Genomic DNA, 72089 nt, shown 5'->3' with positions numbered 1-72089 from the left:
TGGAGTTTGCCAAAAGGCACCTAAAGACTCTCAGAACATGAGAAACAAGATTCTCTGGTCTGATGAAACCAAGATTGAACTCTTTGGCCTGAATGCCAAGCGTCACGTCTGGAGGAAACCTGGCACCATCCCTACGGTGAAGCATGGTGGTGGCAGCATCATGCTGTGGGGATGTTTTTCAGCGGCAGGGACTGGGAGACTAGTCAGGATCGAGGAAATGATGAACGGAGCGAAGTACAGAGAGATCCTTGATGAAAACCTGCTCCAGAGCGCTCAGGACCTCAGACTGGGGCGAAGGTTCACCTTCCAACAGGACAACGACCCTAAGCACACAGCCAAGACAATGCAGGAGTGGCTTCGGGACAAGTCTCTGAATTGACTTGGGTGGCCCAGTAAGAGCCCAGACTTGAATCCGATCGAACATCTCTGGAGAGACCTAAAAATAGTTGTGCAGCGACGCTCCCCATCCAACCTGATAGAGCTTGAGAGGATCTGCAGAGAAGAATGGGAGAAACTCCCCAAATACAGGTGTTCCAAGCTTGTAGCATCAAACCCAAGAAGACTTGAGGCTGTAATCGCTGCCAAAGCTGCTTCAACAAAGTACTGAGTAAAGGGTCTGAATACTTATGTAAATAGTTTTTCATTTGTAATAAATTTGCAAAAAATCTAAAAACCTATTTTTTGCTTTGTCATTATGGGGTATTGTTTGTAGATTGATAAGGGGAAAAAACGATTGAATCAATTTTAGAATAAGGCTGTAACGTAACAAAATGTGGAAAAAGTAAAAGCGCCTGAATACTTTCCGAAAGCACTGTATTTTTTATTTTCCAATTTACTAAAGTGATGACATCTTTAATCCACACAAAACGCGAAGGCGATTTCCACCAAGATAAAATTAACTTTCTTGCCAACAAACAAAAATAGGCTACAAAGTCTAATAATAGCTAATAGTTTAGCTAAGAGCTTAACATCCACATAGCTAATAGTTCAGCTAAGCGCTTAACATCCACATAGCTAATAGTTTAGCTAAGATCTTAACATCCACGTAGCTAATAGTTTAGCTAAGAGCTTAACATCCACATAGCTAATAGTTTAGCTAAGAGCTTAACATCCACATAGCTAATAGTTTAGCTAAGAGCTTAACATCTACATAGCTAATAATTTAGCTAACAGCTTAACATCCACATAGCTAATAGTTTAGATAAGAGCTTAACATCCACATAGCTAATAGTTTAGCTAAGAGCTTAACATCCACAAAGCTAATAGTTTAGCTAACAGCTTAACATCCACATAGCTAATAGTTTAGCTAAGAGCTAAACGTCCACATAGCTAATAGTTTAGCTAACAGCTTAACATCCACATAGCTAATAGTTTAGCCAAGAGCTTAACGTCCACATAGCTAATAGTTTAGCTAAGAGCTAAACGTCCACATAGCTAATGGTGACCTGGAATCAGTGAAACCATACTCCATTTGGCCTGTTGACCTGGAATCAGTGAAACCATACTCCATTTGGCTTGTTGACCTGGAATCCTATTCAGCTGTAAGGAGAGTTGATCCTTGTACACATTTGGGGATGGTGAGGTTGAGAAAATAGTCTAAATATAACATTTGAATGGTCTGTTTTTTTGGTGAGTAACTTCTTTAAAAATTCTTAGGGATAGCCCCCTTTTTTTCAATTTTCGCCTAAAATGACATACCCAAATCTAATTGCCTGTAGCTCAGCTCCTGAAGCAAGGATATGCATATTCTTGGTACCATTTCAAAGGAAACACTTTGAAGTTTGTGAAAATATGAATTGAATGTAGGAGAATATAACACAATAGATCTGGTAGGAGAAAATACAAAGAAAAAACAACCATTTTTTTTCTACCACCATCTTTGAAATGCATCAGAAAGCTCCCAGTTCTAGCCACCACTATGGTTGTAATTCCAAGATGGCAGCAGTGTATGTGCAAAGTTTCAGACGGCTAACTGATCGTAGACTACAGGAAAAGGCGGTCCGAACAAGCCCCCATTAACATCGATGGGGCTGTAGTGGAGCGGGTCGAGAGTTTCAAGTTCCTTGGTGTCCACATCAGCAACGAACTATCATGGTCCAAACATACTAAGACAGTCGTGAAGAGGGCACGACAAAACATTTTTTTCCCTCAGGAGACTGAAAAGATTTGGCATGGGTCCCCAGATCCTCAAAAGGTTCTACAGCTGCACCATCGAGAGCATCCTGACCAGTTGCATCACCGCCTGGTATGGCAACTGCTCGGCATCTGACCGTAAGGCGCTACAGAGGGTAGTGTGAACGGCCCATTACATCACTGAGTGAACTACATGACATTTCGTGTGAAGTCACCCAGGTACATTTGGGCAAATCATAAAGGAGACATTTGCTTTCATATTACATTTCTCTGCAAGAATATCATCAAATCTGTATACTTGGACTTTGATTTAGCTTTTCCAGTATTAGTAGCCATATTATAAGCTCAACATTTGCAAAACAACCAGTTTTCATAACTTTATAACTCTGAATATCCTTATAATTTCTGTCCAAAAGGAAAAGGCATGTTGTCGTACAAGGTTAGTAGCTCCATTTTGCGACAGATACAGGGTTTACGGTTACTCCCGTGAAGCCCAGCTCATTGGCTATCTAGCTAGCTTTGTTTGACACCGATTGGTGCTTATTTTACAAAGTTAGAGTCGATCAAGTAAAGACCGCCCGCGTCATCGGCGTGCCGTGAAGGTGTCCTATAGGATATACTACACCCCTAATGATATAGTGAAGTCTGGTTACGTTCTAGGATCTCTGAGGAATACATACGAACGTGATTTGACTGGTTGAAACAACGTTTAGGGTTAGATTTTCACAGATTCCTTTCTTTGCAAATTGAACGAGTGGAAATACAAAATCGATTGTGCATGCTATATGGACCTTTTTAGGATATGAAAAAGGATTTTATCTAACAGAACGACACTTCATGTTATCACTGTGACCCTTTGGATGATAAATCAGAGCAAATTTTCAGAATGTAAGGACACATTTCACTTTCAGAGGAGAATTTATAAAACCTATCGCGGTGAAAAAGTGTTTTGTTAGGAGCTCTCCTCAAACAATAGCATGGCATTTATTCGCAGTAATAGCTACTGTAAATTGGACAGTGCAATTATATTAACCTCTCTGGCGCAGGTGGGACGAATTCGTCCCACCTACGTAACAGCCACTTGAATCCAGTGGCGCGATTTTTGAAACGTTTGAAATACTATTACTTCAATTTCTCAAACATATGACTATTTTACAGCTATTTAAAGACAAGACTCTCGTTAATCTAACCACACTGTCCGATTTCAAAAAGGCTTTACAACGAAAGCAAAACATTAGATTATGTCAGGAGAGTGCCCAGCCAGAAATAATCAGACACCCATTTTTCAAGCTAGCATATAATGTCACAAAAACCCAAACCACAGCTAAATGCAGCACTAACCTTTTATGATCTTCATCAGATGACACACCTAGGACATTATGTTATACAATACATGCATGTCTGTTCAATCAAGTTCATATTTATATCAAAAACCAGCTTTTTACATTAGCATGTGACGTTCAGAAAAAGCATACCCCCCGCAAACTTCCGGTGAATTTACTAAATTACTCACGATAAACGTTCACAAAAAGCATAACAATTATTTTAATAATTATAGATACAGAACTCCTCTATGCACTCGATATGTCCGATTTTAAAATAGCTTTTCGGATGAAGCACATTTTGCAATATTCTAAGTACATAGCCCCCATCACGGGCTAGCTATTTAGACACCCGGCAAGATTAGCCTTCACCAAAATCATATTTCCTATAAGAAAAATGGTCTTACCTTTCCTGTTCTTCGTCAGAATGCACTCCCAGGACTTCTACTTCAATAACAAATGTAGGTTTGGTCCCAAATAATCCATCGTTATGTTCCATCAGCGACGTTTTGTTCTTGCGTTCTAGACACTATCAGAATGCTAAATCACGGTCGTGCGCATGGCGCAGAACGTGACAAAAAAATTCTAAATATTCCATTACCGTACTTCGAAGCATGTCAACCGCTGTTTAAAATCAATTTTTATGCAATTTATCTCGTAGAAAAGCGATAATATTCCGACCGGGAATCTGCAATAAGCTAAACAGCCGAATGAAAATACCCACGGGGGCGAATCGCGCACGCGCCTAGTTCTATTGTCACCTAATGGGACACTTGGAAAAGGCGATAATGTGTTTCAGCCTGAGGCTGCCTCGTCATCGTTCAGGTTTTTCCCGGGTTCTGAGAGCCTATTGGAGCCCTAGGAATTGTCACGTTACAGCTAAGATCCTTACTCTTCAATAACACAGAGGCAAGAAGAACGACTCCTTGTCAGACAGGCCACTTCCTGCATGAAACCTTCTCAGATTTTTGCCTGCCATAGGAGTTCTGTTATACTCACAGACACCATTCAAAACAGTTTTAGAAACTTTAGGGTGTTTTCTATCCAAACCTGAACAATAATATGCATATTCTAGCTTCTGAGTTGGTGTAGGAGGCAGTTAAAATGGGCACATCTTTTTTCCAAAATTCTCAATACTGCCCCCTAGCCCCAACAGGTTTTAACAAGAATTTAAGCTTTCAGCCGATATAAGACACTTCTATGTACCGACGTTGTTGTTTCTCTAAAATCTGTGATCTTGACACAAGGCGCTGCGTGATTTACAACTGTGCCGTTGACGAGGCGCCTATCCCAGAATGCCTCCTGGCACTCTGGTGTCCACCGGAAATGAGCATGCTTCTTTTGTAAGGCTCATGAAGGTGTTTAGCTACAGCAGCGAAATACAAATCTATTAGGCTGGGGCCATTCATGAACTTTCCGAATTTTCTGGGAATCTGTGGGGATGCCGTGTTTGGAAACGATGTGTCCAATGTAGGCCACATGTCAGCGGAAGAGGACAGCACTTGGAGGGTTTCAATTTCAGGTTGGCTTGGCGTAGCCGATCGAACGCGGGAGATGAAACATGATGTCATCTAGATATACTAGGCAGGTCCCCCCATTGCATTCTGGCCAGGACGTTGTCCATTAGACGTTGAAACGTCGCTTGTGCGTTGCAGAGCCCAAAAGGCATCACATTCCCCTCAGAGGTCCTTGCTGCTGCAGAAAGCGGCCGCCTTACAGGCCCTGGGAGTCCAAAGTGCTAAACCATTTGGCCGTCGACAGGGTATCTGGAGTGTCTTGGATATGAGGAAGTGGATATGCATCCTTAACAGTAGGCTCATTTAGTGCCCTGTAGTCCACACATAGACGGTATGTCTGGTCCTCCAGCCCTGTAGTCCACACATAGACGGTATGTCTGGTCCTCCAGCCCTGTAGTCCACACATAGACGGTATGTCTGGTCCTCCAGCCCTGTAGTCCACACATAGACGGTATGTCTGGTCCTGGAGCCCTGTAGTCCACACATAGACGGTATGTCTGGTCCTGGAGCCCTGTAGTCCACACATGGACGGTATGTCTGGTCCTCCAGCCCTGTAGTCCACACATAGACGGTATGTCTGGTCCTGGAGCCCTGTAGTCCACACATAGACGGTATGTCTGGTCCTCCAGCCCTGTAGTCCACACATAGACGGTATGTCTGGTCCTCCAGCCCTGTAGTCCACACATAGACGGTATGTCTGGTCCTCCAGCCCTGTAGTCCACACATAGACGGTATGTCTGGTCCTCCAGCCCTGTAGTCCACACATAGACGGTATGTCTGGTCCTCCAGCCCTGTAGTCCACACATAGACGGTATGTCTGGTCCTCCAGCCCTGTAGTCCCCACATAGACGGTATGTCTGGTCCTTTTTGCCTACCATGACTATTGGTGAAACCCAGCTGCCGTGGCTTGGAGAGGCTACTCTAGTTTCAAGACTTTGCTGGTCGGCATTGAGCTGCTTTTTAAATGTCATCCGCCGTGATTGCTGCTTCGCAGTGGCCCAGGCAACACGCAGGTGGCCCAGGCAACACGCAGGCGGACCAAGCAAACACGCAGGCATCCCAGGCAACACGCAGGTGGTCCAGGCAACACGCAGGTGGCTAGGCAACACGCAGGTGGTCCAGGCAACACGAGGTGTCCAGGCAAACACAGGCATCCCAGGCAACACGCAGGTGGTCCAGGCAACAAGCAGGTGGCCTGGCAACACGCAGGTGGTCCAGGCAACACGCAGGTGGCCCAGGCAAACACGCAGGCGGCCCAGGCAACACAGCAGGTGGCCCAGGCAACACGCAGGTGGCCAGGCAACGTCCGGAATATCAGCTGTACAAGATAGTGCGACCAAGATCATTACAATTACTGTGTAGATTCCTTCTGATTGGCTCGATAAACATCATTACAGGTTACTGTGAGATTCCTTCTGATTGGCTCGATACATCACTTAAAGTTACCTGGGAGATTCCTTCTGATTAGGGTGACTCCCCTAGGGGTCGCAAACCAGGAGTTATGGTGACTACCCTTAGCGAGTCGCGAACCCAGAAGGAGGGTGGACTCCCCTAGCAAGTCGCAAACCCAGGAGTAGGGGTGACTACCCTTAGCGGGTCGCAAACCCCAGGAGTAGGGTGATTCCTTAGCGAGTCGCAAACCCAGGAGTAGGGTGATTTCCCCTAGTGGGTCGCGAACCAGGAGTAGGGTGACTCCCTTAGCGGGTCGCAAACCCAGGAGTAGGGTGACTCCCCTGGCGGGTCGCAAACCCAGGAGTAGGGTGACTCCCCTAGCGGGTCGCGAACCCAGGAGTAGTAGGGTGACTCCCCTAGTGGGTCGCAAAACCCAGGAGTAGGGGTGACACTGACATGGTGGAGTAGCAGATCTGAATGCCGTGAACCAAGAGGCTGCGAGTTCAAATCCCGGCTGAGGACATGTTGAATCTATAATTACTGTATAAATGAATATGCAGAATGTGTGTCAAATATTATATCAGTTTTTAAAACACTGTTAAAATCCCTGTGTGTGGGAGATTCCCTAACCTAAGAGCTGTGATTTGGACCAGTGGTTCACCAATCAAGGGCCTTGATGGGCTTGGCAGCAGTAAAAAGGCATGGCTGTGTAATAAAATACACAGAAATGTTCCTGGAACTGTCCCATGAAATGGATCTAGAACATTGATATCTTATGTTCTGAGAACATGGCACCATGTTATGTGTATTTGTGATGTGACGTTGATGGAATATTCTTCTAACCCTCAGAAACTGGGCCACCGGAATGTTCTTGAAATGTTCTCATGAAACGTGTCTAGAACGTTAATGTTCTGGGACCGACTACAAAAACTGGAGTTTCCCCGCACGCCAACCGCCTCAACTCCTGGCAAGCTAGATGGCCCCTGCTGTTACACGATTCAACTTCTCCCTCTCATACTGGCCGGGAACAAGATGTCCAAGCCGGTATACACTGTCTCCTCCGTTATAGATCCACGACTATTACCCCAACGAGCCCCGGGACCATCCTTCACCCTCATGTCAGGCTACACTGTCTCTCCGTTATAGAGCTACGGCTATTACCCAAGAGCCCCGGGACCATCCTTCCCACCTCATGTCAGGCTATTACCCAAGAGCCCCGGGACCATCCTTCACACCTCATGTCAGGCTATTACCCAAGAGCCCCGGGCCCATCCTTCACACCACATGTCAGGCTATTACCCAAGAGCCCCGGGACCATCCTTCCCACCTCATGTCAGGCTATTACCCAAGAGCCCCGGGACCATCCTTCACACCTCATGTCAGGCTATTACCCAAGAGCCCCGGGACCATCCTTCACACCTCATGTCAGGCTATTACCCAAGAGCCCCGGGACCATCCTTCACACCTCATGTCAGGCTATTACCCAAGAGCCCCGGGACCATCCTTCCCACCTCATGTCAGGCTACGGCACTCAGTTGTAATAACATGCAGAATGTATTTCAAAGTGTGTCAAATATATATCAGTTTTAAAACACTGTTAAAATCCCTGTGTGTGGGAGATTCCCTAAACTAAGAGCTGTGGATGTGGTTCAGTGGTTTCACCCAATTCAGGGCCGTGATGGCTTGGGCAGTCAAGTACCAAGGCTATGCTGTTAATAAAATACACAGGAAAATGTTCCTGGAACTGTCCCATGAAATGGATCTAGACATTGATATCTTATGTTCTGAGACAACACTGGGCCACCATGTTCTGTGTATTGTGAATTGTGACGTTTGATGGAATATTCTCCTAACCCTCAGAAAACTGGGCACCGGAATGTTCTGAATGTTCTCAATGAAACGTGTCCTAGAAACGTTAATGTTCTGGACCGGACTATCAAAAACCCTGAGGTTCCCCGCAACGCCAAACCGCCTCAACTCCTGGGCAGCAGCTAGATGGGCCCCCTGCTGGTACACGATTCAACTTCTCCTCTCATACTGGCCCGGGGAACCAAGAATGTCAAGCCGGATACACTGTCTCTCCGTTATAGATCCACGACTATTACCCAAGAGCACCCGGACCATCCTTCACACATCATGTCAGGCCTACACTGTCTCTCCGTTATAGAGCTACGGCTATTACCCAAGAGCCCCGGGACCATTCCTCCCCACCTCATGTCAGGCTATACCCAAGAGCCCCGGGGACCATCCTCACACCTCATGTCAGGCTATTACCCAAGAGCCCGGGCCATCCTTCACACCTCATGTCGGCTATTACCCAAGAGCCCCGGGACCATCCTTCCCACCTCATGTCAGGCTGTTACCCAAGAGCCCCGGACCATCCTTCACACCTCATGTCAGGCTATTACCCAGAGCCCCGGGACCATCCTTCACACCTCATGTCAGGCTATTACCCAAGAGCCCCGGGACATCCTTCACACCTCATGTCAGGCTATTACCCAAGAGCCTACGGGACCATCCTTTCCCACCTCATGTCAGGCTACGGCACTCAGTTGTAATAACATTGCAGAATGTATTTCAAAGTGTGTCAAATATATATCAGTTTTAAAACACTGTTAAAATCCCTTGTGTGGAGATTCCCTAACTAAGAGCTGTGATTGGTTCAGTGGTTCACCAATCACGGGCCTTGATGGACTTGGCAGCAGTAACAAGGCATGCCTGTGTAATAAAATACACAGAAATGTTCCTGGAACAGTCCCATGAATGGATCTAGAACATTGATATCTTATGTTCTGAGAACATGATAAACATGTTCTGTGTATTTGTGATGTGACGTTGATGGAATATTCTCCTAACCTCAGAAAACTGGGGCACCGGAATGTTCTTGAAATGTTCTCATGGAATGTGTCTAGAACGTTAACGTTGTATATTCTTGACATTAATGGAATTCTCTCCTAACTTTAACACCCAAACATACTAAAAAAAGGTTCTTAGAAGGTTTTTGTTTTACATAAATAGAATGTACCTCTAATGGAAAACTGGACCCTGAAACGTTAGGGGATCTACCGGTAACATTATGAAACGTTCTCTCTCCATAGAATGTTAGCTGGGTAGCTGCTCCACTCTGTTCTGTTGCGACCTCATTTATGGGCCTGTTGATTAGGACCTATTCATTATTATTTCAATCACTGGCTGAGCTAAGAGATAGTGACTTATCTGACGTTCAGGGCCGGGGTTTAGCGATGTGTATAGAGTTACAGAGGATAGGAGAGGATGTGTGGCGTTGGGACTGAAAGACTGGCAGCTGAGTCTTAACGAAACGTCTCTCTGCCCCCGTGCCAAATAACTCCTCCTCCTCCCCTCTCCCCTCCTCCCCTCCTCCTACTCCTCCTCCTCTCCCCTCCTCCTCCTCCTCCTCTCCCCCTCCTCCTCTCCCCTCCTCCTCCTCTCCCTCCCCCCTCTCCCCCCCTCCTCCCCTCCCCCTCTCCCCCTCCCCCTCTCCCCTCCTCCTCTCTCTCCTCCTCCTCCTCCTCCTCCTCCCCTCCTCCTCCTCTCCCCCTCCCCCTCTCCCCTCTCCCCTCTCCCCTCCTCCTCTCTCCAACGTAACACATCATAGACGGGGGCTTGTTCGTGTTCTGGTGTCTCATTCAATGAGATGGGGAAGGAGACAAACATCCATGGTTCATCTGTGAGTGGCTGTGTAACTCTCACTGTTTATTCATTCCGTACGACCCACTGGTTCTGATTCTAATGGATTTAATATACAAAAATGTGTGTTTTTTGGACAGAGGGAGAAGAAGAAAAAAAAAATGAGTACTTTTTTGAATACTGTTGACATGAGTTAGATTGATGTAGGAAAGGAATGTGTTATTGTTGTTCACTTGGCATAGAGGTCTTTTAATGCATTGCTCTTTGAACTCATCCGAGATAATACTACCCAGCTCAACAGAAACCTGTTGGGTCATTACTGATTCCCTGATGCACGTGAGGTTATCTGCCAAGTAGCTGATTAGCCGTAGCCACGTCACTCAGCAAGTAGCATCAGCTGGGCTGCTACTTTTCATTCTACTCAATACTGAAGCCAGGGGTTATATACTGTACTAGTCTATCTGGTTAAATAGTGAAGCCAGGGGTTATATACTGTACTGTACTAGTCTATCTGGTTAAATAGTGAAAGCCAGGGGTTATATACTGTACTAGTCTATTGGTTAAATAGTGAAGCATGGGGTTATATACTGTACTAGTCTATCTGGTTAAATAGTGAAGCCAGGGGTTATATACTGTACTGTACTAGTCTATCTGGTTAAATAGTGAAGCCAGGGGTTATATACTGTACTAGTCTATCTGGTTTAAATAGTGAAGCCAGGGGTTATATACTGTACTAGTCTATCTGGTTAAATAGTGAAGCCAGGGGTTATATACTGTACTGTACTAGTCTATCTGGTTAAATAGTGAAGCCAGGGGTTATATACTGTACTGTACTAGTCTATCTGGTTAAATAGTGAAGCCAGGGGTTATATACTGTACTGTACTAGTCGATCTGGTTAAATAGTGAAGCCAGGGGGTATATACTGTACTAGTCTATCTGGTTAAATAGTGAAGCCAGGGGTTATATACTGTACTAGTCTATCTGGTTAAATAGTGAAGCCAGGGGTTTATATACTGTACTGTACTAGTCTATCTGGTTAAATAGTGAAGCCAGGGGTTATATACTGTACTGTACTAGTCTATCTGGTTAAATAGTGAAGCCAGGGGTTATATACTGTACTGTACTAGTCTATCTGGTTAAATAGTGAAACCAGGGGTTATATACTGTACTGTACTAGTCTATCTGGTTAAATAGTGAAGCCAGGGGTTATATACTGTACTAGTCTATCTGGTTAAATAGTGAAGCCAGGGGTTATATACTGTACTGTACTAGTCTATCTGGTTAAATAGTGAAGCCAGGGGTTATATACTGTACTGTACTAGTCTATCTGGTTAAATAGTGAAGCCAGGGGTTATATACTGTACTAGTCTATCTGGTTAAATAGTGAAGCCGGGATTATATACTTGTACTAGTCTATCTGGTTAAATAGTGAAGCCAGGGGTTATATACTGTACTGTACTAGTCTATCTGGTTAAATAGTGAAGCCAGGGGTTATATACTGTACTGTACTAGTCTATCTGGTTAAATAGTGAAGCCAGGGGGTATATACTGTACTAGTCTATCTGGTTAAATAGTGAAGCATGGGGTTATATACTGTACTAGTCTATCTGGTTTAAATAGTGAAGCCAGGGGTTTATATACTGTACTGTACTAGTCTATCTGGTTAAATAGTGAAGCCAGGGGTTATATACTGTACTAGTTCTAATCTGGTTAAATAGTGAAGCCAGGGGTTATATACTGTACTGTACTAGTCTATCTGGTTAAATAGTATGAAGCCAGGGGTTTATATACTGTACTAGTCTATCTGTTTAAATAGTGGAAGCCCAGGGGTATATACTGTACTAGTCTATCTGGTTAAATAGTGAAGCCAGGGGTTATATACTGTACTGTACTAGTCTATCTGGTTAAATAGTGATAGCCAGGGGTTATATACTGTACTAGTCTATCTGGTTAAATAGTGAAGCCAGGGTTATATCTGTACTGTACTAGTCTATCTGGTGTAAATAGTGAAGCCAGGGGTTATATACTGTACTGTACTAGTCTATCTGGTTAAATAGTGAAGCCAGGGGGTTATATATACTGTACTGTACTAGTCAATCGGTTAAATAGTGAAGCCAGTGGTTATATACTGTACTAGTCTATCTGTTAAATAGTGAAGCCAGGGGTTATATACTGTACGGTACTAGTCTAAGTTGGTTAAATAGTGAAGCCAGGGGTTATTACTGTACTGTACTAGTCTATCTGGTTAATAGTGAAGCCAGGGGTTATATACTGTACTAGTCTATCTGGTTTAAATAGTGAAGCCAGGGGTTAATATACTGTACTGATGTCTCTCTCAGTAATTTAAACACCTAAATCCTGTCCCTTTCAATCTCTATAATATCCTCTCTCTATCTCTCTCTCTCTCTCTCTCTTTCTCCTCTCTTTCTCTTTCTCCTCTCTCTCTGTCTCTCCTCTCTCTATCTCTCTCTCTCTCTCTCTCTCTCCTCTCTGTCTATCTCTCTCTTCTCCTCCCTCTCTTCTCTCTCTCTTTCTCCTCTTTCTTCTTCTCTCTCTCTCTTTCTCCTCCCTCTCTTCTCTTTCTCCTCTCTCTGTGCTCTCCTAAATGTCTCTCTCTCTCTACTGTCTCTCTCTATATGAGAGGATCCTCATCATTCTCCCTGAGTCATACAATAATTACTGATAGAAAGCTGATTCTGTTCAATATAGTTCTGTACCTGTATCTCTCCCCCTGGCCCTTGTCCCCATATTTCACCTGTCCCACCTGTCCTCTGGTGTTGTGTGAGGTGAGGGCTCTGCTGGGGGACAGGTTTCTGTACCTGTATCTCTCCCCCCCTGGCCCCTGTCCCCATATCTCACCTGTCCCACCTGTCCTCTGGTGTTGTGGCACAAGGCACCATAAAGACAGGGCACAGTCCAGTGGGAGGTGCATGTGGGAGGTGAGGGCTCTGCTGGGGGACAGGTGTTGTACCAGTCCAGTGGGAGGTGCATTGTGGGAGGTGAGGACTCTGCTTGGGGACAGGTTATAAAGCACCCGTGCAGAGTCTTCCTCGGGATCAGAGGGAGATACTTCCTGATCTTACTAACCATAATCATTCGGACTGTCTTGGACCGTGACTCCCCTTTGTGAAGGATATTGAACAGAGAGAGGACTAGGAGTCTTCTCAAGTCACTGCAGCCATGCAGGTGTGTGAGAGGAGAGGGGAAATACTGAATACAACTCCATCATCTCCCAGAGGATCACAGCTCTTTGTGGAATATTTCTGAATGTTTCTTTCAGAATTTGATATAGACAATAAAACCAGGATAAACATGAAATGCATTCAGTCCCGATTGAATCCATTTTCCTAGAATTTTACCTATTAATTGTACTAATTAATGCTAATTATATTTTGCTGTACTGAAGAAGGATATTTTTGGATCATTTTATCATTGATTCGATGTTCGGTCAGTTTGAGTGATTGTGTCAAGATTGAGTTTTCCACATTCATTTTGTTATTTCAATGTATAGGATTCATACAATACATTATATATACATAATGAACTCCCTAACCAATTTCCTTGAATGTGAGCAGCCATCGCTGTACTGGTATATGATGAGATGGAATCCCCCTTTGTACAAACACCTTTTTTGCAGCTGTGGTCGCTGCCAACACACTCTTCTTCGGCGTTCTGATAAGGTTTAACACTGAACCGTCATCATGATTGTGTCATGAACTCTTTATTATGTTGGATAATGACTAAACGTGAACGCCTTTTTCCCCTGACAGACAAACAATCGCTGTGAAGAAGAGCCCAAAAGAAAGGTAAGAACCAGACCCCCCACACCTTTCATGCTCTGTCTGTCTCTGTTGTCTGTACTGTCTGTCTGTCTGTCTGTCTGTCTGTATGTCTGTCTGTCTGTCTGTCTGTCTGTCTGTCTGTCTGTCTGTCTGTCTGTCTGCATGCCTGTCTGTCTGTCTGTCTGTCTGTCTGTCTGTCTGTCTGTCTGTCTGTCTGTCTGGTCTGTCTCTCTCTCTCTCGCTCTCTCTCTCTCTCTCACTCCTCTCTCTGTCTCTCTCCTCTCTGTCTCCTCTCTCTCTGTCTCTCTCTCTCTGTGTCTCTCTCTCTCTCTCTCTCTCTCTCTTCTCTATCTCTCTCTCTCTCTCTCTCTCTACTCTCTCTCTCTCTCTCTCTCTCTCTCTGGGTTGTTTATCTTTTTTCATCAACTTGCAGTTTCACTCAAAGCTGTCGTTAAGAAAATATTTCATGTAAGTACCAACATGCATGATTATAAGGTCCAGTTATATGTGCGTTCTCACTGTCTATCATTCTGTTATCCCTCCTCTATTCATCGCAGTTCCAGTGAAACTGTTACCAATATGCTTGTGTTTCTAGCTCCAACAGTAATACCTAGCAATATGCTTGTGTTTCTAGCTCCAACAGTAATACCTAGCATATGCTTGTGTTTCTAGCTCCAACAGTAATACCTAGCAATATGCTTGTGTTTCTAGCTCCGTCAGTAATACCTAGCAATATGCTTGTGTTTCTAGCTCCAACAGTAATACCTAGCAATAGGCTTGTGTTTCTAGCTCCAACAGTAATACCTAGCAATATGCTTGTGTTTCTAGCGTCCGTCAGTAATACCTAGCAATATGCTTGTGTTTCTAGCTCCAACAGTAATACCTAGCAATATGCTTGTGTTTCTAGCTCCAACAGTAATACCTAGCAATATGCTTGTGTTTCTAGCTCCAACAGTAATACCTAGCAATATGCTTGTGTTTCTAGCTCCAACAGTAATACCTAGCAATATGCTTGTGTTTCTAGCTCCAACAGTACTACCTAGCAATATGCTTGTGTTTCTAGCTCCAACAGTAATACTTTGCAATATGCTTGTGTTTTCTAGCTCCAACAGTAATACCTAGCAATATGCTTGTGTTTCTAGCTCCAACAGTAATACTTTGCAATATGCTTGTGTTTCTAGCTCCAACAGTAATACCTAGCCATATGCTTGTGTTTCTAGCTCCAACAGTAATACCTTGCAATATGCTTGTGTTTCTAGCTCCAACAGTAATACCTAGCAATATGCTTGTGTTTCTAGCTCCAACAGTAATACCTAGCAATATGCTTGTGTTTCTAGCTCCAACAGTAATACCTAGCAATATGCTTGTGTTTCTAGCTCCAACAGTAATACCTAGCAATACGCTTGTGTTTCTAGCTCCAACAGTAATACCTAGCAATATGCTTGTGTTTCTAGCTCCAACAGTAATACTTTGCAATATGCTTGTGTTTCTAGCTCCAACAATGCTATAATACCTAGCAATTATATAGGATGTGTATAGACAGTAGTTATATAGGATGGAGAGTATATATATGGGGCAGTATAAGAATAGAAAAGGTGTGTACTGCAGTAGTTATGTAGGATGATCCAGTCTACAGACAATCCCAAATTACAAAGGGAAAACCAGTCTACAGACAATCCCAGATTACAAAGGGAAAACCAGTCTACAGACAATCCCAGATTACAAAGGGAAAACCAGTCTACAGACAATCCCAGATTACAAAGGGAAAACCAGTCTACAGACAATCCCAGATTACAAAGGGGAAAACCAGTCTACAGACAATCCCAGATTACAAAAGGGAAAACCAGTCTACAGACATCCCAGATTACAAAGGGAAAACCAGTCTACAGACAATCCCAGATTGCAAAGGGAAAACCAGTCACGTCACGGACACCGACGTCTTGCTTCCAGACAAGCTAAACACCTTCTTCACCCGTTTTGAGGATAACACAGTGCCACTGACGCGGCCCCGCTACCAGGGACTGTGGGCTCTCCTTCTCCGTGGCCGCCGCGAGTAAGACATTTAAACGTGTCAACCCTCGCAAGGCTGCCGGCCCAGATGGCATCCCCGGCCACGTCCTCAGAGCATGCGCAGACCAGCTGGCTGGTGCATTTACAGACATATTCAATCAATCCTTATCCCAGTCTGCTGTCCCCACATGCTTTCAAGATGTCCACCATTGTTCCCATTCCCAAGACAGCTAAGGTAACTGAACTAAATGACTATCGCCCTGTAGCACTCACTTCTGTCATCATGAAGTGCTTTGAGAGACTAGTCAAGGACCATACCACCTCTACCTTACCTGACACCCTAGACCCATTTCAGTTTGCTTACCGCCCCAATAGGTCCACAGACGATGCAATCGCCATCCCACTGCACACTGCCCTAACCCATCAGGACAAGAGGAATACCTATGTAAGAATGCTGTTCATTGACTATAGCTCAGCATTCAACACCATAGTGCCCTCCAAGCTCATCACTAAGGGGCCCTGGGTCTCAACCCCGCCCTGTGCAACTGGTTCCTGGACTTCCTGACGGGCCGCCCCCCAGGTGGTGAAGGTAGGAAACATCACCTCCACTCCGCTGATCCTCAACACTGGGGCCCCACAAGGGTGCATGCTCAGCCCCCTCCTGTACTTCCTGTTTATCCATGACTGCGTGGCCACGCACACCTCCAACTCAATCCTCAAGTTTGCAGACGACACAACAGTAGTAGGCTTGATTACCAACGATGACGAGACAGCCTACAGGGAGGAGGTGAGGGCTCTGGTGGAGTGGGTACCAGGAAAGCAACCGCTCACCCAACGTCAACAAAACAAAGGAGATGATTGTGGACTTCAGGAAACAGCAGAGGGAGCACCCCCCTATCCACATCGACGGGACAGTAGTGGAGAAGGTGGAAAGTTTTAAGTTCTTCGGCGTACACATCACTGACGATCTGAAATGTTCCACCCACACAGACAGCGTGGTGAAGAAGGCGCACCAGAAATGTGGCTTGGCACCTAAAACCATCACAAACTTTTACAGATGCACAATTGAGAGCATCTTGTCGGGCTGTATCACCGCCTGGTACGGCAAACTGCTCCGCCCATAACCGGAAGGCTCTCCAGAGGGTAGTGAGGTCTGCCCAACGCATCACCGGGGCTAACTACCTGCCCTCCAGGACACCTACACCACCCGATGTCACAGGAAGGCCAAAAGATCATCAAGGACAACAACCACACCCGAGCCACTGCCTGTTCACCCCCGCTATCATCCAGAAAGCGAGGTCAGAACAGGTGCATCAAAGCTGGAACCGAGAGACTGAAAAACAGCTTCTATCTCAAGGCCATCAGACTGGTTAAATAGCCATCACTAGCCGGCTACCACCCAGTTACTCATTCCTGCACCTTAGAGGCTGCTGCCCCATATACATAGACATGGAATCACTGCCACTTTAATAATGGAACACTAGTCACTTTAATAATGTTTACATACTGCTTTACCTCATCTCATATGTATCTACTGTATTCTGTTCTACTGCTTTACTCATCTCATATGTATCTACTGTATTCTATTCTACTGTATTTTACTCATCTCATATGTATCTACGGTATTCTATTCTACTGTATTCTATTCTACTGCTTTACTCATCTCATATGTATCTACTGTATTCTATTCTACTGTATTCTATTCTACTGTATTCTGTTCTAACTGCTTTACTCATCTCATATGTATCTACTGTATTCTGTTCTAACTGCTTTACTCATCTCATATGTATCTACTGTATTCTATTCTACTGTATTCTATTCTACTGCTTTACTCATCTCATATGGATCTACTGTATGTGCTATTCTACTGTATTCTATTCTACGGTATTCTATTCTACTGCTTTTACTCATCTCATATGTATCTACTGTATTCTGTTAGCTACTGCGTTACTCATCTCATATGTATCTACTGTATTCTCTTCTACTGCTTTACTCATCTCATATTATCTACTGTATTCTATTTTACTGTATTCTATTCTACTGTATTCTATTCTACTGCTTTAACTCATCTCATATGTATCTACGTATTCTGTTCTATACTGCTTTACCTCATCTCATATGTATCTACTGTATTCTGTTCTACTGCTTTACTCATCTCATATGTATCTACTGTATTCTATTCTACTGCTTTACTCATCTCATATGTATCTACTGTATTCTATTTTAACTGTATTCTATTCTACTGTATGTCTATTCTACTGCTTACTCATCTCATATGTATCTACTGTATTCTATTTTACTGTATTCCTATTCTACTGTATTCTATCTACTCTTACTGCTTACTCATCTCATATGTATCTACTGTATTCTATTCTACTGTATTCTATTCTTACTGCTTACCTCATCTCAATATGTATATACTGTATTCTATTCTACTGTATTTTACCTCATCTCATATGTATCTACTGTATTCTATTCTACTGTATTCTATTCTAACTGTATTCTATTCTACTGTATTCTATTCTACTGCTTACTCCTCTCATATGTATCTACTGTATTCTATTTTACTGTATTCTATTCTACTGTATTCTATTCTACTGCTTTACCTCATCTCATGTATCTACTGTATTCTATTCTACTGTATTCTATTCTACTGCTTTACTCATCTCATATGTATCTACTGTATTCTATTCTACTGCTTTACTCATCTCATATGTATCTACTACAAGCATTTAGGTTAGATATTACTGCACTGTTGGAGCTGGGAACACAAGCATTTAGTTAGATATTACTGCACTGTTGGAGCTGGGGAACACAAGCATTTAGTAGATATTACTGTTGGAGCTGGGAGCACAAGCATTTAGTTAGATATTACTGTACTGTTGGAGCTAGAAACACAAGCATTTAGTTAGATATTACTGTTGGAGCTGGGAACAAAAGCATTTAGTTAGATATTACTGTACTGTTGGAGCTAGAAACACAAGCATTTAGTTAGATATTACTGTTGGAGCTGGGAACACAAGCATTTAGTTAGATATTACTGCACTGTTGGAGCTGGGAACACAAGCATTTAGTTAGATACTACTGTTGGAGCTGGGAACACAAGCATTTAGTTAGATATTACTGTTGGAGCTGGGAACACAAGCATTTAGTTAGATACTACTGCACTGTTGGAGCTGGGAACACAAGCATTTAGTTAGATACTACTGTTGGAGCTGGGAACACAAGCATTTAGTTAGATATTACTGTTGGAGCTGGGAACACAAGCATTTAGTTAGATACTACTGTTGGAGCTGGGAACACAAGCATTTAGTTAGATATTACTGATGGAGCTGGGAACACAAGCATTTAGTTAGATATTACTGCACTGTTGGAGCTGGGAACACAAGCATTTTAGGTAGATTTTACTGTTGGAGCTGGGAACACAAGCATTTAGTTAGATATTACTGCACTGTTGGAGCTGGGAACACAAGCATTTAGTTAGATATTACTGTTGGAGCTGGGAACACAAGCATTTAGTTAGATATTACTGATGGAGCTGGGAACACAACATTTAGTTAGATATTACTGTTGGAGCTGGGAACACAAGCATTAGTTAGATATTACTGTTAGAGCTGGGAACACAAGCATTTAGTTAGATATTACTGCACTGTTGGAGCTGGGAACACAAGCATTTAGGTAGATATTACTGTTGGAGCTGGGAACACAAGCATTTAGTTAGATATTACTGTAGAGCTGGGAACACAAGCATTTAGTTAGATATTACTGCACTGTTGGAGCTGGGAACACAAGCATTTAGGTAGATATTACTGTTGGAGCTGGGAAACACAAGCATTTAGTTAGATATTACTGTTGGAGCTGGGAACACAAGCATTTAGTTAGATATTACTGTTGGAGCTGGAACACAAGCATTTAGTTAGGGTATTATTGCACTGTTGGAGTTGGGAACACAAACATTTAGTTAGATATTACTGGTTGGAGCTAGGAACACAGGCATTTAGTTAGATACTACTGTTGGAGCTGGGAACACAAGCATTTAGTTAGATATTAACTGTTGGAGCTGGGAACACAAGCATTTAGTTAGGTATTATTGCACTGTTGGAGTTGGGAACACAAACATTTAGTTAGATATTACTGTTGGAGCTAGGAAACACAGGCATTTAGTTAGATACTACTGTTGGAGCTGGGAACACAAGCATTAGCTAGATATTACTGTTGGAGCTAGGAACACAAGCATTTAGTTAGATATTACTGTTGGAGCTAGAAACACAAGCATTTAGCTAAGATACTACTGTTGGAGCTAGAAACACAAGCATTTAGTTAGATATTACTGTTGGAGCTAGGAACACAAGCTTTTGCTACACCCACAATAACATCTGCTAAACATGTGTATTTGCCAAATAACATTTGATTTGATTGGTGACATAAAGGTGACCTCCAAATCGTCTGCTCCTCTCTGTCCAGGTGGATGTCTGCGGGTATCCTCTCAGTATCCTCTTCCATCGTGGTCAATGAGTTCTGCGAACGTTTCTCCACTATGGCATGCGAGTGAGCCAATCCCACAAACACACCTCTCTATGTTAACAGATAGCAGAGCCAATCACACCTCTCTATGGTAACAGAGAGGAAGGAGCCAATCCAACCTCTCTATGGTAACAGAGAGCAGAGCCAATCACACCTCTCTATGGTACAGATAGCAGAGAGGTGAGCCAATCACACCTCTCTATTTAACAGATAGCAGAAAGGTGAGCCAATCACACCTCTCTATGTTAACAGATAGCAGAGAGCAGAGCCAATCACTACCTCTCTATGTTAACAGATAGCAGAGAGCTGAGCCAATCACACCTCTCTATGTTAACAGATAGCACAGAGCAGAGCCATCACATCTCTCTATGTTAACAGATAGCAGAGAGCAGAGCCAATCACACCTCTCTATGTTAACAGATAGCAGAGAGCAGAGCCAATCACAACCGTCTCTATGTTAACAGATAGCAGAGAACTGAGCCAATCACACCTCTCTATGTTAACAGATAGCAGAGCCAATCACACCTCTCTATGTTAACAGATAGCAGAGAGCAGAGCCAATCACATCTCTCAATGTTAACAGATAGCAGAAAGGTGAGCCAATCACACCTCCTCTATGTTAACAGATAGCAGAGAGCAGAGCCAATCACACCTCTCTATGTTAACAGATAGCAGAAAGGTGAGCAAATCACACCTCTCTATGTTAACAGATAGCAGAGAGCAGAGCCAATCACACCTCTCTATGTTAACAGATATCAGTGTTTACTACAGAATGTAAATAAGTCTTGGTAACTCTGTTGTGGTTCTGTTCTCCTCCCTAGTGGTGCTGGTGCTGTAGATGGACATATTGAGTGGTTCTGTTCTCCTCCCTAGCAGTGCTGGTGCTGTAGATGGACATATTGAGTGGTTCTGTTCTCCTCCCTAGTGGTGCTGGTGCTGTAGATGGACATATTGAGTGGTTCTGTTGTGGTTCTGTTCTCCTCTCTAGCGGTGCTGGTGCTGTAGATGGACATATTGAGTGGTTCTGTTCTCCTCCCTAGTGGTGCTGGTGCTGTAGATGGACACATATACACATATATCAACAGCACTGCACCCCCACAGCTACTCGCCCAAGCCTCCCCCATTTCTCCTTCTCCCAAATCCATTCAGCTGATGTTCTGAAAGAGCTGCAAAATCTGGACCCCTACAAATCAGCTGGGCTTGACAATCTGGAACCTTTCTTTCTAAAATTATCTGCCGAAATTATTGCAACCCCTATTACTAGCCTGTTCAACCTCTCTTTCGTGTCGTCTGAGATTCCCACAGATTGGAAAGCAGCTGCTGTCATCCCCCTCTTCAAAGGAGGTGACACTCTTGACCCAAATTGCTACAGACCTATATCCATCCTACCTACCCTGCCTTTCTAAGGTCTTCGAAAGCCAAGTCAACAAACAGATTACCGACTATTTTGAATCCCACCGCACCCTCTCCGCTATGCAATCTGGTTTCAGAGCTGGTCATGGGTGCACCTCAGCCACGCTCAAGGTCCTGAACGACATCGTAACCGCCATCGATAAGAAACATTACTGTGCTGCCGTATTCATTGACCTGGCCAAAGCTTTTGACTCTGTTAATCACCACATCCTCATCGGCAGACTTAGTAGCCTTGGTTTCTCAAACGATTGCGTCGCCTGGTTCACCAACTACTTCTCTGACAGAGTTCAGTGTGTCAAATCGGAGGGCCTACTGTCTGGACCTCTGGCAGTCTCTATGGGGGTACCACAGGGTTCAATTCTTGGGCCAACTCTTTTCTCTGTATACATAAATGATGTCGCTCTTGCTGCTGGTGAATCTCTGATCCACCTCTACGCAGACGACACCATTCTGTATACTTCTGGACCTTCTTTGGACACTGTGTTAACAACCCTCCAGACGAGCTTCAATGCCATTCAACTCTCCTTCCGTGGTCTCCAACTGCTCCTAAACACAAGTAAAACTAAATGCATGCTCTTCAACCGATCGCTGCCTGCACCTGCCCGCCCATCCAGCATAACTTCTCTGGACGGTTCTAACTTAGAATTTGTGGACAACTACAAATACCTAGGTGTCTGGTTAGACTGTAAACTCTCCTTCCAGACTCACATCAATCATCTCCAATCCAAAGTGAAATCTAGAATTGGCTTCCTATTTCGCAACAAAGCATCCTTCACTCATGCTGCCAAACATACCCTCGTAAAACTGACCATCCTACCAATCCTCGACTTCGGCGATGTCATTTACAAAATAGCCTCCAATACCCTACTCAACAAGCTGGATGCAGTCTATCACAGTGCCATCCGTTTTGTCACCAAAGCCCCATATACAACCCACCACTGCGACCTGTATGCTCTCGTTGGCTGGCCTTCACTTCATAATCGTCGCCAAACACATTGGCTCCAGGTCATCTACAAGACCCTGCTAGGTAAAGTCCCCCCTTATCTCCGCTCACTGGTCACCATAGCAGCACCCACCTGTAGCACGCGCTCCAGCAGGTATATCTCTCTGGTCACCCCTAAAGCCAACTCCTCCTTTGGTCGTCTCTCCTTCCAGTTCTCAGCTGCCAATGACTGGAACGAACTACAAAAATCTCTAAAACTGGAAACACTTATCTCCCTCACTAGCTTTAAGCACCAGCTGTCAGAGCAGCTCACAGATCACTGCACCTGTACATAGCCCATCTATAATTCAGCCCAAACTACTACCTCTTCCCCTACTGTATTATTTATTTTATTTATTTTGCTCCTTTGCACCATATTATTTATATTTTAACTTTAACTTTCTTCAAACTACAAATCTACCATCCCAGTGTTTTTCTTGCCATACTTTATTTACTCTGCCACCATGGCATTTTTTTGCCTTTACCTCCATTATCTCACATCATTTGCTCACATTGTATATAGTCTTATTTTTTTCTACTGCATCATTGATTGTATGTTGTTTTACTCCATGTGTAACTCTATGTTTTTGTATGTTGTCGAACTGCTTTGCTTTATCTTGGCCAGGTCGCAATTGTAAATGAGAACTTGTTCTCAACTTGCCTACCTGGTTAAATAAAGGTGAAATAAATAAATAAATAAATAAAATATTGAGTGGTTCTGTTGTGGTTCTGTTCTCCTCCCTAGCGGTGCTGGTCCTGTAGATGGACATATTGAGTGGTTCTGTTGTGGTTCTGTTCTCCTCCCTAGTGGTGCTGGTGCTGTAGATGGACATATTGAGTGGTTCTGTTGTGGTTCTGTTCTCCTCCCTAGCGGTGCTGGTCCTGTACTTCAGGTACTTCCTGAAGTGGGACGATGACCTGTCCACCTCTATCTATCACACCTTCATCGCTCTCTGCTACCTGACTCCTATACTGGGGGCCATAGTGGCCGACTCCTGGCTCGGGAAGTTCAAGTGAGTCCAAACCCAGTACATCAACTTGTTATCTGATGTTCCATAGAATAACTGGGGATTGTAGTTCCCTTGCTTGTAGTTGTCAGCCCTCCTGGTAAATCCCTTTCATTTGTTTTTCTCCCCCTCTCTCTCCCTCTCTCTCTCCTCTCTCTCTCCCCCTCTCTCGCTCTTCCTCTCTCCCTCTCTCTCTCTCCCTCCTCTCCTCTCCCTCTCTTTACTCTCTCTCCCTCTCTCTCCCCCCTCTCTCTCTCTCCCTCCTCCCCCTCTCTCCTCTCTCTCCCTCTCTCCCCTCTCTCTCTCGCTCTCTCTCTTTCCTCTCTCTCTTTCCTCTCTGTCCCTCTCCCTCCCCCTCTCTCTTTCCTCTCTCTCTCCCCCCTCTCTCCCCTCTCTCTCCCTCTCTCTCTCTCTCTTTTCCTCTCTCTCCCTCTCTCTCTTTCCTCTCTCTCTTTCCTCTCTCTCCCTCTCCCTCCCCCTCTCTCTTTCCTCTCTCTCTCCCCCTCTCTCCTCCCCTCTCTCTCCCCTCTCTCTCTCTCTCTCTCTTTCCTCTCTCTCTCCCCTCTCTCCCCTCTCTCTCCCTCTCTCTCTCTCTCTTTTCCTCTCTCTCCCTCTCTCTCTTTCCTCTCTCTCTTTCCTCTCTCTCCCTCTCCCTCCCCCTCTCTCTTTCCCTCTCTCTCCCTCTCTCTCTTTCCTCTCTCTCTTTCCTCTCTCTCCCTCTCCCTCCCCCTCTCTCTCTCCCTCTCTCCCCTCTCTCTCCCTCTCTCTCCCTCTCTCCCCTCTCTCTTTCCTCTCTCTCTTTCCTCTCTCTCTTTCCTCTCTCTCTTTCCTCTCTCTCTTTCCTCTCTCTCTCCCCTCTCTCTCTCTTTCCTCTCTCTCTCTTTCCTCTCTCTCCCCTCTTCCTCCCCCCCTCCCCTCCCCTCCTCTCTCTCCCTCCCTCCCTCTCCCCTCTCTCTCCCTCTCCCTCCCTCTCTCTCTTTCCTCCTCTCTCCCCTCTCTCTCTCCCCCCCCTCCCCTCTTTTCCTCTCCTCTCTCCCCTCTCTCTCCCCCTCCCCCTCTCTTTCCCTCTCTCCTCTCCCTCTCTCCCCTCTCCCTCTCCCTCCCCTCTCTCTCCTCTCCCCTCTACCTCTCTCCCTCCCTCTCCCTCTCCTCCCCTCTCTCCCCTCTCTCTCCCCAGGACTATTGTCTATTTATCCATCGTATATACGGTGGGACAGGTTGTCATGGGCAGTAAGCGCCATCCACGACGAATCACAGACACGGACCGGGACGGGACCCTGACAACATGACCTTCCATGTGTAAGTTCAATCTGTTGTTCACCCTTAAACACAACCTCCTAGATAAGCCTGTACCACAGGCTACAGTACAGCGTTTGTAAAAAAGATTAGAGTTGTGTAAACTTAGTCAATCAAGTTGACTGAACTTCTATGAGATGAGTTCTATTAGTTGAAGGCTAAGTGCTGTTGTCTCCCCCAGGGCCATGTCTATGGTTTGGCCTGTTCCTCATCGCTCTGGGGACGGGGGGCATCAAACCCTGTGTCGCTGCCTTCGGAGGAGACCAGTTGAAGACCACCAGGTTGGTAACCTAGCGTAGCAGCCAATTTTAGAGTCTCTACCGACCTCGATCATTACGTGGTATAGACTCCATTTTAGAGTCTCTACCGACCTCGGTCATTACGGTAGTGTAGACTACATTTTAGAGTCTTGCCTCGGTCATTACGGTGGTGTAGACTCCATTTAGAGTCTCTACCGACCTCGGTCATTACGGTAGTTTAGACTCCATTTTAGAGTCTGCCTCGGTCATTACGGTAGTTTAGACTACATTTTAGAGTCTGCCTCCGTCATTAAGGTAGTGTAGACTACATTTTAGAGTCTGGCCGCGGTCATTTCGGTGGTGTGGACTCCATTTTAGAGTCTGTCTCTACCGACCTCGGTCATTACGGCAGTTTTAGACTCCATTTTAGAGTCTGTCTCGTCATTTACGGTGGTGTGGACTCCATTTTAGAGTCTGTCTCTACCGACCTCGGTCATTACGGTAGTTTAGACTCCATTTTAGAGTCTGCCTCGGTCATTACGGTAGTGTAGACTACATTTTAGAGTCTGCCTCGGTCATTACGGTAGTGTGGACTCCATTTTAGAGTCTGCCTCGGTCATACGGTAGTGTAGACTCCATTTTAGAGTCTGCCTCGTCATTACGGTAGTGTGGACTCCATTTTAGAGGTCTGCCTCGGTCATTACGGGGTGTGTAGACTCCATTTTAGAGTCTGCCTCGGTCATTACGGTAGTTTAGGACTCCATTTTAGAGTCTGCCTCGGTCATTACGGTGGTGTGGACTCCATTTTAGAGTCTGCTCGTCATTACGGTGGTGTAGACTCCCATTTTAGAGGGTTAGGGTTAGTTACGGTAGTGTAGACTCCATTTTAGAGGGTTAGGGTTAGTTACGGTAGTGTAGACTCCATTTTAGAGTCATTTTAGAGGGTTAGGGTTAGTTACGGTAGTGTAGACTCCATTTTAGAGTCATTTTAGAGGGTTAGGGTTAGTTACGGTAGTGTAGACTCCATTTTAGAGGGTTAGGGTTAGTTACGGTAGTGTAGACTCCATTTTAGAGTCATTTTAGAGGGTTAGGGTTAGGGTTAGTTACGGTAGTGTCGACTCAGATGATCAGCATGTTTTATCAATGTGTCTTCAGTCATTATCAGTGCTGATGGTGCTGATTCAGCAGAACACCTTCCAGATGGTTGTTTATTAACCATCAGCCCTGGTTACCTGCTGGAAAGGGGCATTTAGGTCAAAGGTTACAGAGCGTCATGTTGCTGAATGTGGATGAATCTGAACACCTTGATTCTCCAGCAGATAGATGGTGCTGCTCTGTTTGCTGGCTAGTTATGGTTAGACACAAGTGTCAAGGTCAGATGTTTTTAAAACCTGGTCTCCTGTCCATGTCTCCTGTCCATGTCTCCTGTTATAAACCTGTTCTCCTGTCCATGTCTCCTGTCCATGTCTCCTGTCCATGTCTCCTGTCCATGTCTCCTGTCCATGTCTCCTGTCCATGTCTCCTGTCCACTTCTCCTGCGTCTCCAGGAGAAACAGAGGAGCACGTTCTTCTCCATCTTCTACCTGTCAATCAATGCTGGTAGTCTCCTGTCCACCGTCATCACACCCATCCTCAGAGGTACGTCGATAATCTCTCTCTAAACTAGCACAATACCTGGTCAGACTGTAGACTACTAACCCTAAAACTAGCACAATACCTGGTCAGACTGTAGACTACTAACCCTAAACTAGCACAATACCTGGTCAGGACTGTAGACTACTAACCCTAAACTAACACAATACCTGGTCAGACGGTAGACTACTAACCCTAAACTAGCACAATACCTGGTCAAGACTGTAGACCTACTAACCCTAAACTAGCACAATAACCTGGTCAGACTGTAAGACTACTACACCTAAACTAACACAATACCTGGTCAGACTGTAGACTACTAACCCTAAACTAACACAATACCTGGTCAGACTGTAGACTACTAACCTACTAAACTAACACAATACCTGGTCAGACGTTACATGACCATCGCTTATGCCTGTGTATAGGGCCAGTTTCTCCATCCAGTAGCCCAGTAATTCAGGAGCATGTTTGTTCCTCCTCCAGGCCAGGAGTTGCGGTATCCACTCCCAACAGAAGTGTTATCCTCTGGCCTTCGGCGTCCCTGCAGCCCTCATGGGTGGCTCTCAGTTGAGTACTGTTACCCTCCGTTTTATAACCCTGTCCTCTTTAAACACTACGTGGAGGAGCTTCCTTCCCTCTCCTCGCCTATATCAATCATCAGTATTGATCTGGAAATCTGTCTGTCCGTAGGATCTCACATGTGACTTCTCTGTCGAGTTAAACAGAGGGGTGGACGTCTTTCTGTGTTTCCACAGTCGTGTTCATTATGGGCAGTGCGCATGTACAACAAGACTGCTCCTAAAGGCAACATTATGCTGCGAGGTCTGCAAGTGTATCGGGGTCTAAGCCAGTCTAGTAACATGCAGACAGTAAGGATGAGACAGTCTAGTAACATACAGACAGTAAGTGATGAGACAGTATAATACCATACAGACAGTAAAGGGATAAGACAGTCTAATAAAATACAGACATTAAGGGATGAGACAGTCTAATACCATACAGACAGTAATGGGATGAGACAGTCTAATACCATACAGACAGTAAGGGATGAGACAGTCTTAATACCATACAGACAGTAAGGGACTAAGACAGTCTAATACCATACAGACAGTAAGGGATGAGACAGTCTAATAACATCACAGACAGTAAGGGATGATGACAGTCTAATAACATACAGACAGTAAGGGATGTAGCTGAGACAGTTAATACCATACAGACAATAAGGGATGAGACAGTCTAATACCATACAGACAGTAAGGGATGAGACAGTCTAATACCATACAGACAGTAAGGGATGAGACAGTCTAATACCATACAGACAGTAAGGGATGAGACAGTCTAATAAAATACAGACAGTAAGGGATGAGACAGTCTAATACCATACAGACAGTAAGGGATGAGACAGTCTAATACCATACAGACAGTAAGGGATGAGACAGTCTAATAACATACAGACAGTAAGGGATGAGACAGTCTAATAACATACAGACAGTAAGGGATGAGACAGTCTAATACCATACAGACAGTAAGGGATGAGACAGTCTAATAACATACAGACAGTAAGGGATGAGACAGTCTAATACCATACAGACAGTAAGGGAATGAGACAGTAAGGGATGAGGACAGTCTAATACCTACAGACAGTAAGGGATGAGACAGTCTAATACCATACAGACAGTAAGGGATGAGGAGGGTCTAATACCATACAGACAGTAAGGGATGAGACAGTCTAGTAACATACAGACAGTAAGGGATGAGACAGTCTAGTAACATACAGACAGTAAGGGATGAGACAGTCTAATACCATACAGACAGTAAGGGATGAGACAGTCTAATACCATACAGACAGTAAGGGATGAGACAGTCTAATACCATACAGACAGTAAGGGATAAGACAGTCTAATACCATACAGACATTAAGGGATGGACAGTCTAATAACATACAGACAGTAAGGGATGAGACAGTCTAATAACATACAGACAGTAAGGGATGAGACAGTCTAATACCATACAGACAATAAGGGATGAGACAGTCTAATACCATACAGACAGTAAGGGATGAGACAGTCTAATAAAATACAGACAGTAAGGGATGAGACAGTCTAATACCATACAGACAGTAAGGGATGAGACAGTCTAATACCATACAGACAGTAAGGGATGATAACATACAGACAGTAAAGGATGAGACAGTCTAATACCATACAGACAGTAAGGGATGAGGACAGTAAGGGATGAGACAGTCTAAATACCATACAGACAGTAAGGGATGAGACAGTCTAATACCATACGACAGTATAGGGATGATAACATACAGACAGTAAGGATGAGACAGTCTAATAACATACTGACAGTAAGGGATGAGACAGTCTAATACCATACAGACAGTAAGGGATGATAACATACAGACAGTAAGGGATGAGACAGTCTAATACCATACAGACAGTAAGGGATGAGACAGTCTAATACCATACAGACAGTAAGGGATGATAAACATACAGACAGTAAAGGATGAGACAGTCTAATACCATACAGACAAGTAAGGGATGAGACAGTAAGGGATGAGACAGTCTAATACCATACAGACAGTAAGGGATGAGACAGTCTAATACCATACCAGACAGTAAGGGATGAGACAGTCTAATAACATACAGAAGTAAGGGATGAGAACAGCTAATACCATACAGACAGTAGTGATGAGACAGTCTAATACCATACAGACAGTTAAGGGATGAGACAGTCTAATACCATACAGACAGTAAGGGATGAGACAGTCTAATACCATACAGACAGTAAGGGATGAGACAGTCTAATAACATACAGACCGTAAGGGATGAGACAGTCTAATACCATACAGACAGTAAGGGATGAGACAGTCTAATACCATACTGACAGTAAGGGATGAGACAGTCTAATACCATACAGAAAGTAAGGGATGAGACAGTCTAATACCATACAGACAGTAAGGGATGATAACATACAGACAGTAAGGGATGAGACAGTCTAATACCATACTGACATTAAGGGATGAGACAGTCTAATACCATACTGACAGTAAGGGATGAGACAGTCTAATACCATACAGACAGTAAGGGATGAGACAGTCTAATACCATACAGACAGTAAGGGATGAGACAGTCTAATAACATACAGACAGTAAGGGATGAGACAGTCTAATACCATACAGACAGTAAGGGATGAGACAGTCTAATATCTACAGACAGTAAGGGATGAGACAGTCTAATACCATACTGACAGTAAGGGATGAGGACAGTCTAGTAACATACAGACAGTAAGGGATGAGACAGTCAAATAACATACAGACAGTAAGGGATGAGACAGTCTAATAACATACAGACAGTAAGGGATGAGACAGTCTAATAACATACAGACAGTAAGGGATGAGACAGTCTAATACCATACAGACAGTAAGGGATGAGACAGTCTAATACATACAGACAGTAAGGGATGAGACAGTCTAATACCATACAGACAGTAAGGGATGAGACAGTCTAATACCATACTGACAGTAAGGGATGAGACAGTCTAGTAACATACAGACAGTAAGGATGAGACAGTCTAATACCATACAGACAGTAAGGGATGAGACAGTCTAATACCATACAGACAGTAGGGGATGAGACAGTCTAATACCATACAGACAGTAGAAGACTTGCAGTGTCGTATCTTTCCATGTGAAACTCTGCAGGATGTGATGTGATATTCAACAACAACGTCTGGATTTGAGCAGAGCTGTTAGGTGTTTTGTGTCTTTTCGCTCCTCTCTAGTTTGCGGTAAAGAACCGCTTCAGGCAGCGCAGCAAGAAGTTCCCTAAGAGAGAACACTGGATGGACTGGGCCGATGAGAAGTATGACGTAGGTCCATGCTCATTGTTTCTATGGAAAACCAGCACTTACCAAAAGAGCAGTTCATATAACTGTTTGAAAATGAAGTCAACTGAAGGATGTTTACAACACAGAGAACTCATTAATAAATCCGTCTTCTCCTCTCCTCTCTTCCTCCTCTCCTCTCGCGTCCTCCTCTCCTCTTCCTCTCCTCTCTGATCTCCCCTCCTCCTCCTCCCCGTCCCTCCTCTCTCCTCCTCCTCTCCTCTCTCCTCCGCCTCCTCTGCTCTCTCTTCCTCTTCTCTTCCTCCGCCTCTCCTCCGCCCGCTCGTCCTCCTCGCTCGCTCCTCCTCCTCCTCTCCTCGTCCGCTCCTCCTCCTCTCCGCTCCTCTCCTCTCCTCTCCTCTCCTTCCTCCCTGTCCTCCTCTCTCCTCCTCCTCTCCTCCTCCTCCTCTTCCTCCTCCTCCTCCTCTTCCTCTCTCTGTCCTCCTCCTTCTCTCCTCCTCCTCTCCTCTCCTCTCCTCTCCTCGCCCGTTCCTCCCCTCTCCTCCTCCTCTTCCCTCTCTCCTCCTCTTCCTACTCCTCCTCTATAGTCCTCCTCTCTCCTCTCTTCCTCCTCCTCTCCTCATCCTCTCCTCTCCTCCCCCTCCCGTCCTCCTCTCTCCTCCTCCTCCTCTCCTCTCTCCTCCTCTTCCTCTGCTCCTCCTCTCCTCTTCTTCTCTTCTCTACTCCTCCTCCTCTCCTTCACTTCACTCCTCCTCCTCTCCTCTCCTCTCCTCTCCTCCTCCTCCTCCCCCTCCTCCTCTCCTCTTCCTCTCCTCATCCTCTCCTCTCTCGCCTCTCCTCTCCTCTCCTCCCGTCCTCCTCTCTCCTCCTCCCCTCCTCTCCTCTCTGGATCTTCCTCCTCCTCTCCTCCAGAAATTGCTGGTGGCCCAGGTGAAGATGGTGCTGAAAGTTCTGTTTCTCTACATCCCTCTTCCCATGTTCTGGACTCTGTTTGACCAACAGGTAAGAACCCTCACCATAAAACCCATCAATCTAAATAACATCATTTAAAAAATCCACATCAAAATCTGTCAGGTTAAGATTGAGATATCTGTTTCAGCTAGAGAGATCTGTTTCAGCTAGATAGACTGTTTCAACTAGAGAGATCTGTTTCAGCTAGACAGATCTGTTTCAGCTAGACAGATCTGTTTCAGCTAGACAGATCTGTTTCAGCTAGACAGATCTGTTTCAACTAGAGATCCTGTTTCAACTAGAGAGATCTGTTTCAACTAGAGAGATCAGTTTCAGCTAGAGAGATCAGTTTCAGCTAGACAGATCTGTTTCAGCCAGATAGATTTGTTTCAGCTAGAGAGATCTGTTTAAGCTAGACAGATCTGTTTTAGCTAGAGATATCTGTTTCAGCTAGAGAGATCTGTTTCAACTAGAGATCTGTTTCAACTAGAGAGATCTGTTTCAGCTAGACAGATCTGTTTCCAGCTAGAGATCTGTTTCAGCTAGAGAGATCTGTTCAACTAGAGAGATCTGTGTCAGCTAGAGAGATCTGTTTTCAGCTAGAGAGATCTGTTTCAACTAGATAGATCTGTTTCAGCTAGAGAGATCTGTTTCAACTAGATAGATCTGTTTCATCTAGAGAGATCTGTTTCAACTAGATATATCTGTTTCAGCTAGATATCTGTTTCAGCTAGAGAGATCTGTTTCAGCTAGAGATCTGTTTCAGCTAGAGAGATCTGTTTCAGCTAGATATCTGTTTCAACTAGACAGATCTGTTTCAGCTAGACAGATCTGTTTCAGCTAGAGAGATCTGTTTCAGCTAGATAGATCTGTTTCAGCTAGACATATCTGTTTCAGCTAGATAGATCTGTTTCAGCTAGAGGATATGTTTCAAACTAGATAGATATCTAGTTTAGCTAGATAGATCTGTTTCAGCTAGAGAGATCTGTTTCAGCTAGAGATCAGTTCAGCTAGAGAGATCTGTTTCAGCTAGAGATATGTTTCAACTAGAGAGATCAGTTTCAGCTAGAGATCTGTTTCAGCTAGAGAGATCAGTTTCAGCTAGAGAGAGATCTGTTTCAGCTAGACAGATCTGTTTCAGCTAGAAGATCTGTTTCAACTAGAGATCTGTTTCAGCTAGACAGATCTGTTTCAGCTAGACAGATCTGTTTCAGCTAGACAGATCTGTTTCAACTAGAGATCTGTTTCAGCTAGACAGATCTGTTTCAACTAGAGATCTGTTTCAACTAGAGAGATCAGTTTCAGCTAGAGAGATCTGTTTCAACTAGAGAGATCTGTGTCAGCTAGAGAGATCTGTTTCAGCTAGAGAGATCTGTTTCAACTAGATAGATCTGTTTCAGCTAGAGAGATCTTTTCAACTAGATAGATCTGTTTCATCTAGAGAGATCTGTTTCAACTAGATATATCTGTTTTCAGCTAGAATATCTGTTTCAGCTAGAGAGATTCTGTTTCAGCTAGAGATCTGTTTCAGCTAAGAGATCTGTTTCAGCTAGATATCTGTTTCAACTAGAACGATCTGTTTCAGCTAGACAGATCGGTTTTCAGCTAGAGAGATCTGTTTCAGCTAGATAGATCTGTTTCAGCTAGACATATCTGTTTCAGCTAGATAGATCTGTTTCAGCTAGAGAGATCTGTTTCAACTAGATAGATCTGTTTCAGCTAGATATATCTGTTTCAGCTAGAGAGATCTGTTTCAGCTAGAGATCAGTTTCAGCTAGAGAGATCTGTTTCAGCTAGAGATATGTTTCAACTAGAGAGATCAGTTTCAGCTAGAGATCTGTTTCAGCTAGAGAGATCAGTTTCAGCTAGAGAGATATCTGTTTCAGCTAGACAGATCTGTTTCAGCTAGACAGATCTGTTTCAACTAGAGATCTGTTTCAGCTAGACAGATCTGTTTCAACTAGAGATCTGTTTCAACCAGAGAGATATGTTTCAGCTAGAGAGATCAGTTTCAGCTAGAGAGATCTGTTTCAGCTAGAGAGATCTATTTCAGCTAGACAGATTTGTTTCAGCTAGACAGATCTGTTTCAACTAGAGATCTGTTTCAACTAGACAGATCTGTTTCAGCTAGACAGATCTGTTTCAGCTAGAGAGATCTGTTTCAGCTAGAGAGATCTGTTTCAGCTAGACAGATCTGTTTCAGCTAGAGAGATTTGTTTCAGCTAGAGAGATCTGTTTCAACTAGAGATCTGTTTCAGCTAGATATATCTGTTTCAACTAGAGATCTGTTTCAACTAGAGATCTGTTTCAGCTAGATATATCTGTTTCAACTAGAGATCTGTTTCAGCTAGAGAGATCTGTTTCAGCTAGACAGATCTGTTTCAGCTAGATATATTTTTTGCGTTGGCTGCGTCTCAAACCAATGATCCGCCAATGTTCTGCATCTGCAGTGAAAAGTGGCAGAGCTAGAGCGGTGTTTGTCAGACCATCAGACACTTCATCTGAAGGTAACTGGTACTGGTTTGAAAAAATAATGGAATTATGAAGGTAGTTTTGAACCGACCCAAAAAATGGGGTTAAATATGTGTAAAAAATATAATATATATATATATAATATTGCCTGAGCTTTCTTCTATCTCCTAGATTTCAGACAGACACTTCAAAACCTTATTCTTTATGATTTATTTTGTGAGTTTGTTGTTGCCATTTATGAATGTGCTACTCAGTGGGATTCTATGGGCTATTGCCAAATTCAATATATATGTTTTGATACCTAAAGGGGTATCGCTTAACCCCTAAGACTACTTACCCTAACCCCTAACCCTAACCCCTAACCCCTAACCCCTAACCCCTAACCCTAACCCCTAACCCTAACCCCTAACCCTAACCCCTAACCCTAACCCCTAACCCCTAACCCCTAACCCCTAACCCTAACCCCTAACCCCTAACCCCTAACCCTTAACCCCTAATCCTTAACCCCTAACCCCTAACCCCTAACCCCTAACCCTTAACCCCTAACCCCTAACCCTTAACCCCTAACCCCTAACCCCTAACCCCTAACCCCTAACCCTAACCCCTAACCCTTAACCCCTAAGACTACTTACCCTAACCCCTAACCACTAAGACTACTCACCCTAACCCCTAACCCCTAAGACTACTCACCCTAACCCCTAACCCCTAACCCCTAAGACTACTCACCCTAACCCCTAAGACTACTCACCCTAACCCCTAACCCCTAACCCCTAAGACTACTCACCCTAACCCCTAACCCCTAAGACTACTCATAACCCCTAACCCTAACCCCTAAGACTACTCACCCTAACCACTAAGACTACTCACCCTAACCCCTAACCCCTAAGACTACTCACCCTAACCCCTAACCCCTAAGACTACTCACCCTAACCCCTAAGACTACTCACCCTAACCCCTAACCCCTAACCCCTAACCCCTAAGACTACTCACCCTAACCCCTAACCCCTAAGACTACTCACCCTAACCCCTAACCCCTAACCCCTAACCCCTAACCCCTAACCCCTAAGACTACTCACCCTAACCCCTAACCCCTAACCCTTAAACCTTAACCCCTAACCCCTAAGACTACTCACCCTAACCCCTAACCCCTAACCCCTAACCCTTAACCCCTAACCCCTAAGACTACTCACCCTAACCCCTAACCCCTAAGACTACTCACCCTAACCCCTAAGACTACTCACCCTAACCCCTAACCCCTAAGACTACTCACCCTAACCCCTAACCCCTAACCCCTAAGACTACTTACCCTAACCCCTAACCCCTAAGACTACTCACCCTAACCCCTAACCCCTAACCCTAAGACTACTCACCCTAACCCCTAACCCCTAACCCTTAACCCCTAACCCTAAGACTACTCACCCTAACCCCTAAGACTACTCACCCTAACCCAAACAGCCCTGCTAGATATTAAGGATACTTTGTGCCATAGAATCCCAGACTGCACCTTGGCAGTAGACTGTGCCATAGAATCCAGACTGCACCTTGGCAGTAGACTGTAGCCATAGAATCCCAGACTGCACCTTGGCAGTAGACTGTACCATAGAATCCCAGACTCACCTTGGCAGTAGACTGTGCCATAGAATCCCAGACTGCACCTTGGCAGTAGACTGTACCATAGAATCCCAGACTGCAACCTTGGCAGTAGACTGTGCCATAGAATCCCAGACTCCACCTTGGCAGTAGACTGTGCCATAGAATCCCAGACTGCACCTTGCAGTAGACCTGTGCCATAGATCCCAGACCTCACCTTGGCAGTAGACTGTGCCATAGAATCCCAGACTGCACCTTGGCAGTAGACTGTGCCATAGAATCCCAGACTGCCCCTTGGCAGTAGACTGTGCCATAGAATCCCAGACTGCACCTTGGCAGTAGACTGGTGCCATAGAATCCCAGGACTGCACCTTGGCAGTAGACTGTACCATAGAATCCCAGACTGCACCTTGGCAGTAGACTGTGCCATAGAATCCCAGACTCCACCTTGGCAGTGGACTGTGCCATAGAATCCCAGACTCCACCTTGGCAGTAGACTGTGCCAGTATTTTAAGGCAGGTGAGCTCCTCCTAAACGCCGTTGTCTCTCTCCCCAGGGCTCCAGATGGACCCTCCAGGCCACCACCATGGACGGAAATTTTGTACGCGTAATTCAACCCTCACAAACAACAATGACATGATACTATTGATGAAACGATATTCTGAATTCGATATTAAAGACACCGAAGGACGTGTTTACCCGAATGAAAGATACCCAAGGACACGCGAAACTAACTGCTGTTTCTACTCCGCAGGGAATTCTCACTGTGCAGCCAGATCAGATGCAGGTGAGCCACGTCCCTACCTTTATAGGCTAACAACTATATACTAACTCTATAGCCACATCCACTACCTTTATAGGCTAACAACTATATACTAACTATATTAACTCTATAGCCACGTCCCCTACCTTTATAGGCTAACAACTATATACTAACTCTATAGCCACATCCCCCTACCTTTATAGGCTAACAACTATATACTAACTCTATAGCCACATCCCCCTACCTTTATAGGCTAACAACTATATACTAACTATATTAACTCTATAGCCACATCCACTACCTTTATAGGCTAACAACTATACACTAACTATATTAACTCTATAGCCACGTCCCCTACCTTTATAGGCTAACAACTATATACTAACTCTATAGCCACGTCCACTACCTTTATAGGCTAACAACTATATACTAACTTATACTAACTCTATAGCCACGTCCCCTACCGTTATATGCTAACAACTATATACTAACTATACTAACTCTATAGCCACGTCCCCTACCTTTATAGGCTACAACTATATACTAACTATATTAACTCTATAGCACGTCCCCCTACCTTTATAGGCTACAACTATACACTAACTGTATTAACTCTATAGCCACATGCACTACCTTTATAGGCTAACAACTATATACTAACTCTACTAACTCTATAGCCACGTCCCCTACCTTTATAGGCTAACAACTATATACTAACTCTATAGCCACATCCACTACCTTATAGGCTAACAACTATATACTAACTCTATAGCCACATCCCCCTACCTTTACAGGCTAACAACTATATACTAACTCTATAGCCACGTCCACTACCTTTATAGGCTAACAACTATACACTAACTATATTAACTCTATAGCCACGTCCCCTACCTTTACAGGCTAACAACTATATACTAACTATATTAACTCTTTAAATGAGTATACTAACTCTATATACTAACTATATTAACTATATAGCCACGTCCCCTACCTTTATAGGCTAACAACTATATACTAACTCTATAGCCACGTCCCCCTACCTTATAGGCTAACAACTATATACTAACTATATTAACTCTATAGCCACGTCCCCTACCTTTACAGGCTAACAACTATACACTAACTATATTAACTCTATAGCCACATCCACTACCTTTATAGGCTAACAACTATATACTAACTATATTAACTCTATACCCACGTCCCCTACCTTTATAGGCTAACAACTATATACTAACTCTATAGCCACGTCCCCTACCTTTACAGGCTAACACTATATACTAACTATATTAACTCTTTAAATGATATACTAACTCTATATACTAACTATATTAACTCTTTAAATGATATACTAACTCTATATACTAACTATATTAACTCTTTAAATGATATACTAACTCTATATACTAACTATATTAACTCTATAGCCACGTCCCCTACCTTTATAGGCTAACAACTATATACTAACTCTATAGCCCATCCCTACCTTTATAGGCTAACAACTATATACTAAACTCTATAGCCACGTCCCCTACCCTTTATAGGCTAACAACTATATACTAACTCTATAGCCACATCCACTACCTTGATAGGCTAACAACTATATACTAACTATATTACTCTATAGCCACATCCCCTACCTTTATAGGCTAACAACTATATACTAACTCTATAGCCACATCCCTTACCTTTACAGGCTAACAACTATACACTAACTATAGTTAACTCTTAAATGATATACTAACAACTATAAAACTAACTATACTAACTCTATAGCCACGTCCCCTACCTTTACAGGCTAACAACTATACACTAACTATATTGAACTCTTTAAATTATATACTAACTCTATATACTAACTATACTAACTCTATAGCCCACGTCCCCTACCTTATATGCTAACAACTATATACTAACTCTATAGCCACGTCCCCTACCTTTACAGGCTAACAACTATACACTAACTATATTAACTCTTTAAATGATATACTAACTCTATATACTAACTATATTAACTATATAGCCACGTCCCCTACCTTTATGGCTAACAACTATATACTAACTATATTAACTCTATAGCCACATCCACTACTTAGGCTAACACTATATACTAACTCTATAGCCACGTCCCCTACCGTTATAGGCTAACAACTATATACTAACTATACTAACTCTATAGCCACGTCCCCTACCTTTATAGGCTAACAACTATATACTAACTATACTACTCTATAGCCACGTCCCCTACCTTTATAGGCTAACAACTATATACTCACTATATTAACTCTATAGCCACGTCCCCTACCTTTATAGGCTAACAACTATAGACTAACTCTATAGCCACGTCCCTTACCTTTATAGGCTAACACTATATACTAACTATATTAACTCTATAGCCACGTCCACTACCTTTATAGGCTAACAACTATATACTAACTATACTAACTCTATAGCCACGTCCCCCTACCTTTACAGGCTAACAACTATATAATAAACTGTATTAACTCTTTTAAATGATATACTAACAACTATATACTAACTATACTAACTCTATATGCTATAATCTATATATCAACTCTATACTGTAAACTATATTCTAACTCTATATACCGTAAACTTATACTAACTCTATATACTATAATCTATATATCAACTCTATACTGTAAACTATATTCTAACTCTATATACTATAATCTATATATCAACTCTATACTGTAAACTATATTCTAACTCTATATACTGTAAACTATATACTAACTCTATATACTATAATCTATATATCAACTCTATACTGTAAACTATATTCTAACTCTATATACCGTAAACTATATACTAACTCTATATACTATAATCTATATATCAACTCTATACTGTAAACTATATTCTAACTCTATATACTATAATCTATATATCAACTCTATACTGTAAACTATATTCTAACTCTATATACTGTAAACTATATACTAACTCTATATACTATAATCTATATATCAACTCTATACTGTAAACTATATTCTAACTCTATATACCGTAAACTATATACTAACTCTATATACTATAATCTATATATCAACTCTATACTGTAAACTATATTCTAACTCTATATACTGTAAACTATATACTAACTCTATATACTATAATCTATATATCAACTCTATACTGTAAACTATATACTAACTCTATATAGTAACTATACTAACTGTATATACTATAATCTATATATCAACTCTATACTGTAAACTATATTCTAACTCTATATACTGTAAACTCCCTGTGGCTCAGTTGGTAGAGCATGGTGTTTGCAACGCCATTCCCACGGGGGACCAGTACAAAAAACAAATGTATGAAATGTATGCATTCACTACTGTAAGTCGCTCTGGATAAGAGCGTCTACTAAAATGTAAATGTAAACTATATTCTAACTCTATATACTATCATCTATATATCAACTCTATACTAACTATATTAACTCTATATACTATATACTACCTCTATATACAATAATCTATGTATCAACTCTATACTGTAAACTATATACTAATTCTATATATTAACTCTATACTATATACTAACTCTATATACTATAAACCATATACTAACTCTATATAGTAACTATACTAACTGTATATACTATAATCTATATATTAACTCTATACTATAAGTTATATACTAACTCTATATACTGTAAACAATACTAACTCTATATAGTAACTCTACTAACTCTATATACTATAATCTATATTCTAACTATATATACTGTAAACTCTACTAACTCTATATACTATAATCCATATTCTAACTCTATATACTGTAAACTATACTAACTCTATATACTATAATCTATATTCTAACTATATATACTGTAAACTATACTAACTCTATATACTATAATCTATATTCTAACTATATATACTGTAAAACTATACTAACTCTATATACTATAATCTATATTCTAACTATATATACTGTAATCTATATTCTAACTATATATACTGTAAACTATATTCTAACTATATATACTGTAAACTATACTAACTATATATACTGTAATCTATATTCTAACTATATATACTGTAAACTATATTCTAACTATATATACTGTAATCTATATTCTAACTATATATACTGTAAACTATATTCTAACTATATATACTGTAAACTATATTCTAACTATATATACTGTAAACTATATTCTAACTCTATATACTATAAACTATATGAACTCTACATAGTAACTATACTAACTGTAAATGCTATTAACTATATACTAACTATATATATTAACTCTACTTACTCTTTATACTATAAACTATGTATTAACTATATATACTAACTATGCTAACTCTGTATACTATAAAATAAACAAACTAAATATACTAACTTTATAAACTAAACACTAACTATATATACTATAAACTACACCCTAACTATATATACTATAAACTATATACTAGCTCTATATACTATAATCTATATACAAACTCTATAAAGTAACTATACTAACTCTATATACTAACTATACTAACTCTATATACTATGAACTATATATTATCTCTATATACTAACTATACTAACTCATATATACTGTAAACTATATACTAACTCGATATACTATACACTACATAGTAACTCTATATAGTAACTGTACTGACTGACTATGCTATAACCTATATACTAACTATATTAACTCTATAAACTAACTATATTAACTCTATATACTAACTATATTAACTCTATATACTAACTATACTAACTCTATATACTAACTATATTAACTCTATATACTAACTATATTAACTCTATATACTAACTATATTAACTCTATAGACTGACTATATTAACTCTATAGACTGACTATATTAACTCTATAGACTGACTATACTAACTCTATAGACTATACTAACTATACTAACTCTATATACTATATACTAACTCTAAATACTAACTATATTAACTCTATAGACTGACTATATTAACTCTATATACTAACTATACTAACTCTATATACTAACTATACTACCTCTATATTAACTATACTAACTCTATATACTATAAACAATATATTAACTCTGTATACTAAATAATCTAACTATAAATACTAACTATACTAATGCTATATACTAGCTATACTAACTCTATATACTAACTATACTAACTCTATAAAAATATATACCAACTCTGTATACTACCTATACTAACTCTATTTACTATACACTAACTGGCCTTATTGTTAATATACCATACCCCTCTGGCCTTATAATATACCACACCCCTCTGGCCTTAGAAATATACCACACCCCTCTGGCCTTATTAATATACCACACCCCTCTGGCCTTATTAATACCATACCCCTCTGGCCTTATAAATATACCTACCCCTCTGGCTTTATTAATATACCATACCCCCTCTGGCCTTATAAATATACCATACCCCTCTGGCCTTATAAATATACCATACCCCTCTGGCCTTATAAATATGCCATACCCCTCTGGCCTTATAAATATACCATACCCCTCTGGCCTTATTAATATACCATATACCCCTCTGGCCTTATTGTTAAATATACCCTACCCCTCTGGCCTATTATTAATCATTACCATACCCCTCTGGCCTTATAAATATACCATACCCTCTGGCCTTATAAATATACCATAACCCTCTGGCCTTATAATATACCCTACCCCTCTGGCCTTATAAATATACCATACCCCTCTGGCCTTATAAATATACCATACCCCTCTGGCCTTATTAATATACCATACCCCTCTGGCTTTATTAATATACCATACCCTCTGGCCTTATAAATATACCATACCCCTCTGGCCTTATAAATATACCATACCCCTCTGGCCTTATAAATATACCATACCCCTCTGGCCTTATTAATACCATACCCCTCTGGCCTTATTGTTAAATATACCCATACCCCTCTGGCCTTATTAATATACCACACCCTCTGGCCTTATTAATATACCATACCCCTCTGGCCTTATTAATATACCATACCCCCTCTGGCCTTATAAATATACCATACCCTCTGGCCTTATAAATATACCATACCCCTCTGGCCTTATAAATATACCATACCCCTCTGGCTTTATTAATATACCATACCCCTCTGGCCTTATTAATATACCACACCCCTCTGGCCCTTATAATATACCATACCCCTCCTGGCCTTATTAATATACCATACCCCTCTGGCCTTATTGTTAAATATACCATACCCCTCTGGCCTTATAAATATACCATAAATACCCTCTGGCCTTATTAATATACCATACCCCTCTGGCTTTATTAATCTACCATACCCCTCTGGCCTTATAAATATACCATACCCCTCTGGCCTTATAAATATACCATACCCCTCTGGCCTATAAAATATACCATACCCTCTGGCCTTATTAATATACCATACCCCTCTGGCCTTATTGTTAAATATACCTACCCCTCTGGCCTTATTAATATACCACACCACCTCTGGCCTTATTAATATACCATACCCCTCTGGCCTTATAAATATACCATACCCCTCTGGCCTTATAAATATACCATACCCCTCTGGCCTTTAATATACCATACCCCTCTGGCTTTATTAATATACCATACCCCTCTGGCCTTATTATATACCACACCCCTCTGGCCTTATAAATATACATACCCCTCTGGCCTTATTAATATATACCATACCCCTCTGGCCTATTGTTAAATATACCATACCCCTCTGGCCTTATTATATACCACACCCCTCTGGCCTTATTAATATACCATACCCCCTCTGGCCTTATTAATATACCATACCCCTCTGCCATTATAAATATACCATCCCCCTCTGGCCTTATTAATATACCATAACCCTCTGGCCTTATTAATATACCATACCCCTCTGGCCTTGTACATATACCATACCCCTCTGGGCCTTATAAATATACCATACCCTCTGGCCTTATTGTATAAATATACCATAACACCTCTGGCCTTATTAATAACCATAACCCCTCTGGCCTTATTGTTAAATATACCATACCCCTCTGGCCTTATAAATCTCACATACCCCTCATGGCCTTAGTTAATATACCATACCCCTCTGGCCTTATAAATATACATACCCCCTGGCCTTATTAATATACCATAACCCCTCTGGCCTTATTAATATACCATACCCCTCTGGCCTTATAAATATACCATACCCCTCTGGTCCTTATAAATATACCATACCCCTCTGGCCTTATAAATATACCATACCCCTCTGGCCTTATTAATATACCATACCCCTCTGGCCTTATTGCTAATTATATACTATAATTTGTAGGTGTGACATGCTCTTATATACCGTACTGCTTCCTCTCTGTCAGACTGTCAACCCGATCCTGATCCTGGCCCTGGTTCCCATCATGGACAGCCTGGTCTACCCTCTCATAAAGAAATGCCACCTGAACTTTACGTGAGTTCAGTGACCTGCAGTATTAACAGAGACTCACAGACTGGGCCTCACGTTGTACTGCTGATACCACACAGACTGGGCCTCACGTTGTACTGCTGATACCACACAGACTGGGCCTCACTGCTGATACCACACAGACTGGGCCTCACGTTGTACTGCTGATACCACACAGACTGGGCCTCACTGCTGATACCACACAGACTGGGCCTCACGTTGTACTGCTGATACCACACAGACTGGGCCTCACTGCTGATACCACACAGACTGGGCCTCACTGCTGATACCACACAGACTGGGCCTCACGTTGTACTGCTGATACCACACAGACTGGGCCTCACGTTGTACTGCTGATACCACACAGACTGGGCCTCACTGCTGATACCACACAGACTGGGCCTCACGTTGTACTGCTGATACCACACAGACTGGGCCTCATGTTGTACTGCTGATACCACACAGACTGGGCCTCACTGCTGATATCACACAGACTGGGCCTCACGTTGTACTGCTGATATCACACAGACTGGGCCTCACGTTGTACTGCTGATACCACACAGACTGGGCCTCACGTTGGACTACTGATACCACACAGACTGGGCCTCACGTTGTACTGCTGATACCACACAGACTGGGCCTCACGTTGTACTGCTGATACCACACAGGACTGGGCCTCACGTTGTACTGCTGATACCACACAGACTGGGTCTCACGTTGTACTGCTGATACCTCTGATACAACACATAATCTGCATCATTATGATATGTTAACACAGCCAGTGTGTGTGTGTGTTTGTGTGTGTCTGTGTGTGTGTGTGTGTGCCTCTCTGTGTCTGTCTGTGTGTGTCTGTGTGTGTGTGTGTGTGTGTCTCTGTGTGTGTGTGTGTGTGTGTGTGTGTGTGTGTGTGTGTGTGTGTGTGTGTGGTGTGTGTGTAGGCCTCTGAAGAGGATGACAGTGGGGATGCTGATCGCTGCGTTGGCTTTTGTAGCCGCTGCCCTGCTGCAACTACAGATTGATGTGAGTACGTATGTATGTATGTATGTATGTATGTATGTATGTATGTATGTATGTATGTATGTATGTATGTATGCGTGTGTGTATGTATGTATGTATGTATGTATGTACGTACGTGTGTATGTATGTATGTATGTACGTATGTATGTATGTATGTGAGTATATGTATGTATGTATGTATGTGTATGTATGTATGTATGTATGTATGTATGTATGTATGTATGTATGTATGTATGTATGTATGTATGTATGTGTGTGTGTGTGTGTATGTATGTATGTATGTATGTATGTATGTATGTATGTATGTATGTATGTATGTATGTATGTATGTATGTGAGTATATGTATGTATGTGTGTGTGTATATGTATGTATGTATGTATGTATGTATGTATGTATGTATGTATGTATGTATGTATGTATGTATGTACGTATGTACGTATGTATGTGTGTATATATGTATGTATGTATGTACGTACGTACGTACGTACGTACGTACGTATGTATGTATGTATGTATGTATGTATGTGCTCTCTCAGACACAGGTGAGAGAGCAAAGGAGAGTGAAAAGGAGATCTAAGGGCAAGTTTTTTAATTGTTCCTGCAGCAAAACCCTTCCCAAGCTGCCCCAAGGTGTTGCAGGCCAGGTCAAGTTCCTGAATCTCGACAGTGCCCCTCTGACTCTTACTATCGATGGGACCATCGACGTGTCTGTCCCAGCTCACCAGGCAAGTCATGTAGCCTCTATCTTCATGTCAACTGCTTCGTCTGTCATCGAAGACACGTTCTGATCCATGTTTACATGACCATGATCCTCCCTGCTTCCTTCAGGTGAATACTGGGGACTACTTGACGTTTGACAAATCAGTCAGAGTCGTGTTCAACAAGAACACGTCAACGGGGGACTGATCTGACCTTAATGTCGCAGACCCGACGTACAGCCTTGGTTTCTCCAACCCTGGGATATGAACCTGGTGAGTTTTGCCACTGTGTTTACTCATCCTAACGTCTGAGGAAAATGACTGGACAGAACAAAGCTTCGTCCATAGATCATAGGATCTACCGCTCGAGGCTTCGTCCATAGATCATAGGATCTACCGTTCTAGGCTTGGTCCATAGATCATCGGATTATCTACCGCTCGAGGCTTGGTCCATAGATCATAGGATCTACCGCTCGATCTACCGCTCGAGGCTTGGTCCATAGATCATAGGATCTACCGCTCGAGGCTTGGTCCATAGATCATAGGATCTACCGCTCGAGGCTTGGTCCATAGATCATAGGATCTACCGCTCGAGGCTTGGTCCATAGATCATAGGATCTCTACCGCTCGAGGCTTGGTCCATAGATCATAGGATCTACCGCTCGAGGCTTGGTCCATAGATCATAGGATCTACCGCTCTAGGCTTGGTCCATAGATCATAGGATCTACCGCTCTGAGGCTTGGTCCATAGATCATAGGATCTACCGCTCGAGGCTTGGTCCATAGATCATAGGATCTACCGCTCGAGGCTTGGTCCATAGATCATAGGATCTACCGCTCGAGGCTTGGTCCATAGATCATAGGATCTACCGCTCGAGGCTGGTCCATAGATCATAGGATCTACCGCTCGAGGCTTGGTCCATAGATCATAGGATCTACCGCTCGAGGCTTGGTCCATAGATCATAGGATCTACCGCTCGAGGCTTGGGTCCATAGATCATAGGATCTCCGCTCGAGGCTTGGTCCATAGATCATAGGATCTACCGCTCGAGGCTTGGTCCATAGATATAGGATCTACGCTCTGAGTTTGGTCTGAGTTGTTCTGACCATTCTAGTCTTGGTCTGTTGTGTTACTACCATTCTAGTCTTGGTCTGAGTTGTTCTACCATTCTAGTCTTGGTCTGAGTTGTCTAAACCATTCTAAGTCTTGTGGTCGGAGTTGTTCTACCATTCTAGTCTTGGTCTGAGTTGTTATACCATTCTAGGCTTGGTCTGAGTTGTTCTATCGTTCTAGTCTTGGTCCTGAGTTGTCTCTACCATTCTAAGTCTTGGTCCTGAGTTGTCTCTGCCGTCTAGTCTTGGTCTGAGTTGAGATTCTACCGTTCTAGTCTTGGTCTTAGTTGTTCTGCCATTCTAGTCTTGGTATGAGTTGGTGCTACCATTCTAGTCTTGGTCTGAGTTGTTTTACCATTCTAGTCTTGGTCTGAGTTGTTCTACCGTTCTAGTCTTGGTCTGAGTTGTTCTACCATTCTAGTCTTGGTCTGAGTTGTTCTGCCGTTCTAGTCTTGGTCTGAGTTGTTCTACCATTCTAGTCTTGGTCTGAGTTGTTCTACCATTCTAGTCTTGGTCTGAGTTGTTCTACTATTCTAGGCTTGGTCTGAGTTGTTCTACCATTCTAGTCTTGGTCTGAGTTGTTCTACCATTCTAGTCTTGGTCTGAATTGTTCTACCGTTCTAGTCTTGGTCTGAGTTGTTCTGCCATTCTAGTCTTGGTCCAAGACTCAGTCTATCAGCCACTATGTCTGTTGTTGATATCAGTCTATCAGCCACTATATACAGTTGAAGTCGGAAGTTTACATACACCTTAACCAAATAAATATAAACTCAGTTTTTCACAATTCCTGACATTTAATCCCAGTAAAAATTCCCTGTTTTAGGTCAGTTAGGATCACCACTTTATTTTAAGAATGTGAAATGTCAGAATAATAGTAGAGAGAATGATTTATTTCAGCTTTATTTCTTCATCACATTCCCAGTGGGTCAGAAGTTTACATACACTCAATTAGTATTTGGTAGCGTTGCCTTTAAATTGTTTAACTTGGGTCAAGCGATTCGGGTAGCCTTCCACAAGCTTCCCACAATAAGTTGGGTGAATTTTGTCCCATTCCTCCTGACAGAGCTGGTGTAACTGAGTCAGGTTTGTAGGCCTCCTTGCTCGCACACGCTTTTTCAGTTCTGCCCACAAATTTTCTATAGGATTGAGGTCAAGGCTTTGTGATGGCCACTCCAATACCTTGACTTTGTTGTCCTTAAGCCATTTTGCTACAACTTTGGAAGTATGCTTGGGGTCATTGTCCATTTGGAAGACCCATTTGCGACCAAACTTTAACTTCCTGACTGATGTCTTGAGATGTTGCTTGAATATATCCACATAATTTTCCTCCCTCATGATGCCATCCAGTTTGTGAAGTGCACCAGTCCCTCCTGCAGCAAAGCACCCCCACAACATGGTGCTGCCACCCCCGTGCTTCACGGTTGGGATGGTGTTCTTCAGCTTGCAAGCCTCCCGCCTAGATACTTTTGTACCTGTTTCCTCCAGCATCTTCACAAGGTCCTTTGCTGTTGTTCTGGGATTGATTTGCACTTTTCGCACCAAAGTACGTTCATCTCTAGGAGACAGAACGTGTCTCCTTCCTGAGCGGTATGACGGCTGCGTGGTCTCATGGTGTTTATACTTGCGTACTATTGTTTGTACAGATGAACGTGGTACCTTCAGGCGTTTGGAAATTGCTCCCAAGTATGAACCAGACTTGTGGAGGTCTACAATTTATCTTCTGAGGTCTTGGCTGATATCTTTTGATTTTCCCATGATGCCAAGCAAAGAGGCCCTGAGTTTGAAGGTAGGCCTTGAAATACATCCATAGGTATACTTCCAATTGACTCAGATTATGTCAATTAGCCTATCAGAAGCTTCTAAAGCCATGACACCATTTTCTGGAATTTTCCAAGCTGTTTAAAGGCACAGTCAACTTAGTGTAACTTAGTGCCAAAACTATATTTTGTTAACAAGAAATGTGTTTTGTGGTTGAAAAACAAGTTTCAATGACTCCAACCTCAGTGGATGTAAACTTCCCACTTCAACTGTCTGTTGTTGATATGTCTATCAGCCACTATGTCTGTTGTTGATATGTCTATCAGCCACTATGTCTGTTGTTGATATGTCTATCAGCCACTATGTCTGTTGTTGATATGTCTATCAGCCACTATGTCTGTTGTTGATATGTCTATCAGTCAATATGTCTGTTGTTGATATGTCTATCAGTCAATATGTCTGTTGTTGACATGTCTATCAGCCACTATGGAATGTAACATCCCCTCCTGTTTCTCTCCAGGTTTACGACTTGAGCAAGAAGCCCGACGACGGCATGAACGCCATCAGGTCAGTTACAACAGTCCCCTTAGTGGTTAGGGCCCTGAATGTTACCAACAGTCCCGTTAGTGGTTAGGGTCAGGACCCTGAGTGTTACCAACAGTCCCGTTAGTGGTTAGGGTCAGGACCCTGAGTGTTACCAACGATCCCGTTAGTGGTTAGGGTCAGGACCCTGAGTGTTACCAACAGTCCCCTTAGTGGTTAGGGTCAGGACCCTGAGTGTTACCAACGGTCCCGTTAGTGGTTAGGGCCCTGAGTGTTACCAACAGTCCCGTTAGTGGTTAGGACCCTGAGTGTTACCAACAGTCCCGTTAGTGGTTAGGGTCAGGACCCTGAGTGTTACCAACAGTCCCGTTAGTGGTTAGGGTCAGGACCCTGAGTGTTACCAACGGTCCCGTTAGTGGTTAGGGCCCTGAGTGTTACCAACAGTCCCGTTAGTGGTCAGGGTCAGGGCCCTGAGTGTTACCAACAGTCCCGTTAGTGGTTAGGGTCAGGACCCTGAGTGTTACCAACAGTCCCGTTAGTGGTTAGGGTCAGGGCCCTGAGTGTTACCAACAGTCCCGTTAGTGGTTAGGGGTCAGGACCCTGAGTGTTACCAACAGTCCCGTTAGTGGTTAGGGTCAGGACCCTGAGTGTTACCAACAGTCCCGTTAGTGGTTAGGGTCAGGACCCTGAGTGTTACCAACAGTCCCGTTAGTGGTTAGGGTCAGGACCCTGAGTGTTACCAACGGTCCCGTTAGTGGTTAGGGTCAGGACCCTGAGTGTTACCAACAGTCCCCTTAGTGGTTAGGGTCAGGACCCTGAGTGTTACCAACGGTCCCGTTAGTGGTTAGGGCCCTGAGTGTTACCAACAGTCCCCTTAGTGGTTAGGGTCAGGACCCTGAGTGTTACCAACAGTCCCATCAGTGGTTAGGGTCAGGGCCCTGAGTGTTACCAACAGTCCTGTTAGTGGTTAGGACCCTGAGTGTTACCAACAGTCCTGTTAGTGGTTAGGGTCAGGACCCTGAGTGTTACCAACAGTCCCGTTAGTGGTTAGGGTCAGGACCCTGAGTGTTACCAACGGTCCCGTTAGTGGTTAGGGCCCTGAGTGTTACCAACAGTCCCGTTAGTGGTCAGGGTCAGGGCCCTGAGTGTTACCAACAGTCCCATTAGTGGTTAGGGTCAGGACCCTGAGTGTTACCAACAGTCCCGTTAGTGGTTAGGGTCAGGGCCCTGAGTGTTACCAACAGTCCCGTTAGTGGTTAGGGTCAGGACCCTGAGTGTTACCAACAGTCCCGTTAGTGGTTAGGGTCAGGACCCTGAGTGTTACCAACAGTCCCGTTAGTGGTTAGGGTCAGGGCCCTGAGTGTTACCAACAGTCCCCTTAGTGGTTAGGGTCAGGACCCTGAGTGTTACCAACAGTCCCGTTAGTGGTTAGGGTCAGGGCCCTGAGTGTTACCAACAGTCCCGTTAGTGGTTAGGGTCAGGACCCTGAGTGTTACCAACAGTCCCGTTAGTGGTTAGGGTCAGGGCCCTGAGTGTTACCAACAGTCCCGTTAGTGGTTAGGGTCAGGACCCTGAGTGTTACCAACAGTCCCCTTAGTGGTTAGGGTCAGGACCCTGAGTGTTACCAACAGTCCCGTTAGTGGTTAGGGTCAGGACCCTGAGTGTTACCAACAGTCCCGTTAGTGGTTAGGGCCCTGAGTGTTACCAACAGTCCCGTTAGTGGTTAGGGTCAGGACCCTGAGTGTTACCAACAGTCCCCTTAGTGGTCAGGACCCTGAGTGTTACCAACAGTCCGTTAGTGGTTAGGGTCAGGACCCTGAGTGTTACCAACAGTCCCCTTAGTGGTCAGGACCCTGAGTGTTACCAACAGTCCCGTTAGCGGTTATGGTCAGGACCCTGAGTGTTACCAACAGTCCCCTTAGTGGTTAGGGTCAGGACCCTGAGTGTTACCAACAGTCCCGTTAGTGGTTAGGGTCAGGACCCTGAGTGTTACCAACAGTCCCGTTAGGGGTTAGGGTCAGGACCCTGAGTGTTACCAACAGTCCTGTTAGTGGTTAGGGCCCTGAGTGTTACCAACAGTCCCCTTAGTGGTCAGGGCCCTGTGTGTTACCAACAGTCCCGTTAGTGGTAAGGGTCAGGACCCTGAGTGTTACCAACAGTCCCGTTAGTGGTCAGGACCCTGAGTGTTACCAATAGTCCCGTTAGTGGTGAGGGTCAAGAACCCTGAGTGTTACCAACAGTCCCGTTAGTGGTCAGGGGCCCTGAGTGTTACCAACAGTCCTGTTAGTCGTTAGGGCCCTGAGTGTTACCAACAGTCCCCTTAGTGGTCAGGGCCCTGAGTGTTACCAACAGTCCCCTTAGTGGTTAGGGTCAGGGCCCTGAGTGTTACCAACAGTCCCGTTAGTGGTTAGGGTCAGGACCCTGAGTGTTACCAACAGTCCCCTTAGTGGTTAGGGCCCTGAGTGTTACCAACAGTCCCGTTAGTGGTTAGGGTCAGGGCCCTGAGTGTTACCAACAGTCCCGTTAGTGGTTAGGGTCAGGACCCTGAGTGTTACCAACAGTCCCGTTAGTGGTTAGGGTCAGGACCCTGAGTGTTACCAACAGTCCCGTTAGTGGTTAGGGTCAGGGCCCTGAGTGTTACCAACAGTCCCCTTAGTGGTTAGGGTCAGGACCCTGAGTGTTACCAACAGTCCCGTTAGTGGTTAGGGTCAGGGCCCTGAGTGTTACCAACAGTCCCGTTAGTGGTTAGGGTCAGGACCCTGAGTGTTACCAACAGTCCCGTTAGTGGTTAGGGTCAGGGCCCTGAGTGTTACCAACAGTCCCGTTAGTGGTTAGGGTCAGGACCCTGAGTGTTACCAACAGTCCCGTTAGTGGTTAGGGCCCTGAGTGTTACCAACAGTCCCCTTAGTGGTTAGGGTCAGGACCCTGAGTGTTACCAACAGTCCCGTTAGTGGTTAGGGTCAGGACCCTGAGTGTTACCAACAGTCCCGTTAGTGGTTAGGGCCCTGAGTGTTACCAACAGTCCCGTTAGTGGTTAGGGTCAGGACCCTGAGTGTTACCAACAGTCCCCTTAGTGGTTAGGGTCAGGACCCTGAGTGTTACCAACAGTCCCGTTAGTGGTTAGGGTCAGGGCCCTGAGTGTTACCAACAGTCCCGTTAGTGGTTAGGGTCAGGACCCTGAGTGTTACCAACAGTCCCGTTAGTGGTTAGGGTCAGGACCCTGAGTGTTACCAACAGTCCCGTTAGTGGTTAGGGTCAGGGCCCTGAGTGTTACCAACAGTCCCCTTAGTGGTTAGGGTCAGGACCCTGAGTGTTACCAACAGTCCCGTTAGTGGTTAGGGTCAGGGCCCTGAGTGTTACCAACAGTCCCGTTAGTGGTTAGGGTCAGGACCCTGAGTGTTACCAACAGTCCCGTTAGTGGTTAGGGTCAGGGCCCTGAGTGTTACCAACAGTCCCGTTAGTGGTTAGGGTCAGGACCCTGAGTGTTACCAACAGTCCCGTTAGTGGTTAGGGCCCTGAGTGTTACCAACAGTCCCCTTAGTGGTTAGGGTCAGGACCCTGAGTGTTACCAACAGTCCCGTTAGTGGTTAGGGTCAGGACCCTGAGTGTTACCAACAGTCCCGTTAGTGGTTAGGGCCCTGAGTGTTACCAACAGTCCCGTTAGTGGTTAGGGTCAGGACCCTGAGTGTTACCAACAGTCCCCTTAGTGGTCAGGACCCTGAGTGTTACCAACAGTCCGTTAGTGGTTAGGGTCAGGACCCTGAGTGTTACCAACAGTCCCCTTAGTGGTCAGGACCCTGAGTGTTACCAACAGTCCCGTTAGCGGTTATGGTCAGGACCCTGAGTGTTACCAACAGTCCCCTTAGGGGTTAGGGTCAGGACCCTGAGTGTTACCAACGGTCCCGTTAGTGGTTAGGGTCAGGACCCTGAGTGTTACCAACAGTCCCCTTAGTGGTTAGGGTCAGGACCCTGAGTGTTACCAACGGTCCCGTTAGTGGTTAGGGCCCTGAGTGTTACCAACAGTCCCCTTAGTGGTTAGGGTCAGAACCCTGAGTGTTACCAACAGTCCCATCAGTGGTTAGGGTCAGGGCCCTGAGTGTTACCAACAGTCCTGTTAGTGGTTAGGACCCTGAGTGTTACCAACAGTCCCGTTAGTGGTTAGGGTCAGGACCCTGAGTGTTACCAACAGTCCCGTTAGTGGTTAGGGTCAGGACCCTGAGTGTTACCAACGGTCCCGTTAGTGGTTAGGGCCCTGAGTGTTACCAACAGTCCCGTTAGTGGTCAGGGTCAGGGCCCTGAGTGTTACCAACAGTCCCATTAGTGGTTAGGGTCAGGACCCTGAGTGTTACCAACAGTCCCGTTAGTGGTTAGGGTCAGGGCCCTGAGTGTTACCAACAGTCCCGTTAGTGGTTAGGGTCAGGACCCTGAGTGTTACCAACAGTCCCGTTAGTGGTTAGGGTCAGGACCCTGAGTGTTACCAACAGTCCCGTTAGTGGTTAGGGTCAGGGCCCTGAGTGTTACCAACAGTCCCCTTAGTGGTTAGGGTCAGGACCCTGAGTGTTACCAACAGTCCCGTTAGTGGTTAGGGTCAGGGCCCTGAGTGTTACCAACAGTCCCGTTAGTGGTTAGGGTCAGGACCCTGAGTGTTACCAACAGTCCCGTTAGTGGTTAGGGTCAGGGCCCTGAGTGTTACCAACAGTCCCGTTAGTGATTAGGGTCAGGACCCTGAGTGTTACCAACAGTCCCCTTAGTGGTTAGGGTCAGGGCCCTGAGTGTTACCAACAGTCCCGTTAGTGGTTAGGGTCAGGACCCTGAGTGTTACCAACAGTCCCGTTAGTGGTTAGGGCCCTGAGTGTTACCAACAGTCCCGTTAGTGGTTAGGGTCAGGACCCTGAGTGTTACCAACAGTCCCCTTAGTGGTCAGGACCCTGAGTGTTACCAACAGTCCGTTAGTGGTTAGGGTCAGGACCCTGAGTGTTACCAACAGTCCCCTTAGTGGTCAGGACCCTGAGTGTTACCAACAGTCCCGTTAGCGGTTATGGTCAGGACCCTGAGTGTTACCAACAGTCCCCTTAGTGGTTAGGGTCAGGACCCTGAGTGTTACCAACAGTCCCGTTAGTGGTTAGGGTCAGGACCCTGAGTGTTACCAACAGTCCCGTTAGGGGTTAGGGTCAGGACCCTGAGTGTTACCAACAGTCCTGTTAGTGGTTAGGGCCCTGAGTGTTACCAACAGTCCCCTTAGTGGTCAGGGCCCTGTGTGTTACCAACAGTCCCGTTAGTGGTAAGGGTCAGGACCCTGAGTGTTACCAACAGTCCCGTTAGTGGTCAGGACCCTGAGTGTTACCAATAGTCCCGTTAGTGGTGAGGGTCAAGAACCCTGAGTGTTACCAACAGTCCCGTTAGTGGTCAGGGCCCTGAGTGTTACCAACAGTCCTGTTAGTCGTTAGGGCCCTGAGTGTTACCAACAGTCCCCTTAGTGGTCAGGGCCCTGAGTGTTACCAACAGTCCCCTTAGTGGTTAGGGTCAGGGCCCTGAGTGTTACCAACAGTCCCGTTAGTGGTTAGGGTCAGGACCCTGAGTGTTACCAACAGTCCCCTTAGTGGTTAGGGCCCTGAGTGTTACCAACAGTCCCGTTAGTGGTTAGGGTCAGGGCCCTGAGTGTTACCAACAGTCCCGTTAGTGGTTAGGGTCAGGACCCTGAGTGTTACCAACAGTCCCGTTAGTGGTTAGGGTCAGGACCCTGAGTGTTACCAACAGTCCCGTTAGTGGTTAGGGTCAGGGCCCTGAGTGTTACCAACAGTCCCCTTAGTGGTTAGGGTCAGGACCCTGAGTGTTACCAACAGTCCCGTTAGTGGTTAGGGTCAGGGCCCTGAGTGTTACCAACAGTCCCGTTAGTGGTTAGGGTCAGGACCCTGAGTGTTACCAACAGTCCCGTTAGTGGTAGGGTCAGGGCCCTGAGTGTTACCAAAAGTCCCGTTAGTGGTTAGGGTCAGGACCCTGAGTGTTACCAACAGTCCCGTTAGTGGTTAGGGCCCTGAGTGTTACCAACAGTCCCCTTAGTGGTTAGGGTCAGGACCCTGAGTGTTACCAACAGTCCCGTTAGTGGTTAGGGTCAGGACCCTGAGTGTTACCAACAGTCCCGTTAGTGGTTAGGGCCCTGAGTGTTACCAACAGTCCCGTTAGTGGTTAGGGTCAGGACCCTGAGTGTTACCAACAGTCCCCTTAGTGGTTAGGGTCAGGACCCTGAGTGTTACCAACAGTCCCGTTAGTGGTTAGGGTCAGGGCCCTGAGTGTTACCAACAGTCCCGTTAGTGGTTAGGGTCAGGACCCTGAGTGTTACCAACAGTCCCGTTAGTGGTTAGGGTCAGGACCCTGAGTGTTACCAACAGTCCCGTTAGTGGTTAGGGTCAGGGCCCTGAGTGTTACCAACAGTCCCCTTAGTGGTTAGGGTCAGGACCCTGAGTGTTACCAACAGTCCCGTTAGTGGTTAGGGTCAGGGCCCTGAGTGTTACCAACAGTCCCGTTAGTGGTTAGGGTCAGGACCCTGAGTGTTACCAACAGTCCCGTTAGTGGTTAGGGTCAGGGCCCTGAGTGTTACCAACAGTCCCGTTAGTGGTTAGGGTCAGGACCCTGAGTGTTACCAACAGTCCCGTTAGTGGTTAGGGCCCTGAGTGTTACCAACAGTCCCCTTAGTGGTTAGGGTCAGGACCCTGAGTGTTACCAACAGTCCCGTTAGTGGTTAGGGTCAGGACCCTGAGTGTTACCAACAGTCCCGTTAGTGGTTAGGGCCCTGAGTGTTACCAACAGTCCCGTTAGTGGTTAGGGTCAGGACCCTGAGTGTTACCAACAGTCCCCTTAGTGGTCAGGACCCTGAGTGTTACCAACAGTCCGTTAGTGGTTAGGGTCAGGACCCTGAGTGTTACCAACAGTCCCCTTAGTGGTCAGGACCCTGAGTGTTACCAACAGTCCCGTTAGTGGTTAGGGTCAGGACCCTGAGTGTTACCAACAGTCCCGTTAGTGGTTAGGGTCAGGACCCTGAGTGTTACCAACGGTCCCGTTAGTGGTTAGGGTCAGGACCCTGAGTGTTACCAACAGTCCCCTTAGTGGTTAGGGTCAGGACCCTGAGTGTTACTAACGGTCCCGTTAGTGGTTAGGGCCCTGAGTGTTACCAACAGTCCCCTTAGTGGTTAGGGTCAGGACCCTGAGTGTTACCAACAGTCCCGTTAGTGGTTAGGGTCAGGGCCCTGAGTGTTACCAACAGTCCCCTTAGTGGTTAGGGTCAGGACCCTGAGTGTTACCAACAGTCCCGTTAGTGGTTAGGGTCAGGGCCCTGAGTGTTACCAACAGTCCCGTTAGTGGTTAGGGTCAGGACCCTGAGTGTTACCAACAGTCCCGTTAGTGGTTAGGACCCTGAGTGTTACCAACAGTCCTGTTAGTGGTTAGGGTCAGGACCCTGAGTGTTACCAACAGTCCCGTTAGTGGTTAGGGTCAGGACCCTGAGTGTTACCAACGGTCCCGTTAGTGGTTAGGGCCCTGAGTGTTACCAACAGTCCCGTTAGTGGTCAGGGTCAGGGCCCTGAGTGTTACCAACAGTCCCATTAGTGGTTAGGGTCAGGACCCTGAGTGTTACCAACAGTCCCGTTAGTGGTTAGGGTCAGGGCCCTGAGTGTTACCAACAGTCCCGTTAGTGGTTAGGGTCAGGACCCTGAGTGTTACCAACAGTCCCGTTAGTGGTTAGGGTCAGGACCCTGAGTGTTACCAACAGTCCCGTTAGTGGTTAGGGTCAGGGCCCTGAGTGTTACCAACAGTCCCCTTAGTGGTTAGGGTCAGGACCCTGAGTGTTACCAACAGTCCCGTTAGTGGTTAGGGTCAGGGCCCTGAGTGTTACCAACAGTCCCGTTAGTGGTTAGGGTCAGGACCCTGAGTGTTACCAACAGTCCCGTTAGTGGTTAGGGTCAGGGCCCTGAGTGTTACCAACAGTCCCGTTAGTGGTTAGGGTCAGGACCCTGAGTGTTACCAACAGTCCCCTTAGTGGTCAGGACCCTGAGTGTTACCAACAGTCCGTTAGTGGTTAGGGTCAGGACCCTGAGTGTTACCAACAGTCCCCTTAGTGGTCAGGACCCTGAGTGTTACCAACAGTCCCGTTAGCGGTTATGGTCAGGACCCTGAGTGTTACCAACAGTCCCCTTAGTGGTTAGGGTCAGGACCCTGAGTGTTACCAACAGTCCCGTTAGTGGTTAGGGTCAGGACCCTGAGTGTTACCAACAGTCCCGTTAGGGGTTAGGGTCAGGACCCTGAGTGTTACCAACAGTCCTGTTAGTGGTTAGGGCCCTGAGTGTTACCAACAGTCCCCTTAGTGGTCAGGGCCCTGTGTGTTACAAACAGTCCCGTTAGTGGTAAGGGTCAGGACCCTGAGTGTTACCAACAGTCCCGTTAGTGGTCAGGACCCTGAGTGTTACCAATAGTCCCGTTAGTGGTGAGGGTCAAGAACCCTGAGTGTTACCAACAGTCCCGTTAGTGGTCAGGGCCCTGAGTGTTACCAACAGTCCTGTTAGTCGTTAGGGCCCTGAGTGTTACCAACAGTCCCCTTAGTGGTCAGGAACCTGAGTGTTACCAACAGTCCCCTTAGTGGTTAGGGTCAGGGCCCTGAGTGTTACCAACAGTCCCGTTAGTGGTTAGGGTCAGGACCCTGAGTGTTACCAACAGTCCCCTTAGTGGTTAGGGCCCTGAGTGTTACCAACAGTCCCGTTAGTGGTTAGGGTCAGGGCCCTGAGTGTTACCAACAGTCCCGTTAGTGGTTAGGGTCAGGGCCCTGAGTGTTACCAACAGTCCCGTTAGTGGTTAGGGTCAGGACCCTGAGTGTTACCAACAGTCCCGTTAGTGGTTAGGGTCAGGGCCCTGAGTGTTACCAACAGTCCCCTTAGTGGTTAGGGTCAGGACCCTGAGTGTTACCAACAGTCCCGTTAGTGGTTAGGGTCAGGGCCCTGAGTGTTACCAACAGTCCCGTTAGTGGTTAGGGTCAGGACCCTGAGTGTTACCAACAGTCCCGTTAGTGGTTAGGGTCAGGGCCCTGAGTGTTACCAACAGTCCCGTTAGTGGTTAGGGTCAGGACCCTGAGTGTTACCAACAGTCCCGTTAGTGGTTAGGGCCCTGAGTGTTACCAACAGTCCCCTTAGTGGTTAGGGTCAGGACCCTGAGTGTTACCAACAGTCCCGTTAGTGGTTAGGGTCAGGACCCTGAGTGTTACCAACAGTCCCGTTAGTGGTTAGGGCCCTGAGTGTTACCAACAGTCCCGTTAGTGGTTAGGGTCAGGACCCTGAGTGTTACCAACAGTCCCCTTAGTGGTTAGGGTCAGGACCCTGAGTGTTACCAACTGTCCCGTTAGTGGTTAGGGTCAGGGCCCTGAGTGTTACCAACAGTCCCGTTAGTGGTTAGGGTCAGGACCCTGAGTGTTACCAACAGTCCCGTTAGTGGTTAGGGTCAGGACCCTGAGTGTTACCAACAGTCCCGTTAGTGGTTAGGGTCAGGGCCCTGAGTGTTACCAACAGTCCCCTTAGTGGTTAGGGTCAGGACCCTGAGTGTTACCAACAGTCCCGTTAGTGGTTAGGGTCAGGGCCCTGAGTGTTACCAACAGTCCCGTTAGTGGTTAGGGTCAGGACCCTGAGTGTTACCAACAGTCCCGTTAGTGGTTAGGGTCAGGGCCCTGAGTGTTACCAACAGTCCCGTTAGTGGTTAGGGTCAGGACCCTGAGTGTTACCAACAGTCCCGTTAGTGGTTAGGGCCCTGAGTGTTACCAACAGTCCCCTTAGTGGTTAGGGTCAGGACCCTGAGTGTTACCAACAGTCCCGTTAGTGGTTAGGGTCAGGACCCTGAGTGTTACCAACAGTCCCGTTAGTGGTTAGGGCCCTGAGTGTTACCAACAGTCCCGTTAGTGGTTAGGGTCAGGACCCTGAGTGTTACCAACAGTCCCCTTAGTGGTCAGGACCCTGAGTGTTACCAACAGTCCGTTAGTGGTTAGGGTCAGGACCCTGAGTGTTAACAACAGTCCCCTTAGTGGTCAGGACCCTGAGTGTTACCAACAGTCCCGTTAGCGGTTATGGTCAGGACCCTGAGTGTTACCAACAGTCCCCTTAGTGGTTAGGGTCAGGACCCTGAGTGTTACCAACGGTCCCGTTAGTGGTTAGGGTCAGGACCCTGAGTGTTACCAACAGTCCCCTTAGTGGTTAGGGTCAGGACCCTGAGTGTTACCAACGGTCCCGTTAGTGGTTAGGGCCCTGAGTGTTACCAACAGTCCCCTTAGTGGTTAGGGTCAGAACCCTGAGTGTTACCAACAGTCCCATCAGTGGTTAGGGTCAGGGCCCTGAGTGTTACCAACAGTCCTGTTAGTGGTTAGGACCCTGAGTGTTACCAACAGTCCCGTTAGTGGTTAGGGTCAGGACCCTGAGTGTTACCAACAGTCCCGTTAGTGGTTAGGGTCAGGACCCTGAGTGTTACCAACGGTCCCGTTAGTGGTTAGGGCCCTGAGTGTTACCAACAGTCCCGTTAGTGGTTAGGGTCAGGGCCCTGAGTGTTACCAACAGTCCCATTAGTGGTTAGGGTCAGGACCCTGAGTGTTACCAACAGTCCCGTTAGTGGTTAGGGTCAGGGCCCTGAGTGTTACCAACAGTCCCGTTAGTGGTTAGGGTCAGGACCCTGAGTGTTACCAACAGTCCCGTTAGTGGTTAGGGTCAGGACCCTGAGTGTTACCAACAGTCCCGTTAGTGGTTAGGGTCAGGGCCCTGAGTGTTACCAACAGTCCCCTTAGTGGTTAGGGTCAGGACCCTGAGTGTTACCAACAGTCCCGTTAGTGGTTAGGGTCAGGGCCCTGAGTGTTACCAACAGTCCCGTTAGTGGTTAGGGTCAGGACCCTGAGTGTTACCAACAGTCCCGTTAGTGGTTAGGGTCAGGGCCCTGAGTGTTACCAACAGTCCCGTTAGTGATTAGGGTCAGGACCCTGAGTGTTACCAACAGTCCCCTTAGTGGTTAGGGTCAGGACCCTGAGTGTTACCAACAGTCCCGTTAGTGGTTAGGGTCAGGACCCTGAGTGTTACCAACAGTCCCGTTAGTGGTTAGGGCCCTGAGTGTTACCAACAGTCCCGTTAGTGGTTAGGGTCAGGACCCTGAGTGTTACCAACAGTCCCCTTAGTGGTCAGGACCCTGAGTGTTACCAACAGTCCGTTAGTGGTTAGGGTCAGGACCCTGAGTGTTACCAACAGTCCCCTTAGTGGTCAGGACCCTGAGTGTTACCAACAGTCCCGTTAGCGGTTATGGTCAGGACCCTGAGCGTTACCAACAGTCCCCTTAGTGGTTAGGGTCAGGACCCTGAGTGTTACCAACAGTCCCGGTAGTGGTTAGGGTCAGGACCCTGAGTGTTACCAACAGTCCCGTTAGGGGTTAGGGTCAGGACCCTGAGTGTTACCAACAGTCCTGTTAGTGGTTAGGGCCCTGAGTGTTACCAACAGTCCCCTTAGTGGTCAGGGCCCTGTGTGTTACCAACAGTCCCGTTAGTGGTAAGGGTCAGGACCCTGAGTGTTACCAACAGTCCCGTTAGTGGTCAGGACCCTGAGTGTTACCAATAGTCCCGTTAGTGGTGAGGGTCAAGAACCCTGAGTGTTACCAACAGTCCCGTTAGTGGTCAGGGCCCTGAGTGTTACCAACAGTCCTGTTAGTCGTTAGGGCCCTGAGTGTTACCAACAGTCCCCTTAGTGGTCAGGGCCCTGAGTGTTACCAACAGTCCCCTTAGTGGTTAGGGTCAGGGCCCTGAGTGTTACCATAAGTCCCGTTAGTGGTTAGGGTCAGGACCCTGAGTGTTACCAACAGTCCCCTTAGTGGTTAGGGCCCTGAGTGTTACCAACAGTCCCGTTAGTGGTTAGGGTCAGGGCCCTGAGTGTTACCAACAGTCCCGTTAGTGGTTAGGGTCAGGACCCTGAGTGTTACCAACAGTCCCGTTAGTGGTTAGGGTCAGGACCCTGAGTGTTACCAACAGTCCCGTTAGTGGTTAGGGTCAGGGCCCTGAGTGTTACCAACAGTCCCCTTAGTGGTTAGGGTCAGGACCCTGAGTGTTACCAACAGTCCCGTTAGTGGTTAGGGTCAGGGCCCTGAGTGTTACCAACAGTCCCGTTAGTGGTTAGGGTCAGGACCCTGAGTGTTACCAACAGTCCCGTTAGTGGTTAGGGTCAGGGCCCTGAGTGTTACCAACAGTCCCGTTAGTGGTTAGGGTCAGGACCCTGAGTGTTACCAACAGTCCCGTTAGTGGTTAGGGCCCTGAGTGTTACCAACAGTCCCCTTAGTGGTTAGGGTCAGGACCCTGAGTGTTACCAACAGTCCCCTTAGTGGTTAGGGTCAGGACCCTGAGTGTTACCAACAGTCCCGTTAGTGGTTAGGGCCCTGAGTGTTACCAACAGTCCCGTTAGTGGTTAGGGTCAGGACCCTGAGTGTTACCAACAGTCCCCTTAGTGGTTAGGGTCAGGACCCTGAGTGTTACCAACAGTCCCGTTAGTGGTTAGGGTCAGGGCCCTGAGTGTTACCAACAGTCCCGTTAGTGGTTAGGGTCAGGACCCTGAGTGTTACCAACAGTCCCGTTAGTGGTTAGGGTCAGGACCCTGAGTGTTACCAACAGTCCCGTTAGTGGTTAGGGTCAGGGCCCTGAGTGTTACCAACAGTCCCCTTAGTGGTTAGGGTCAGGACCCTGAGTGTTACCAACAGTCCCGTTAGTGGTTAGGGTCAGGGCCCTGAGTGTTACCAACAGTCCCGTTAGTGGTTAGGGTCAGGACCCTGAGTGTTACCAACAGTCCCGTTAGTGGTTAGGGTCAGGGCCCTGAGTGTTACCAACAGTCCCGTTAGTGGTTAGGGTCAGGACCCTGAGTGTTACCAACAGTCCCGTTAGTGGTTAGGGCCCTGAGTGTTACCAACAGTCCCCTTAGTGGTTAGGGTCAGGACCCTGAGTGTTACCAACAGTCCCGTTAGTGGTTAGGGTCAGGACCCTGAGTGTTACCAACAGTCCCGTTAGTGGTTAGGGCCCTGAGTGTTACCAACAGTCCCGTTAGTGGTTAGGGTCAGGACCCTGAGTGTTACCAACAGTCCCCTTAGTGGTCAGGACCCTGAGTGTTACCAACAGTCCGTTAGTGGTTAGGGTCAGGACCCTGAGTGTTACCAACAGTCCCCTTAGTGGTCAGGACCCTGAGTGTTACCAACAGTCCCGTTAGCGGTTATGGTCAGGACCCTGAGTGTTACCAACAGTCCCCTTAGTGGTTAGGGTCAGGACCCTGAGTGTTACCAACAGTCCCGTTAGTGGTTAGGGTCAGGACCCTGAGTGTTACCAACAGTCCCGTTAGTGGTTAGGGCCCTGAGTGTTACCAACAGTCCCCTTAGTGGTTAGGGTCAGGACCCTGAGTGTTACCAACAGTCCCGTTAGTGGTTAGGGTCAGGACCCTGAGTGTTACCAACAGTCCCGTTAGTGGTTAGGGTCAGGACCCTGAGTGTTACCAACAGTCCCCTTAGTGGTCAGGACCCTGAGTGTTACCAACAGTCCGTTAGTGGTTAGGGTCAGGACCCTGAGTGTTACCAACAGTCCCCTTAGTGGTCAGGACCCTGAGTGTTACCAACAGTCCCGTTAGCGGTTATGGTCAGGACCCTGAGTGTTACCAACAGTCCCCTTAGTGGTTAGGGTCAGGACCCTGAGTGTTACCAACGGTCCCGTTAGTGGTTAGGGTCAGGACCCTGAGTGTTACCAACAGTCCCCTTAGTGGTTAGGGTCAGGACCCTGAGTGTTACCAACGGTCCCGTTAGTGGTTAGGGCCCTGAGTGTTACCAACAGTCCCCTTAGTGGTTAGGGTCAGGACCCTGAGTGTTACCAACAGTCCCATCAGTGGTTAGGGTCAGGGCCCTGAGTGTTACCAACAGTCCTGTTAGTGGTTAGGACCCTGAGTGTTACCAACAGTCCCGTTAGTGGTTAGGGTCAGGACCCTGAGTGTTACCAACAGTCCCGTTAGTGGTTAGGGTCAGGACCCTGAGTGTTACCAACGGTCCCGTTAGTGGTTAGGGCCCTGAGTGTTACCAACAGTCCCGTTAGTGGTCAGGGTCAGGGCCCTGAGTGTTACCAACAGTCCCATTAGTGGTTAGGGTCAGGACCCTGAGTGTTACCAACAGTCCCGTTAGTGGTTAGGGTCAGGGCCCTGAGTGTTACCAACAGTCCCGTTAGTGGTTAGGGTCAGGACCCTGAGTGTTACCAACAGTCCCGTTAGTGGTTAGGGTCAGGACCCTGAGTGTTACCAACAGTCCCGTTAGTGGTTAGGGTCAGGGCCCTGAGTGTTACCAACAGTCCCCTTAGTGGTTAGGGTCAGGACCCTGAGTGTTACCAACAGTCCCGTTAGTGGTTAGGGTCAGGGCCCTGAGTGTTACCAACAGTCCCGTTAGTGGTTAGGGTCAGGACCCTGAGTGTTACCAACAGTCCCGTTAGTGGTTAGGGTCAGGGCCCTGAGTGTTACCAACAGTCCCGTTAGTGATTAGGGTCAGGACCCTGAGTGTTACCAACAGTCCCCTTAGTGGTTAGGGTCAGGACCCTGAGTGTTACCAACAGTCCCGTTAGTGGTTAGGGTCAGGACCCTGAGTGTTACCAACAGTCCCGTTAGTGGTTAGGGCCCTGAGTGTTACCAACAGTCCCGTTAGTGGTTAGGGTCAGGACCCTAAGTGTTACCAACAGTCCCCTTAGTGGTCAGGACCCTGAGTGTTACCAACAGTCCGTTAGTGGTTAGGGTCAGGACCCTGAGTGTTACCAACAGTCCCCTTAGTGGTCAGGACCCTGAGTGTTACCAACAGTCCCGTTAGCGGTTATGGTCAGGACCCTGAGTGTTACCAACAGTCCCCTTAGTGGTTAGGGTCAGGACCCTGAGTGTTACCAACAGTCCCGTTAGTGGTTAGGGTCAGGACCCTGAGTGTTACCAACAGTCCCGTTAGGGGTTAGGGTCAGGACCCTGAGTGTTACCAACAGTCCTGTTAGTGGTTAGGGCCCTGAGTGTTACCAACAGTCCCCTTAGTGGTCAGGGCCCTGTGTGTTACCAACAGTCCCGTTAGTGGTAAGGGTCAGGACCCTGAGTGTTACCAACAGTCCCGTTAGTGGTCAGGACCCTGAGTGTTACCAATAGTCCCGTTAGTGGTGAGGGTCAAGAACCCTGAGTGTTACCAACAGTCCCGTTAGTGGTCAGGGCCCTGAGTGTTACCAACAGTCCTGTTAGTCGTTAGGGCCCTGAGTGTTACCAACAGTCCCCTTAGTGGTCAAGGCCCTGAGTGTTACCAACAGTCCCCTTAGTGGTTAGGGTCAGGGCCCTGAGTGTTACCAACAGTCCCGTTAGTGGTTAGGGTCAGGACCCTGAGTGTTACCAACAGTCCCCTTAGTGGTTAGGGCCCTGAGTGTTACCAACAGTCCCGTTAGTGGTTAGGGTCAGGGCCCTGAGTGTTACCAACAGTCCCGTTAGTGGTTAGGGTCAGGACCCTGAGTGTTACCAACAGTCCCGTTAGTGGTTAGGGTCAGGACCCTGAGTCTTACCAACAGTCCCGTTAGTGGTTAGGGTCAGGGCCCTGAGTGTTACCAACAGTCCCCTTAGTGGTTAGGGTCAGGACCCTGAGTGTTACCAACAGTCCCGTTAGTGGTTAGGGTCAGGGCCCTGAGTGTTACCAACAGTCCCGTTAGTGGTTAGGGTCAGGACCCTGAGTGTTACCAACAGTCCCGTTAGTGGTTAGGGTCAGGGCCCTGAGTGTTACCAACAGTCCCGTTAGTGGTTAGGGTCAGGACCCTGAGTGTTACCAACAGTCCCGTTAGTGGTTAGGGCCCTGAGTGTTACCAACAGTCCCCTTAGTGGTTAGGGTCAGGACCCTGAGTGTTACCAACAGTCCCGTTAGTGGTTAGGGTCAGGACCCTGAGTGTTACCAACAGTCCCGTTAGTGGTTAGGGCCCTGAGTGTTACCAACAGTCCCGTTAGTGGTTAGGGTCAGGGCCCTGAGTGTTACCAACAGTCCCCTTAGTGGTTAGGGTCAGGACCCTGAGTGTTACCAACAGTCCCGTTAGTGGTTAGGGTCAGGGCCCTGAGTGTTACCAACAGTCCCGTTAGTGGTTAGGGTCAGGACCCTGAGTGTTACCAACAGTCCCGTTAGTGGTTAGGGTCAGGACCCTGAGTGTTACCAACAGTCCCGTTAGTGGTTAGGGTCAGGGCCCTGAGTGTTACCAACAGTCCCCTTAGTGGTTAGGGTCAGGACCCTGAGTGTTACCAACAGTCCCGTTAGTGGTTAGGGTCAGGGCCCTGAGTGTTACCAACAGTCCCGTTAGTGGTTAGGGTCAGGACCCTGAGTGTTACCAACAGTCCCGTTAGTGGTTAGGGCCCTGAGTGTTACCAACAGTCCCGTTAGTGGTTAGGGTCAGGACCCTGAGTGTTACCAACAGTCCCCTTAGTGGTTAGGGTCAGGACCCTGAGTGTTACCAACAGTCCCGTTAGTGGTTAGGGTCAGGGCCCTGAGTGTTACCAACAGTCCCGTTAGTGGTTAGGGTCAGGACCCTGAGTGTTACCAACAGTCCCGTTAGTGGTTAGGGTCAGGACCCTGAGTGTTACCAACAGTCCCGTTAGTGGTTAGGGTCAGGGCCCTGAGTGTTACCAACAGTCCCCTTAGTGGTTAGGGTCAGGACCCTGAGTGTTACCAACAGTCCCGTTAGTGGTTAGGGTCAGGACCCTGAGTGTTACCAACAGTCCCGTTAGTGGTTAGGGTCAGGACCCTGAGTGTTACCAACAGTCCCGTTAGTGGTTAGGGTCAGGGCCCTGAGTGTTACCAACAGTCCCGTTAGTGGTTAGGGTCAGGACCCTGAGTGTTACCAACAGTCCCGTTAGTGGTTAGGGCCCTGAGTGTTACCAACAGTCCCCTTAGTGGTTAGGGTCAGGACCCTGAGTGTTACCAACAGTCCCGTTAGTGGTTAGGGTCAGGACCCTGAGTGTTACCAACAGTCCCGTTAGTGGTTAGGGCCCTGAGTGTTACCAACAGTCCCGTTAGTGGTTAGGGTCAGGACCCTGAGTGTTACCAACAGTCCCCTTAGTGGTCAGGACCCTGAGTGTTACCAACAGTCCGTTAGTGGTTAGGGTCAGGACCCTGAGTGTTACCAACAGTCCCCTTAGTGGTCAGGACCCTGAGTGTTACCAACAGTCCCGTTAGCGGTTATGGTCAGGACCCTGAGTGTTACCAACAGTCCCCTTAGTGGTTAGGGTCAGGACCCTGAGTGTTACCAACAGTCCCGTTAGTGGTTAGGGTCAGGACCCTGAGTGTTACCAACAGTCCCGTTAGGGGTTAGGGTCAGGACCCTGAGTGTTACCAACAGTCCTGTTAGTGGTTAGGGCCCTGAGTGTTACCAACAGTCCCCTTAGTGGTCAGGGCCCTGTGTGTTACCAACAGTCCCGTTAGTGGTAAGGGTCAGGACCCTGAGTGTTACCAACAGTCCCTTAGTGGTCAGGACCCTGAGTGTTACCAATAGTCCCGTTAGTGGTGAGGGTCAAGAACCCTGAGTGTTACCAACAGTCCCGTTAGTGGTCAGGGCCCTGAGTGTTACCAACAGTTCTGTTAGTCGTTAGGGCCCTGAGTGTTACCAACAGTCCCCTTAGTGGTCAGGGCCCTGAGTGTTACCAACAGTCCCCTTAGTGGTTAGGGTCAGGGCCCTGAGTGTTACCAACAGTCCCGTTAGTGGTTAGGGTCAGGACCCTGAGTGTTACCAACAGTCCCCTTAGTGGTTAGGGCCCTGAGTGTTACCAACAGTCCCGTTAGTGGTTAGGGTCAGGACCCTGAGTGTTACCAACAGTCCCGTTAGTGGTTAGGGCCCTGAGTGTTACCAACAGTCCCGTTAGTGGTTAGGGTCAGGACCCTGAGTGTTACCAACAGTCCCGTTAGTGGTTAGGGTCAGGACCCTGAGTGTTACCAACGGTCCCGTTAGTGGTTAGGGTCAGGACCCTGAGTGTTACCAACAGTCCCGTTAGTGGTCAGGGCCCTGAGTGTTACCAACAGTCCCATTAGTGGTTAGGGTCAGGACCCTGAGTGTTACCAACAGTCCCGTTAGTGGTTAGGGTCAGGACCCTGAGTGTTACCAACAGTCCCGTTAGTGGTTAGGGTCAGGGCCCTGAGTGTTACCAACAGTCCCGTTAGTGGTTAGGGTCAGGACCCTGAGTGTTACCAACAGTCCCGTTAGTGGTTAGGGTCAAGACCCTGAGTGTTACCAACAGTCCCGTTAGTGGTTAGGGTCAGGACCCCGAGTATTACCAACAGTCTCGTTAGTGGTTAGGGTCAGGACCCTGAGTGTTACCAACAGTCTCGTTAGTGGTTAGGGTCAGGGCCCTGAGTGTTACCAACAGTCCCGTTAGTGGTTAGGGCCCTGAGTGTTACCAACAGTCCCGTTAGTGGTTAGGGTCAGGACCCTGAGTGTTACCAACAGTCCCGTTAGTGGTTAGGGTCAAGACCCTGAGTGTTACCAACAGTCCCGTTAGTGGTTAGGGTCAGGACCCTGAGTGTTACCAACAGTCCCGTTAGTGGTCAGGGCCCTGAGTGTTACCAACAGTCCCGTTAGTGGTTAGGGTCAGGACCCTGAGTGTTACCAACAGTCCCGTTAGTGGTCAGGGCCCTGAGTGTTACCAACAGTCCCGTTAGTGGTCAGGGCCCTGAGTGTTCCTGACCTGTTGTTTTGCTCTTTCCTACTGTAGATTTGTGAACGGTTTGGGTAGTGCTCTGAACATTACGCTGGGAGTCGGCGACATCGCTCCTCTGGCCGTCTCCAACTACAGTCTGGTTCCACAGGGAAAGTGAGTAGAGAGAGAGAGAGAGAGAGAGAGAGAGAGACTGAGGAGAGAGAGAGAGAGAGAGAGAGAGAGAGAGAGAGAGAGAGAGAGAGAGAGAGAGAGAGAGAGAGAGAGAGAGAGAGAGAGAGAGAGAGAGAGAGAGAGAGGGAGGGAGGGAGGGAGGGAGGGAGGGAGGGAGAGAGAGAGAGAGAGAGAGAGAGAGAGAGAGAGAGAGAGAGAGAGAGGGAGGGAGGGAGAGAGAGAGATCTGATTGGCTGTTGTGTGTCTCAGGGCGGAGTTTACCATCATGAACAGCGGCGGCGCATCATGTCTGTACTCTAAAGAGCTGGGCTTTGGCAGCGCCTTCACCCTCGTCATACCGTCCACGTTCACCATCGGAAGCCCTGATGTAAGTCCTCTATCCTATAACTCCTTAAACCGAACCCTTAACCAAGCTAGCAATGAGCTGTGAAGGTCCATGATGAGCTGTGAAGGTCCATGATGAGCTGTGAAGGTCTATGATGAGCTTGTTCTCCAGGGGTTTTAATGTTGTTCTGTTTGCTGTGTGTGATTGTGAAGGTCCATGATGAGCTTGTTCTCCAGGGTTTTAAAGCATGTTGTTCTGTTGTTTTCTGTGTATCCATTTAGTAGAAAACAGTGTTTTAATGTGTTGATTACTGTGTCCAGTGTTGGCAGGCCATCCAGGTGGTGGTAGACATCCAGCCCAACACCATCCACATGGGCTGGCAGATCCCCCAGTACTTCCTCATGACAGCAGGCGAGGTGGTGTTCTCTGTGACTGGCCTGGAGTTCTCCTACTCACAGGTAGGGGGCGCCACTGTTCTCTCTCACCCGTCACGCACACACCTTTACCTCTAGTGGATCTTATCTCTTGTCATCCACAACACAACTCAATTCAGATCTGTTTTATTCGTCAATTAACTTTCAATTCTCATCTCAAACCCAAAACCTCACGCAGGCGCCTAGCAACATGAAGTCGGTGCTGCAGGCTGGTTGGCTGTTCACCGTCGCCGTGGGCAACATCATAGTGCTGATTGTTGCCGAGGCAGCACAACTCCCAGATCAGGTGACTGCGGATCTTCTAACCTCTAGAACCCCAATACAACCTTCTATACAATACTGAGCACTGAACTGAGGTCAGATTGGACCTAAATTCATTCATATCTAAAACCATGTTGTCTTTGTTCCAGGGAGCAGAGTAGTGATATTAACCCCTGTGTGTTCCAGGGAGCAGAGTAGTGATATTAACCCCTGTGTGTTCCAGAGTAGTGATATTAACCCCTGTGTGTTCCAGGGAGCAGAGTAGTGATATTAACCCCTGTGTGTTCCAGAGTAGTGATATTAACCCCTGTGTGTTCCAGAGTAATGATATTAACCCCTGTGTGTTCCAGGGAGCAGAGTAGTGATATTAACCCCTGTGTGTTCCAGAGTAGTGATATTAACCCCTGTGTGTTCCAGAGTCCAGAGTAGTGATATTAACCCCTGTGTGTTCCAGGGAGCAGAGTAGTAATATTAACCCCTGTGTGTTCCAGAGTAGTGATATTAACCCCTGTGTGTTCCAGGGAGCAGAGTAGTGATATTAACCCCTGTGTGTTCCAGAGTAGTGATATTAACCCCTGTGTGTTCCAGAGTAGTGATATTAACCCCTGTGTGTTCCAGGGAGCAGAGTAGTGCTATTAACCCCTGTGTGTTCCAGAGTAGTAATATTAACCCCTGTGTGTTCCAGGGAGCAGAGTATTGATATTAACCCCTGTGTGTTCCAGAGTAGTAATATTAACCCCTGTGTGTTCCAGAATAGTGATATTAACCCCTGTGTGTTCCAGAGTAGTAATATTAACCCCTGTGTGTTCCAGAGTAGTGATATTAACCCCTGTGTGTTCCAGAATAGTGATATTAACCCCTGTGTGTTCCAGAGTAGTGATATTAACCCCTGTGTGTTCCAGGGAGCAGAGTAGTGATATTAACCCCTGTGTGTTCCAGAGTAGTGATATTAACCCCTGTGTGTTCCAGAGTAGTGATATTAACCCCTGTGTGTTCCAGGGAGCAGAGTAGTGATATTAACCCCTGTGTGTTCCAGAGTAGTGATATTAACCCCTGTGTGTTCCAGGGAGCAGAGTAGTGATATTAACCCCTGTGTGTTCCAGGGAGCAGAGTAGTGATATTAACCCCTGTGTGTTCCAGGGAGCAGAGTAGTGATATTAACCCCTGTGTGTTCCAGAGTAGTGATATTAACCCCTGTGTGTTCCAGAGTAGTGATATTAACCCCTGTGTGTTCCAGAGTAGTGATATTAACCCCTGTGTGTTCCAGGGAGCAGAGTAGTGATATTAACCCCTGTGTGTTCCAGAGTAGTGATATTAACCCCTGTGTGTTCCAGGGAGCAGAGTAGTGATATTAACCCCTGTGTGTTCCAGGGAGCAGAGTAGTGATATTAACCCCTGTGTGTTCCAGAGTAGTGATATTAACCCCTGTGTGTTCCAGAGTAGTGATATTAACCCCTGTGTGTTCCAGAGTAGTGATATTAACCCCTGTGTGTTCCAGGGAGCAGAGTATTGATATTAACCCCTGTGTGTTCCAGGGAGCAGAGTAGTGATATTAACCCCTGTGTGTTCCAGGGAGCAGAGTAGTGATATTAACCCCTGTGTGTTCCAGAGTAGTGATATTAACCCCTGTGTGTTCCAGGGAGCAGAGTAGTGATATTAACCCCTGTGTGTTCCAGGGAGCAGAGTAGTGATATTAACCCCTGTGTGTTCCAGAGTAGTGATATTAACCCCTGTGTGTTCCAGGGAGCAGAGTAGGGATATTAACCCCTGTGTGATCCAGGGAGCAGAGTATTGATATTAACCCGTGTGTCTGTGTGTTCCAGTGGGCAGAATACATCCTGTTTGCCTCTCTCCTTGTGGTGGTGTGTATTGTGTTCGCCATCATGTCCTACTTCTACACCTACACTGACCCAGCGGAGATCGAGGCCGAGTTCCGCCAGCCAGAACACGAGCCGGAGGAGAAGAAGAAGAGAGATCAGGTTGAGATGGAGAGAAAGGACTCAGACTGCAGCAAGAGCAGCAAGGGTTCTGACAAGAAGAAGAAGGATTCGGTTGTTGAGCAACTTAACCAAGAAGTCAAACAGAGCAAGATGTAAAACTCCCCATTCACACAACTTCCTCCTCCACTTCCTCCTCCTGAACCAATCAGAACAGGTCTCGGAGAGAGAACCATTGGAACTTAATCTTAGAAACATTAATCCTTCGATACAGCTTTATGAGTAAATTCTGACTTTGATATTGTAAATAATTTTTTACAATGATTTATTTTGCACCATGTAGCAAAGGCAACATAATGAATGTATTTTTGCTTATCCTATTTTATTAGAAAGAGGACATACTGTATGAATGACCATTCAAGCATTCCTATTCATTTCACGGTACAGTGTTGTGTGTACTGGATATATAGTTGTTTTGGGTTTGATGTTGCCAGAGAGTCTTGGTATTAATTCCACACCAAGTTGAGTCCCTGGCAGTCATGTGCTTCAATAAAGAGGATGAGTCTTACTTTGTGTCGTGAATTTGTTCGCCAAGGTGTAAAGTAATCCATTAGTCCAAACCGTAGCAAACCGCTTTGTTTTGCAACGAAAAGGAGAGTTTCTATTGGACAAAATCAGACCGCTCCATCCCAGTTTAGTTTGGTTCCTGGGCGGATTTCCAACCCGAGGTAAGGGCCCGTAAAGGGAACGTCATTAGCAGGTTAGTTTGGTTCCTGGGGCGGATTCCCAACCCGAGGTAAGGGCCCGTAAAGGGAACGTCATTAGCAGGTTAGTTTGGTTCCTGGGGCGGATTCCCAACCCGAGGTAAGGGCCCGTAAAGGGAACGTCATTAGCAGGTTAGTTTGGTTCCTGGGGCGGATTCCCAACCCGAGGTAAGGGCCCGTAAAGGGAACGTCATTAGCAGGTTAGTTTGGTTCCTGGGGCGGATTTCCAACCCGAGGTAAGGGCCCGTAAAGGGAACGTCATTAGCAGGTTAGTTTGGTTCCTGGGGCGGATTCCCAACCCGAGGTAAGGGCCCGTAAAGGGAACGTCATTAGCAGGTTAGTTTGGTTCCTGGGGCGGATTCCCAACCCGAGGTAAGGGCCCGTAAAGGGAAC

General features: G+C 45.9%; 1 pseudogene; it reads left to right on the top strand.

Annotated features, from left to right (window-relative positions):
* The first annotated feature begins 23534 nt into the window (after positions 1-23534).
* On the top strand, positions 23535-71500 carry LOC115184933 (solute carrier family 15 member 1-like; annotated as a pseudogene).
* The last annotated feature ends 589 nt before the right edge of the window (positions 71501-72089 follow it).

The sequence above is a fragment of the Salmo trutta genome, unplaced genomic scaffold (assembly GCF_901001165.1).
Source record: "Salmo trutta unplaced genomic scaffold, fSalTru1.1, whole genome shotgun sequence".
Classification (NCBI taxonomy): Eukaryota; Metazoa; Chordata; class Actinopteri; order Salmoniformes; family Salmonidae; genus Salmo; species Salmo trutta.
Note: the sequence above shows the minus strand (reverse complement) of the source record. Positions and strands in the feature narration are given on the sequence as shown.